Source organism: Rhizophagus irregularis, chromosome 11 (assembly GCF_026210795.1).
Source record: "Rhizophagus irregularis chromosome 11, complete sequence".
NCBI lineage: Eukaryota > Fungi > Glomeromycota > Glomeromycetes > Glomerales > Glomeraceae > Rhizophagus > Rhizophagus irregularis.
Genome location: NC_089439.1, coordinates 1,984,597 through 2,056,685, shown reverse-complemented (window position 1 = coordinate 2,056,685; position 72,089 = coordinate 1,984,597). Strand labels below are relative to the sequence as shown.

Here is a 72,089-nt window from a genome sequence, read left to right as displayed (position 1 = left end):
GGAAGTTTCACCGAAATGATAGCGATCTAAAAATATTCAATGCGCGCCCTTATAAAAATGATGTGTTAAATTTGTGTTGAGGTTACAAATTCAGCAAATAGACTTGCTTAGATTATGACGACCATGTAACAGATTCATTAATTTTTTTTTGAAAATATAACAGAAATATTCAGAAAAATTATTATTTTACAAGTTAATATAATGTGATGAATAGTCGTCCTATAAGTAGTTTATTTTATATGAAGCATCGGTTATCGTTATGACGATATCTATATTGACAACAAAATTAGTGTATTAAATTCAAAAAATGAGTGAACTGAAAATATCAAATATCTGGATGCGTCAGGACTCAGGAGATTATCAATCTACTTTCCAGGCATTTAACGTGAAGGATAATTACACTTATATCGATAATATAAATATACAAATCTATCGCAACTGAATGAACTTATGCAAAAATAAAATATTTATTAAGTGAATTTTTCATCATATATTTTTATACATTTAAGCACTAGATAATATCATTATCGGGGATAAAATGATTTGTAAACTGGACTATATATTATGAAAGAACCCGAATGTAGTTATAAATTGAAATTATATATTACAAAATAATCTTATGATTTTGGGCAATGAGCATCTGACAATTAAATTTCTTATTCTAAAACGATCACGACAAACAATAGAGTAGCAAAAATAACTTTTACGCCTTTTTTTTGTAATTGACGATTAATTGAAAAGAAATTTATAATCAAAAAAATAAAACTTACGTCGTAGATCGAGTATACATGTATTTGTAGTATTTATTTAATTGTTCTTATAGATAAAACCTTTCTAGAATATTTCATACAAATAGATAAAAATTGAAATTAATAAATTTGATGTAACAAGCAATAACACATCGGGAATAGGAATTTCCGCAATTTATAACGGATTTTAGTGAGTGAAACCTAAATAAGTATCAATTAAGGAGAATGAAGACGGACGCGAATAATTGACCGAGTTCTTAGCATATGTACCATCTAGTACTGCATATAGTAGTACCTGGGTATTGTACAATTGTATTTAGTAGAATACCCGGGTCTTTTAGATGGGGTACGCTCAAAGGGGGATACTATATGCAGTAATTACATTATTTGCAATAATATAGTACGTAATTACTTAATAATATTCATTTGATTATATACAATCATGTTAATATTTCATTGACAATAATTCTAATAAAATTCTCATTGATTAGCTAACCTATCGTTATTTTGAATTTATGACTGCATCAATTGCCATAACTATACCGTTAATATGTGCGATCTTACTAAAACGGTCAAATGAATGTGATTATTATCTTTCATAGTAATATCCTTATTTGAGAAGTATATGTAGGAACTGATAAATGAAACATCTATCAAACTAAAAACCGAATACCGATTAATAAAAAAATATTTTGAAAAATAATTTTGATTCAAATTATATAATCATATGCACATGCACGTTGCTTACAAGGTTATTCATTCATTCATTCAGTTTCATTCTGCTTTCTTTATTAAATGAGTTGGTACTTTACAAGGAATTCCATTTTTTTAAAAAAATTTTAATTTATAATATTTGATAAGTGAGAATTTTTAATTATTCTATAAATAAACGATTTTTAATTTTTTAATGATTTTTTTCGGCTATAAACATATTGAAACAAGGGAATAACACAAGGTCAGTCTTATTTGTGCATTAAGGTCGAATACTAATAAATAAGTCTCAAAGCAGTTAGATTTGGTTTATTTTTTATTTCGGAGATTGTAATAATTTCAAGCGTATTATGATTGATATAACCAAATTAAATAACTTTTGGATATTTACGCGTTATTATTAGAAGATCAATAGTGCGCGTATCACAAATTGCTGTATATTTTATAGGACGCTTTAGATTGTATGAGATTTAATTAATATAACTAAAAAAAAAGGTGACGTGTACTCATTATAGTATATTTCGTGGATGTTAAAAGCAATCAATTATATGACAACTAATTTTATTGAATAAACTTTAATTAGTCACACATTTGTTTCATCTTTGATAACAAAGAAAACATTTCTCATTGTCCTGAAGTCAATGTGTCATCCGATATATTAGCAAAACAATAAAATATATATAAGGGTAAAAATAAAAATGGTCAACCAATTCAATGATCTAACCTATCAGATTTCTCATAAATTCTTTATTTATTTGTTTTTGAAAATAATAAATTTAATCTGTAACAGGGGTACGAGCTATTTTTCGGCATCGCCATCTATATTTATACCTCTAAACATAGATTTTGATTTAATCTTTTTAAATACCCAATTTCCACGAATAATTTATGAATACTCATTTAATTTTTCACTCTTTTATTCTTATGTCAATAGCGTCATCAAGTACTAAAAAAGTAATTCATTAAGAGACTTTCTATTGATTTTTTATAATATAAAATCCATCAAAGATTTCTGGTAATAAAATCTTGCATTTACTTAAGACCAATTCACTATATAGGTTCATTATAATATATTAATATATTATTTATTTACATTTATTGACCATTCACCTATTACATAAATAAACATCCAGTTATTTCAAATCCAAAAGCTTTGACTGTATAAAAATTTGGAATCAATAATAAAAACTTATTACCCGATTATGTGTGATGCCGATCGGTATCTAATCTGGAAAAAAAAATTTGCACCAAAGAACCAATAACACACAAACGATTATATATTTAAATCACTGAAATTTTCTTTGATGAATGTAATTTTTAAAAAACCGATTAACCTTATGCACTAAGAGAAAAAACAAAAAACAAAAAACAAAAAAAAAATAAAAAATAAAAAATAAAATACTTCAATAAATTGCAACTCGTTATTTGCAAAATATGTCAAACAAAATAAGGACACGCGGGACGCATCCATATATTCAGAAAATCGTTCTTAACAGCAATAACAATAGGAAAGTTAGGAGAAAACCTCCCAAGCTCTGTCCTGACTGTAAAGAGACAAGCGATTGCGTTAAAATTTTTTCTAGTAAAGTAAATAAAATTGAAGAGACCGTTAACAATTTTTACACGAATTTACCTAAAAAGAGCATTCGACAAATTTCTACTTTCAACGCAAAATTTACTTTAAATAATGTTCCATGTGAAGTGGACTATGATCTATCAAAATTCACTTTAGAGAATTTACAAAAATTAGTAATTTTTACGACACAAAATTGCGATAATAATAACGAAAATAATAAATATCCATCTTCTATACATTCTAAATCTTCTATCCCTTCTGCCTCTTCTACATCTTCTAACGACTGAAATCTCTCGGAATTCTATTATACATCGAAAACTTCAAGTTTATTATATACCAAAAAAATTTTATCGAAAAATCACGGTTTTGATATTTCTAAATTACTGACATTTTGGAAAATATTTTTTTTTTTTTACCTTTTTTCACAAACACAAATTATTATTTTTAAGATTTAATTATAAGATATAGTTGTTTAAGATTTATATGAACAATAATATAAAAAATAAGATTTAAATTTTATTGGTTGATAATCATCTACAAAACAAAAACAAGCCAAAACCTTTAACAAACGGATTTCGTAAAAATTTCATCCGGTTTAGTTTAAGCGTATACGGAGATATGTTTCGATCTTTATTCCAATAACAATGAACTGATCCTATTAAAAAATAAATTAAAATAAATTCAGCCAAATCGTGAAACTTTTTAATTTATCTGTGTTTCAAAGTTAATAAAAAAGTAAAAGCTTAAATTAAAAGTATTTAGTCGATTTTATCATGTTGATCATTTGCACTACGTTAAACAAAACAATTAAATCAAGAGACTCTACCTCAATAATGTAATGTTCTCAATAAAGGGCGGAAAGACCCGAATTCCGAAGTCAAATGACAAGTGATCAACAATAATGATCTAAAAGAAATTGTTGCTTTTGATTTAATACTAATTAAGATGAGAAGATTTCTTAATATACACGGGCGTTTCATCGACAGAAAATAACATAATGTAAAAAAAAAAAATATTTACAGTAAGTGTATTTTGCCTGTTCTGTAAGTTTTATACTCAACTGTTTAACTGTTAAAGTGTCTAAGACGAATCTTTTTTTTTTTAATTCCGGGCAACATTAAATGATTGGCATAAAAATTTGGAAACACACGTACAAATAGAAATTGCTTCTAGGAAAAAAAAAAAAAAAAAATTTTTTAATTAGATTGGTTTACAGATTATACATAGACTTTAGTATCTATTAAAAAATATTTTAAAATAAATAATCGTAATTTAGTTCAGCTATTATGTTATTTATAAGCCTTTCATAATCAATTTTTTTAGTGGAGGATTCTTGAATATCCTTCTCATATATGATTTTTTGATTAATTTGAGGATTTTAAAAGACCCTGACGCAAGTCTAAGGCTGTATGTTTTAATTAAATATATGACCTTTTGAAATCAACAAAATTGCTTCTAATTTATATAAGAATATGATACTATTTATTATAAGCAATTGTTACAATGTTCACTAAAAATAGTTTTATATAATTCAAACTTTTTTCTATTGTTCATGCTGTTTTTCTTGTTCACTATTGTTTTTATTATATTCTTATTGTTTCCACTATATTCTTTCATTTATTTTTAAATTTCTTCATTTTTGTATCTTTTTTTCATGTCTTTAATTAATAATAATGTGAAATTTTTTCGATTTGTATTCCAGGGGATTTTGTAAAAAGTGACACTAGATCCCTGAAATAAATTTTTAATACTCAAACTCACAGCATAAATTGTATTACTAACGGGGATCGTTAGAGCGTAAACGGTATTAATTTAACCAGTCAAATTATGCATGATATAAGATCAAACGGAAATGTCCTGCGCTTACGTTTCGGAAATTATTCTTATCTCGAGAAATTTTATTGTATAGGTTGTGCCCAAAGTATATAGATTATGTTATTAGTTTATCAGCGATTTATGTTATAATTAAATCGAAAAAAGGAATTCTTTGATAGTATTATGCTATTTATTTGGATGAGATACTTTAAAAGATGATAAAAGATTAATTTGTGAATAAAATCATCAAAGCTAATAATATAAGTCGATTTTTCGAATTATTTTTCACAAGAACTCTTTCCGAAGAATATTCTCCAATCACCATATCCATTTCTCTGTTATAATTAACGTTTTTGTGTTTATAATTGAATAAATGAAAATTGTCATTTTGTAGTTTTTGAATAGAATTGCTAGAATTATTATAATGCTAAGTTCTTATCTAGTCCTTTTGTAAGTTTACTCAAAAACTTATACATTACATTAGTGAAAGAAGAGAAACAACTATTTTTACTCCAGTATACCAAGAAATTTTGTACGAAGAACGCGTGGGCGTCACGAAACCACAACCGTGCCTTATAGATATGTTTGATTGATAATGTTGGTCTAAAGAGAAAAAAATCATTAGTTACCAATATGCAGGATGAAATCAATTATAAATGAGATTAAAATTATAGTAAACTTGTAATTCTCTAGAGTTCTTTGCGCAATATTCACCAATAACTTCTTTTCAATCCTCTTTTGGTGGACAATTAACCAAATCTTTCATATTTCTTACACCGCAAATTACAAATACTAAACTACAAGTTTAACAATGATAATAAATTCGATTCTTCAAATTTACCTGTTAAACTTTCAGATCATTATTGTCGTTCCTATCATACTTATCTGTTAGAAAAAAGTTTAAATTTCTTTAGTTATTATAAGTTATTGAATCATTTTTAAAGAGAACTAACGATTTTATGAAAAGAAACGACGAATAAAATTTAAAGAATCCTTTAATTGATCGTAAAAGTTTGAATTTACCTATGAATGTTGAACGATCATTAACTACACTACTTTTTTGATTTTGATAAATTTTCTAAGGCAAACTTTGATATTTTTATGGCCCAATTACTGAGCAATAGAGAGCGTATTCAGCCTACATTGAAGCTTTCTTTTTTAGATTTATAATTCCTTCTACTTATTTACTTTACCAAATTATGATTTATATTCAATTTTGTGTCATAATAAATTGCCTCTATTCATTATTAAGTAAGTGTTGTTTTAGATTATTAGATTCTTATTTGCAATAATTTATAAGAAATTTATCTTCTTTTCCATTCCATTTTTTTATTCATCATTAGCAAACCATTGTCCTTGTTGGCTCAATTCATTAGAATTGAAGTAGCCTTATAGCAGAATCACACGAAAGGTAGAATTTATTTTATTTTTATTTTTAATATCCATGTGAACAAGATTACAGAAAGATAAACAAGAACTAATTTTTAAAAAAAAGCCAAACGTTATCTAAACTATGCTGGAATCAAACCGCCCGAAGACAGCGTCACCCTGGTGCGAAAATAAGAAGAACCGTGGGGGATCAGCCGAAGCATTTCCACCCACCTACCACTAGGAAAAGGCTAAGGGGATGTTAAAAATATGAATGGTCTATGGGGGATCTAATAAAACTAATCACACGAAAGGTAGAATTTTGTGCAAATATGCAGTGTCACGTGCAGACAAAGCACGTGACAATAATTAGTCTAAGCCCTGTAAACATTTTATGTAAAAACTCCGTAAATATGATGATACATTTACGAAATAATATGGAATAAAAAAAAACAAAATAAATTTTTTACGGTTCGTATTCGATAATATATAAGGTAGAGTCATTTATTGCAAATCTTCCTCAATAAATTGCATTAATAAATCGATTTTTTAATTAGTAATCTAAATATACAAATGTAATAATGACTCATAAATATTTTATTTATTTAGAAACAAATAACACATTATTTAACAATATCGAATCTTTAATAGACTTAAACTTATAAGTTTACCGTTGACCGATTCACTATAATTTAGCGATACGATATGAATCATTAAACATAAATGGGACAATGTAGTTAATACTCGGTAACTTTATACTCAGTATTAACGAAATTTTACCGGCTATAATAGGAATTTATTCCTAAATATTATATTTTAAATCGTGATTTGTGACGATTGAAGTTATTACTTAAAAGTTCGTAATGATACGGAAAAAACCTTATTATTATAATTGATGAGTATCGTAAGTTGAAATTCTGTATAGAAGATTCATTGGCGTTGATTAATAAACAATATTTATGAAATAGTTAGATGACTACTATTATCCATTGAACATATGATTCGTAAGCAAAGTAAAAAATATATGCATGGATATTGCGTTTCATTTATGACAAGATATTGTTCAAACAAAGAAAATTTCGAAAAAGTACCCTTTTAAATTGTACTTAATATGGATAATACCGCTATCATGAGTTGAAGGAGAAAGAGAAGTTACAAATAGACCAATATGTTTCATGAAAGCCATTTATACAATAATATAACCATATTTGAGCTTTGGCGTTGTTTTTTATTTATCAGCAATAAAATATTCGGATTATATACTGTATAATAAAATAGTATTATATATAAAATTTATATTGTTAAAGTACTGCTATCTAACTTTATATTATTTAAAAGAAAAATACTATGTGATTAACTACAGTATTTATTGGTTCATCATACGAAATATTAAAAATAAACATTCATGCAGGGTCTAAAATAATAGGAGTGCAATTTTAAATAATGACCTAAAATTTTAAAAGTTTATTACTTAACTAAATAGGTTAGCTATTATTTCTTGTCAACTCCGAGAAAAAAAAAATTTTTTCTTTATTAAATAGTTTTGTTACATTTGCTTATATTATCCCCATAAAAAAATTCTGGAAAAAAATTTAATTTTTATTCAGACATGTGATCATTTTTCTGAAAAATTATTTATAGGGTTACTGGGCCAAATTTATAGTGTCACCCGGACTAAGTAAATTTGCTAGAGTTATTAAAGTTGTAAATTAAAATTTCTTCTAATTTATTATACTAGGTAACGGTGACCGTTAAACGTCCGAAGCGGGCGTCACGTTTTTCGTTTTCCAAAGTGAAATCTTATTGGTGTTATATTTTGCAACGATTTATAAACATTATCTTTATCGTCAAACTCAATTGTTAAAGTTTTTTATTGACGAGGAATCTTATATCCATGATAAAAATAGTCACTTATTTTTTAATATTTAGTCACTATCATTACTTGCAAAATAATAAAAATTCCTTACATATATTCTTTGCTAGTTATTTTATTTTTATATATAACTGAAATGATGTTTTGGATTAAATAAATTAAGATTATGATGTCCAAAAGACAATATTTAAGTTTCAGGTTAGACAGAGCCAAGAATTTTTGGCAAAGTAAATTCGACCGTCCGTAATTTTACCGGGGACAGAAGAGGCATAATGTTGACCAGAATTAAATATTATTCTCGCGACTCAAGTCAAAATCTGTGTACACTTGATAGGACGGATCAATTAAATTGTATACTAAATACATCAATATATTGATCTGTTGTCTTATAAAACAAATGATCAAATTCGTTCGGAAATCAGAAGATTTTGTAGAGTTAAAGAGTAGTATTTAAGAATTGTTAATTTATTTATTGTTTCAGAACTTCATATTCGAGTTGGTTCGCTTGTTTCGAGTACAAAACTCGACTCAGCTGAATCGTTCTGACCCATATAATTTACTGTTCTCAGGTCTCCACTAAAAAAAAAAAATTATTATTATTAATTGCTTGTCCTTTATGTTACGGGAATTTTCTAAATGGTATTTAGTTAGACACTACAATATGCAGATAAGATATCTAACCGTTAATTCAAGGTAAATAAAATAAAAATAACATACATATATTGGTTTGTTATTAATTTTAACTGATAATCTGATTTTTCTTTGTTTATTTATGATTTGTACGAACTGATAAATATATGAATTTTATTAACGCAAATTCCTTTTTGTGATTAATCATATAACTTAGTTTGTAATTTACTGGATATCAATAATGCATGTTAATTATTCTTTCTAACGTTATATAGTAAGACGGTTATTATATGACGTGATTTTTTCTTTGCTTTTTTTTGCCAAAATGACATTTTATAAGGGCGGTAAGTAAATTTTTTTTAATTTTGTGTAATTTTCCACCCTCTAAAATAATACTAATGTCTGTCAATGCGTTTGTTTATATTCAATTTTTTAATTATTCATGCATTAAAATTTCTCACAACAGATGTTGATCTTTTTACAATATAACACTTACGGATATTCATACTACAGTATATCCCCGGATGGAGGATGTAGCACTATTTTAATTATTGTATCATATCATACACGAGAAATTTTTTAAATAACCCATTCTTGATTCGCTGGAGTAGACCCGAAAAATACATATAAGGATCATTTTAATGCAGATCTTTCTTTTTTTAGATAATGCGACCAGAATTTTATTGTCATTTTACGTAATTCTGGCCCTGAAAAGTTGGCCAAAAAATTGCCGATCATTTGTGACTACTACTAGAGTCGCAAGTCCATAAGAGTTAGAGGTTCCTCGACAAAAGGGCTATGTAGCGAGATTGTCGATCAGTTTTAACTTTAGATTTTAGATAGTCTACTTTCGATACCAATTTTGTTTGATGTACATTTCGACATTGCACGGATCCGCCGAATAAACGGATTGTTATAAAAAATAATAGCCGACAGATAACATCGGATTTATTAATGTATCAAAACTCCGTCTAAAAAACCGGAAGTATATATACATATATACATATACACATATATATAAGACGGGTAAACGGATTAAAACACTATGCAATTTTATTCGTGTTATAATTTGTAGTACAGGCAGTACAATAATTTTTAAACTCAAATTTACCATCCCACGAAGATAAATAAAATTAATAATAAAATAATACACATGATACAAAAACGTCGTAAATGGATCTTCGATGCTACAAGATAGATAAGATTCTGTGGAAAGATCTTATCTTTAGGTAATAATAAACAATTGATTATTGATTTTCCCATGATAAGATAATGTCATTATGAATCGATCTTTCTGCTGTAATAAATTTTATTTGGACACGTTTAAGTTGTATTGTACATAATTGGTTTTAATTCTTAATTAGAAGATAGATCCTTATTATAAAATGTATAAATACTTATTATTTGAACTTTTATAGTGAATAAATACCCAAGGGATACATTTTTAATATTTAAAAATTCCTAATTTTATCGAACAAAGGATAATCTATTCTCGTGTATAAATGATGATATAAGCTTTTTTCTTAAAATTGCAATACCTGTAAATATTTTGTTTTGAAAATTTACAACAAAAACAAAAATGGTGGTATAAATTATGTCATTATTTTTCATTTCCGATATTTCATAAAAATGCGTCGAGAAAAGAAAAAAAAAGACAAAAAAAAAAAACAAGAACAAAAAAAAAAATTCATGCATATTACATATTTATTTCTCTAAGATACGTAAGATATTTTCCTTCATTTTATTTAATAAAAAAAATGCCATTGAAAAGTTATGAACCGAAAACACATCCGTATCAAGTTCAAAAAATAAAACTTACCGATAACAGAAAAACTAGGAAAAGGCAAGCTAAATATTGCCCAGACTGTAAAGAAACAGACGATTGTATCAAACTCTTTTCTAATAAACTAAATAAAATAGAAGAAATTGTTAACGATTTTCATAAAAAATGTCCAAAAAAAAAAATTGAAAAATGCTCAATTTTTAACGCAAAATTTACTCTAAATAACGTTCCTTGTGAATTAGAGTATGACTTATCTCAATTTACTTTAGAAAATTTACAAAAGTTAGTAAGCTTTACGACTCAAAATTGCAATAATTCTTCTGATAAAAATAATTAATTTCGAAACATACACGTACATTAGGCAAATCTAGAATAATATCGATATTTAGTTTTTATCCCCGTCAAATAATACGCTTTCAAATATAATTATGTCGTTTTCCCATTATTTAACTTCGTTTTAATTGATTTAATTATCGACAATCAAACGCAAACAAATTTTTTTTTCTCAAACCACAAAACAAATTATAATTCTTAAGGATTTTACTGTAAGATCTTATGTATTGTATATAATAACACTAGGTCGAATTTTTATAATTTACAATTTTCGATTATAATAAAAAAAATCGTTTTCCGTTATTTCGGCTATTGTATTTATATTATCATTAAATGCAAATTGGTTGATCATTTCTGTAATAAATTTAAAAATTTATCTCCACTTAAGGAGAAGAGTATCCACATAACATCAATTGGAAATGGACAAAAGATTGGCTAAATTATAACCAGCCTAACATTGTCTAAACAAACCAGTTGATCGAAAACTCAATATATAATCTACCGACGTTACATCACGTCACAAAAGAAGATCAAAAAGTTAATGCCTCCGTTTGTTTACAATATACACTTTGATGTCTATACCGAGATTTGGAAAGTTGGATCCTCAACATTCAAAGCTTGGAAATCCTTCTTCGCGAGAATAATTACTTACCTATATAATGACAATCTAGAGAGAGTAGGTCCATTATTTTATGGACAAGCAATATATAAGGTTACTACAATAGAGTTTTACATAGATTTTTTTTTATTCTTATATTTTTCTCTTTGATGTTCTCTGTCGGTTCGGTTATAGGAACTGAAAAAGATGAAATAAATGCATTTGAATTATATTAAAAGGCAGCTGGAAATAGTCATATTATTTCAATGAATAATCTTGGAGAATGCTATCAATTTTTTTTAGGAAAATAAAGGTATTACTATTAACAGATGATCGTCACCTTTTTGATAAGTGGCGTTTTGTGTAACTTTTGCGATTACAGCATTATCAATGATATTATATAAGATAGAAAATAAGTGGCTGCCAATTTAATCCGAATCGGTTAATCCCGTACATCATGAGATAAGATAGAGTGATAGACTATTGTTTTCCAAAAAAAAAAGAAAAAAAATTTGTAATTTGCATAAAAACTATATGGTCGAAATTTAGTTTATTTTGTTTAATTTATGCTTTTCAAATTATCTTGGTTTCTAGATTGTCTTTTAATTACTTGTTGTTTGCTTTGAATGGACAACAACTTATAGTACTATCTACGTATTATAATCTCTTATTTACTTTAACCTTCCTAAATGAAATGACATCTTAAAGTAAAATAGTATTTTACTTGGTTTATTTTATTTTTTATATTGCCCCATCATGGTTCAACTTCATAACTAGTGCTCCTAACGGGTCAAGTCGGGTCTAGTTTTGAAGATATACCCGACCCAACCAAAGTGAAAAAGTCTTGACTCTAAACCAGACCCGAGTATAGTTCGACCGGATATCCCGGGTCTAAACCCGAATTTTCAAAGGAAAAAAACTGAGCGACCACCATTTCTTCGGCATTATAATGAAACCTTAATGAAATTCTAATAGGTTTATTAGATTTGTAATATTATGAAGCTTTGTTATCATTCATTTATTATAATTAATTAGTATTTGTTCAATAACTCAGGCCAACCGGGTCGGGCCATGCGGGTCACCGGGTCATAAAAATTATTGAACCCGGGTCGACCGTTCCGTTAGGAGCACTATTCATAACTCTCTATTTATATTTTAGATAAAATAACAAGATAATCTCTTTTTTTAAAAATGAAATTACGTTGCAATTACTTCAAGTTGAAACCAAGTAGGTTCATTTGGTTAATCAATAAGTTATAACTGCGTTGAGTAATTTTTCAATAAACGTTTTTACGTTTTTCAACGGTAAAAATTTCATAACTTTGCGTTAGATTTAATTTGTAATAAGGTTCTCCACATTTTACGTTATACTCCAAGATAAATGATAACATTTAAATGGAGCGTGACTATGCGATTATATATTTAATAAAACATGCATCACTGGCTTGAACCACTAGTAATGACCCTAATTTTTCACGGACGTTAAAAATTCCTTTATATTATAGAATACCCTGAAGACTCTTTCTCATGCATGAAAAATTTATTTATGCGAACTAAATTTTATTTAAAAAAACCAGGCCGTGATCTATAGTTTATCCTTGAACACATATGCATTTGTTGCTTTATATAAATTATCGTGGATTGTTCTTATAATTATAAATTTCCACTATCACGTACGAGAAAAAATTTTTTTTTTATATAATTTGACAACTAAAATTGATAAATTGGATAAGATCAATTTATAATACGTTATGGACAAAGATCGATAGAGTAATGTTTTCTTGAGCCCGGATCCCGATTTTTAAAAGGTTAAATTCTATTAAACAAAATTTGTTGCTATCGGGAAAATTACTCAAAAATGTGGTGTACTACTAAGTATGATTGTTAGTTTTCTGTAATGAATAAACGATAAACAAATATAAATTGATTGCGCCATCGCGACACACGGGTGGGGAAGATACATCGGACCGGATGTCGGGTTCAAAATTTGTCCCGAATAATATGAAAACAGCTGTAATCCGCTTATCCGCCATATAAAAAAAGTAGATACGTTTTTTATACTGAAAAATACGTTTAATCTACTGAGAGATACGTCTAGATACGTCTAGATACGCTTTGAGATACGGGAAAATGCACAATTCCGTATCTCACATGATACGTTTTTTCAGTGTCTCCCTATACAAAACGTGTCTTGCAAGATACGGAATTGTGCATTTTTCCGTATCTCAAAACAAAACGTATCTTTCAGTATAAAAAAACGTATTTACTTTTTTTTATAAGGCCGTATTACTACTAGTATCAGATCCGTGTATCCGAAGATATCTGAGGATATCCGATGGATGATGGATATCCGCGGGTAGCCCTGTCCCCTTGATTAGTGGAATAAAATATCAAATGAATATGGGGAGAATTTGTTATTTACATTATTTGCAATATTCAATCTTGAACTTTCGCGTGTTTCTTGTTCAGTATATAAAAAAAAGGTATCGCGCCCGCGAAATATCACATTCCCCAAAAAACAGTATTCTAAACCTTTTTTGATATACTAAATAAAATTGTAAAGCAGGCAAAAATACGCATAATATATGATTTTTAAAGTGTTACAATAGGTACATAAAGGTTCGCGCCAAAAATGTAAAAAATCAAAAAAAAATTGGGAATTAGAAAATTTGGCAAAGATCGGCAAGTTATTATATAAAAATTGCTCCAAACTTCAGTTTTGGTCATCAACTCGTCTTTTAATTATTAAATCAACATTCAAAGGCCCGGAAAAAATGGGACTAAGATTATTCAAGTTTCGCGAATAATATTATTTGAGATACTTTTTAGCATGTTATTTTTTTCTGTGATATTGTATGTATGGTATCAGTTGAAATTTAGATATAGTTACTAAGTCTATTTATTTGTTACATGCTTGGTTTATTGAACAAATGAATTTATCAATAAGTTATTGAGTATATCATATTTTCATATAAAAAAGTTCCGTTTAGCTCCGATGACGCAGTAGATAATCGGAACTACCCGGAATCTATCTGTAAGTAAAAAGTTAAAACAGCTATCAAGCTAAGATTAATCAATGAGAAAAAATGATCTTTTTAAAATTTACTGAAATCTTGAAAATCTGAAAATCTTTCCCAAAGATACCTTGGAAATAAGCATTTTATTAATAATGCTTATGTCATTATTTATTTATTTACCTTGTCAAAATTTAATAGATTACTTTTTTTTTTGCTAAAATCTCGTAATCATAGAGGCCAAATACCAGTATTAATTAAAAATGACTTTTAACTTATAATATCTTCAGCAAACAAATACTTTAAGTCACAGTTTTTATTCAGAAAATAAATAATAGTAGGATATTAAGCAATCTATCTTCCGAAAATCACTTTTGTTCAAACAATTTATATATCGGACAAATAGTCTTTTGATCGTTCCATCTTTTTCCGTAAAAGGCTCACATTTCCGGAATTAATAACCTTATATCGCGGAATTTATCGATTATTTACATTTTCCGTGAATGGATCCGTGAAAGGCTCATTTTTACGGAGTTTTTACAGAAATAACGGATAAAAATTTTTTATTAGGGTTTATTTGTCTTTTGCTGTTAATTGATAAAACATTTACTATAGTAATAAATTTTGTGTAAGATAATGTACATATCCGAATATTTCCGTTGTTTGTCCCGTTGATTATTGTGTAACTAATTTTATTTATTATTGATCAGCCCGTGTAACGCTGCCATTTATGTAGTACATTTTTGAGACTATTGTATTATTCTTTAAGTTATTGGGTATTTATTTAGATTTTATATTTTCTGAATGTTCACGCACTAATACATCATCCCGCTTTTTTTAAAAACGCTAAAGAAATTTTTTCCTTATGTAGATGAGTATATAGTAAACATGTAGTATATGGTTAACATCATCACGTGATATTTAACCATACACTACAAGATACAAATCCATACATGTGATACCAAAGTTTTATATTTTTATACCTGAGGCAATGGTTGCTACACAACCTTAAATAATCGAATTTCTGTGAAGAATATTAATGTATTTAATTTATCTTATACAGAAAGATAAAGACTATATGAAGATAACAAGCATTATAATATCATTATATCAGGTGATTAGCAGATAGCGAATTATAAATTTTATTTCGCGAAAAAATCAAATGACACCTATTTCTTCTCTCCCTTTATTCTCTCCACTTCTTTCACGTTAAAATGTTTTTTAAAAATCCTTTAAACAAAAATATTTTTGAAAAGCTTGAGTGTAGAATATTATTATAAAGCTATAGTTAATTTTTATTTACAACAAACGCGCTTTTTTATAGATTTTGTAATATTAATCTGAATATTTTAGCTAAATGAAACAAGGTTTGAGCACTTGAAGATAGTTATTTAACAAGTATATATATTATTTTCGTGAAAATATTGCCGTTTTTAAAAGAAATTATTGAGTTGCATTTGTTTTTTTTATTTTGTTGTTTAGCAGGTATGAAACCACTCAAATATTAATTTTTATCAAGATATCTTGAATATTTGCAATAGTATAAATATTTTTGTATGGAAATTACTGTGCCGCGCGCGGTTGATTTTTTCACTTTAGATATTGATTTTTATTAATTTTTTTATAAAGTAATTAGCATTTTTTACAATAGTGTACTTAACTATAAATATCAATAATATTTATTTATTTATTAAAATTAAATTTAATAAGTAAAAAAGGTTATTTTCAAGTGTATTTATTCATGTAAAAGTAATAAAATGATTAATATGTTAAAAGGAAAATATCAGTTTTTTTTTTTGGCTTTTTTTAGATTTTTTTAAGATAAACGAATTAAAATTCAGACGCCACAAAATCACGTGGGGCTGGAATTTTTTTGGCCGATTTCGGATTGTTACGTGAATCAAGATTTATAATAACTACAAATAAGTGTAATTTTTATAAAAAAAAGAAACGTTTAATTCTTATCAAGTATAGTCCTTTTCACTTTATAAAAATTTTTTTTATTAAAATAAGTGAATAAATTATTTATTATTTTAGAAATTTAACAATGATAAGTAATAGTAATGAAAAGATAATTTTTATAATGTATTAAATGGAAAAGTTTTGTTCTTATTCAAACTTGGTAGTTCACCTTTATACTCCCAAGGTTGTATATTTCAAGGTGAAATTACTGGAAAAAACACGCAAATACAAAACAGTTGGGGTGAGAAGTAAGAACTGAAAAATATTACTTTTCATCGATATATCTACTATTTTTAGATTAGTAGTACAAAGTCACGTTACCGAAAATTTTTTGGTGGTGTTCTTGGGGTAGTTATTTATAATGGTGAAATAAATACATGTTCAATTATACAACCAATTATTTTATGCTACCATGACAAAATAAATGCTTTCATTACATATTAGATGGCAAATAATTGAAAAAACTTTAAAGGCTTGACAACTCGGCAAGTTGCTAAACATCATAGTAGTATTAGTAAGTTAGCGTATGCCAATATTTTAGAAAACATAGACGTGTAGAAAAACTTCCTTTATTAGGTAGACCACAAATTTTACAGGTATTTTATGAATTTCAATCAGAAATGGAACTTTGGATGTGAAGAAGTCTAAGTATTCCAACATTATGCGGAACTTTACATAGACTTGGAATACGCACAAAAAAGTATACCAAATTTTCAATATAATTTTTATTCCAGAAACATTTATTCATATAAATATAAATATGATATGAACCAATAACTCAGTTTATTCATATGATGATATGAGTTGCGTTTAACTATAAACAAAAAAAATATCACGTAACAATACGACATCCAACGTACCAGACCGGATGTTGGGTTCAAAATTTTAATTTGTCCCGAATAATATGAAAACAGTTGTAAACGGATACGGTTAAGCGAATGACGGATATCCACGGATTGGAACACTAGTTGAATGATGGCCCTCCCTTAAAAAAAAAAAGAAACAAAAAAACAGATCACGTGAATTTCTCTGATCGTCACCCAAATTTTGGTTTTTTGTCCCGTTCCTAGTATATATTTTTTTTGTCTATATATTTTATAAACATGGGGTAGGATAGAAAGTAATGTAATAAATTATTAGAGTTCTATATTATTGCTGGATGATAATGTTCATGGTAATAGTTAGAATTTATTATATATATGTAGTAGTGGGTTTTGAACCTAATTTATTACATGGTCTGATTTCATCAACTGAGCTAATTGCTTGAAAGCATTCTTTGCATGTTCCAGAAGAAATCTCACTAGATCATTCATATTAATTAGTAAAATTTATAAAATTAAATTACTTACATGTACTTTTCATATAATTTATATTATAGATTACAGAACTAATCGTTCAAAGGAGAAAAGCGGATAGACTACGATCAGTGTAAAATTTACCCTACTCGTTAATTGAACATAATCTTATGTTAGAACTCAAAATTGGAATTACAACAAAAATAATAGCAATGACAAAATGATTCAAAAACTTTCGATTATGAAATACTTTTAATAGTTACTCGGCACGAAGTGCCGAGTAACTGTTGTATTTGCAATAAGCAATATGATTGGTGGGATTTACTGAGCGCAGCTCAGTAAGTTTCACTAATCATATTCTTATTGCAAATACATGTAAGGCACGACAGTGCCGCAGTTATGAGGTCACGTTGAGCACTTCTAACTTGATATTTACCAAAGATTTGTTATTACTAATATTAATAAAAAAATCTATTTACATAAATTTAAAAAGCGTTACATATTCTTTTGCTGAATTTTTTTAATCGAAATAAAAATTATATTAACAATATGTCATCAATTTTTTTATGTTGGATATCGACAATTAATTTGACATATTTTTAATAAATTGTCTTTGACTTTGAAAAAGTGTCGCGAAATTTTTGTAAAAAAATTTTGTAAATTTAAACATGTGGCGAAGAATTTAAAAATCATAAATATGTTTATTTACTCGCGTAACTTATTTATTAGTATAGAAGGTAAAACAATACAAATTGAAAATAAAATGAAAGTTTTCATTAAATCATTTTCTTGGAATGTTGTGATTCTTTTATCATCTTCACCACTAAAACGAAAGCAATGCTCAACACTTCGTGCTGAACAACTGTTAAATTCATATTCGATTGCTCACTAAATCGAGTTTAGTTAGCATCCTGAAAAAATATATGACATTATTATTTGATTCTTTGTACAGTATATAATATGAATTCTGATGGTAGAAAATCAACATTTTTAAAAATTAAGATAGCCTGTTCATCATATTTAAACGTTGACGCATTATTAGATATAACAATTAATATATTTTTATTTATTATACAAATATATACTGTAGTTTTGATAAAAAAGAATAATAATACTAAAAAATTATTTAAATTTAAGCTTCTAAAATCAATGTTATTCCTGCAACAAACCGATATAGTATATGGACTTCATGAACAAAATTAACGTTCAGACCATTATTAACTGAAATAGATTCTAAAGATAAACATAATGGTTCGATGATCAAACTTTTTTTTTTAATAAAGTAAATGAAATGGAGGAATTTAGTGTACTTAACATTGCAATGACAGCTGTAAATATCCGTCTTGCTTCTATCTCTTCTAATGTATATATTAAAATAAATATTGTTGATGCATCTCAAACGATTATAGAAATCTCTGTTTTCTTAATTAATTTGAAATTTGATTTTGTGTATTAAGACCTACTATTGAAAGGCAGCTGTTATTTGCCTACCCATTTTTTGTATTAATTTTACTGCACCATTCGCATAGTATATCATGAGATATTCACGAAAATATAATACAAGCTTAAAATAATCATACGGCAGAAATTATTCGTTATATATTATAATAAGCGTATCAAATTTCGTTATTAGGGAGTGGAACCGTCCAAAAAAACCTTAACCGGTTAAAAACCGGTTAATCGGAACATTTAACCGGATAATAACCGGTTAAAGATATATAAGTTTTACATTTAACGCGTTTATAAGTTTTATTTTGCCCATTTGAATATTTGATAAATCCATCGCAATTTTACTCTTAGATAAATTGTAAACACATATTCATATAAATAATGTAAATATAAATACTAGTAAAAATGATAAAATTGAAATAACGAAAACGATTGGTTGTTCTTAACCTATTTTCTCTAAAAAGACTTTATAGATAACATTTCAAGTATTTAATTATGATATTTATTTACCTTATTAGTGCTAGCAACTTAAATACTTTGAATTTCTTTTAATAAAAAGAAGATTGTTGTCTTGATGACTCAGATTGAGATTCTTATATGTCTCTATAGTCAATATCATCCATGTTGTATAAAAAATAAAAAAAAAATAAAAAATTTCGTAAAAAATTGAGCAATAAAAAAGTTTCAATCAGTTTATTTTTTTAGCTAGCCGTTAGCCAATATAGGAATATTGGAAGTTCTGAATTAAAAAATTATCTGATATAACAATCTTCATATTTAGCCGGTTAAGTTAACCGGTTAATTATTCGGTTAATTTAGCCGGTTAAATTAACCGGTTAACCGTTTTTTGGATTATCTTAACCGGTTAACCGCTTTAACCGCTTCCAATTCCTAAGTTTTTGTATCTGTTAAATAGATAAAAATAATAATAATAAATAAATAACTAACAGTACTTGTAGCAGTATATTCGATACTCGTGCGTAGTTCAATAAAGAAAAGAATATAGATTATAAAGCAGCAGATATCAGATCACGTGCAATTAATTATATCGGGAATATAGTTTCCCCGAATTTTTTTTTACCTTTCCATATTAGGCATAAGAAAACTCAAAGATTCATTTATAGAAAATACTTTCGGTATATTAAATTTCTCTTTTATATTAGTGATAGTTGTTCATGTTATTTCATAGAATTGTAAATACCGATGTTCTATATCGGTAAGATAAAATTTTATATTATAAATAGGACACAAATAACGCCGAAATTACCAGATAAAAAATTCAAATACTTTTAAATCATTGATATATTATTAATTTATTGCCGAGTTTATTGATCATGAGACCATTGAGGCTTATTAATTATTTCAATGAAATTAATAATAAGTTATTATACAAATAGTTAAGTTAATAAGTGGCCATCCGATACGTCTGCTTCCAAACGTTTCCGAATTTATATATTAAATAAACAAGCCAAGAAAACTATGGTGAAACATAATAATTTTCCCTTTTTTTGCCGTTATCGAAATAGTATTTTGGATAAAAAAAAATTAACGGATTACCCGATAAAAACTGGTATTCGCAAATGTAATTTAAAAAAAAAAAAATTTTTAACGATGATTGGGCAAATAGATCTTATCTTTATTTTTAGGGAAAAAAAGGTTTGAATAGGAAGAACAAAATACGTCTCCTATCTTGTGTCACCATTTTAATTATTAAAATTACGTCGAATAATAAGTGCATAATTTGAACGTACTACCCTTTAAAATCTGTCTAAGCTAATAATTACAAATTATTATATTGTTTTGTTGTTTAACTTGCATATCTTTTTGAGCTAAAATAAATTAATAAGCGTTAATAAAACACTTTTGTATTGGTTATAATTTTGGACGTACAATTTTCTTAGTCATAACCTCGTGTAATTTTCAGCAAAGTTTATTGAGCGTTTTTCGGTAAAGAGCGAATGAACTGAATTAATTATTCACGCGGTTCACCAAACAATAATAACTAAGATTAAAAATCTAATTTGATGACCAATAAATTTGAAAATTTCATCACTCTGCTACAATATTTTGTTTTTAAAGTAAATTTTGGCGAAAAAATAAATATTATTAAAAATTATTATAAAATGCATACTAAGATAAATAAAAGTGTAAATTAGGACATCAAGACAAGTGTAAAAAAGGACTAAGAAATTTTAAGTTTCCTTTTTATACGTTATACAAAGTAATCGTACTAACCTAAATAAGAAGTGTATACGAATTTAGCTACATAATAAGCTAAGGCAATTTTTATGCTAAATATGGTGGGTCGTCTAAAGCCGGGTTCGATCATGTGACTTGACATTTTATAAATAAGCCATTTTTTTATGAACTAAGATTAATGTAAGCATAAAAGTTATAGAATAGGTGTATTTTGTCCTGCTTTACAAGTTTACTTAGTGATAAAAAAGCTGATTTTTAACACTGTTTTTGACTTTACATATGAATGAATAATCTTTGCCGATCATATCCAAAAATGGATGACGAAAATGAAAAAATTCAAATAAGTCAAAAACGGTGTTCAAAACCCCATGTTGCGCACTAAGTAAACTTGCACAGCAGGCTAAAATACACATACTATGTGTAACTTGAAAGTTTTATATATTGGCGAAAAGTTTTATTTGTAAAAAATAAATTTTTACAAGTCACGTGATCGAACCCGGCTTTGGACGACCCCTATATTAAGCAGGAGGTGGTGGAAGTATCTTTCAAGAATAACTGTGAGAAGCCTTGAGTGGTATAATCATAAAATCAAGATTAATCAAGTTTTACAAAAAATAAAATTAAGATTAAACGTTGATGTTTAATGATCAGATGTTGAAACGTTACTGTTACAAATCATAAATTAAAACAATCAATAAGAGAATTTTATCATCAGGGTATTTTAAGGATATCTTTTAAATTTATTGTATAGATAATATCTTTTAAAGTCAAAATTACGTATACTTGGTCGTATAGATGTGTCAAAATAAACATAATAATACTATATCGTAATACTTTAAGTCGCCAATACCATAATTCAGCATCTATATACTAACACGATTTAGATAAGTGCGTGCAATATCGACCAAATATATTTAATACAAATCAGGTATGACGTTATTATAAATTAATTTACAGTCAGGAGCTATCTGACTTACAAAAAAAAATTTTGTATTAATATTAAATCGTTATATAACACATAAGATTGCAGCATCGTTCTTTCCGTTCTTTCTGATCAAAGGATGGTTAGTTTAAGTAACGAAACATTTGCCATTATATCCTTTAAATTATATGGAGTAATTTGATAAATATAATTTATTATGAAAAATTAAAATTTTAAATGATATTCTTTAAAATAAAGGGTTTATTAAAATTATATTTCTTGAGAATGGCATTTTGTTATCATTTTTGATAAAAAATGACAGTTCAACACGAAGTGCCAAGTAACTTTGCAAAATAGTAATATTGATAAAATTTCTGGGCTTACGCTAAGTAATGACATATATCATTTACTTGATAGTAATATACTATTTTTAATCAAATAAAAAGATCGGGATTCAGAGTCAGTTGATTTTTTCTTTTGCTCTTATTATACTGCAAGTGTCGTCCACATGTTCGGGACCAGAAATTTTTGTCATTATAACAAGACTTTTTTTTTATAATGACTTATTTATAAAACACACTAAGTATCATTAATATATTAATAATAAAATATGCAATACAGCTTATTATTATTGTAAATACAGCATACAATTTAATTACATAAAACTAAGAATTAATTACTCAATAACTTATCCAAGATTGTCTTGTACCGTATATTTTTTTTGTAATTTTTTTTTATTTTTGAATCATTCATTAATTTGTCATCAATTTCAGACTTTTCATATAAACTTTATTAATTTCTCACATGATTATTAGTAATTCTATTTTACTTCCCTGTAAAAAAAAGTCAATCCGTTTTTTATATTCCATCCTTTTCCCGTAAAAGGCTTATATTTCTGTTTGTATTATTTGTACCTGCAGTTGTATCAAAAAACTAAATGGGAATAAATTTGATGTCATTGTAAATTTAACGAGCACTTTTACATATAACTAAATTTGTATACTGACATTATAAATTTGGCCAGAATTATAAAAGTCACATGCTTTAATATGACAAATGTTCAATGACAGAGATCATATTTCGGGACCATATGACCGCCAACACTGGGCTGAGACGTTATTCTACTACCTAGTAACATCAGCTTTTGGTTTCTAATTTTACCTTAACCTTGGCAAGATTCAATACAATGACAAATGACGAAATGATATGTCATTTTGAAATGAATTGATATTGTTACCGGTGATAATGGTAATTAAGAGTTGGATAACTAGCGATATTATATCGTATAAACACTCGATTATCAATGGGATTCTTACTCAATACTACCTATCCTGGTATTCCGGTATTGTTCGTTAAGAATCGTCAAGATAAACAACTACAAAATACGATAAATAATAATACGCAATGGTTATAATAACAAATGTTATATGACTATTAGAAACAACGTGTAATATTTGACCAGGATATAACGATTTTATTTATAGATGTAAATTTCGGGTCTTTACAACAAGTGATAAAAAGTGATAAGAAGGGATAGAGAATATATCTTAAAGATATTTAGCGACAAGATAACTACGGAAAATAACTATGAGATAACTACTCTATCAAAAAGTTGGCAGAAGGTATATTTATATCTTATTTTATCTAACTGTCATCTCTTTTTCCTGTCATCAAGGCAAAATCTAATCTAGTATAGATGTCTATTGATGGGTTATTGATTTTCTATTGTCAAAGTTTCATCGTGATATATCGTAATATATCAATACGATTGTAAGCCACTTTAATAAAGTACAAATGATAATTTTGGACGGTTAATTACTATTGAGCTAATTTCCCCACAATAACTTCTAATAAAATCTTATACATACTGTATAAACAATACAAATAAAGAAAATAAATAATATAAACAATAATAATATGAATAATATAATAATACTACTTATGTAAATATAATAAAATAAAATAAATAAAATCAATATCTTCTATTAGGTTAATCTGGTGTACACAAATCAGCGGTTGTATATCGATATAAATCGGCACGTAATATCAGCAATCGACATGTACACGAATGTACTATAATCATATCGGATCGTCATATATCGTCGGAAATCATGTGAGCAAGATTTCGCGTAACAATATCATTTGAAAATTGATCAAATAACAATGTCATTAGCAATCACTGCAATAAACCGATATAAGATTATAAAGAATCTTATGACAAAGTCATAAGCCATAAGCATACAAATGACTTATGAAAGTCATATAGGTCATATGATTTCATGTGCAAACACTGTCTCAGCCTGTATCGGGTGTCATTATAATGGGGCACTTGTATATGAGCTCATTATCGCTTGAAATATGTTCATATCTTGACCATTATCATATGGGCGTAAAAAAGGTTTTACAAATAATAAGTTGCGGCTTAAAAATCCATGAATTGTAAAATCACTATAAATAACTTTGGATATATTCGTGGATCACTTCATACAGCATATTGTTAATGCTAACATATTTTTAGTAAATATAAAATTATATAAAGTTACCATTATTATGTAATCATTTGTTAAAAGTTTTGCCATTTAAATTTTGGAAAGCATTAACCGATATAAAGTTAGCTCAAAGAGAGTCTGACAAATTTATTGTGTAAAAAAAAATAATAAAGAAATAAATTAATAAAGAAACATGATGTACAATTAAAATGAGTTATTATTTCATAATTATATTATGATTAATTTGTCTGGTGGGAAATTTATATTTCATTTGATTTCAAGTGAAATGATCTTAAAATAGATTTATCACATAATTAAATGCATGATGTATCATTAGCGCATTAGTATCATCTGACTTAATACATATAAAATAAATACGTGTTTTTAATATTAATCTATATAAAAAAAAGACATTTGAACGTATAAAATTTTTTATCAAAATTCTGTAATTATTGTGTCATAAAATAGTCAACAATACAAAGACATTTACCATATGAATCAAACTTTTCTTACATTTAGGTTCAATCTACTCAAAACAAAAAATTGATTAGTATATATATATATGGAAATTACTCATTAGAACGAGTCATTATGGTATGGTATATATTTTCCGTGTCTGATTAAGCAATAATAAAAGTCGATATGACTGAATCAACTTAAATTCAGCCTTTTGGAATGTGACTCCTTGGCCCTGTGTTTCATAAACAAGAAAAGCATTGTCATATGTTGTCAGCGTTTAAATATAGAAAGCAGACAAAGAATAATATTTTTGGCTGAATGAAAAAAGTTTATCTAATTGAAATCATAATTATATATTCACATTATACACAGTATATGATAGTATTTTTTATTTGCAAATCTATTTTTAATTGATCAAATTCTACAATACAATATAAAAAAATTTATATTGTTGAGACGGTCATGCGGTCATGAGCGTGTGTATCAGAATAAATTTATAATAAAATGGTATTGTTCGATTTTATCACACTTTATAATCTTTTTTATCTTTTTACATAAATATATTTTTTAATATTGGGTAACCATACAAACGATATCGTCCAAAAACCTGGAGTTGGATAATTTTTTATTTCCTTGTAAAACTTAGCAAATCAAATTCCACAACAGTAAAACGTTCATGAATTCTTCTCATCTCTTATACATAGTCATATGTAATTCCGTGTCAAAAAATTATTAGTTTGTTTATTTAAAATTCGAATTTTTTGACAATAGTTAATTTTAACATTATTCATTTATACTTTTATTTATGTTTTCAAAATTGTATGTTTGCTGCGCCCGTCTTATGAACACAGTATTTATGCAGGGGAATATTCAACAACAATAGCAACAATCGTTTATTTAATGTTTGTTTAACCTCCTCTTAACACTAAACAAATAACTGAAATATTACTCGATGCTCTTTTAACCGAAGCGGTTACTACATTTTATTGTCCGCTAAATATTTATTCGGGTTTTTCTTCCCCGCAATGTTTTTTATTTGTTTATTTCAGCCCTTATTACACGTTAAAAATAAAAAAAACCGGGTATGGTGCAAGGTGATATGATATTATTATCGTTCAGCCCAATAAGATCATGCAGATTTTCATAGACCGATATTTTTTATTAGGCATAGCAATAACACATGATTGATATAAAAAAAATATGATGTAAAATGAATATTTTGTAGAAAAGTTTAAATAAAACTTTATAAAGTGGATTAAAAATAGCATAAAAATGAAATTTATAGAAAGCTTATTTATATTGTTATTAATTAATGCATGATCAAAAACGTCAGAACGATAACACATTTATTGAATGTGGGGCTATATCGGTCCTGTGATCGATTTAGCTAATAATAACTATTATTATAGAGCTACATTTTTTTTCGTTACACCAAATAAAGTTTGTATCCGTAATTCAGAGTACGAATAAGTATTTGAAACAAATAAATATTAGAACAAATATTCTAATGATTAAATTAAAATATGAACGTACTGTAAATACTGTACAATGTACATCAAATTCAATAAATTATTTATTTACTGTTAAAACACTTGTAATTATTGATGTTACAATGATAAAAAGTTTTTTAAGCGTAATTATTTAAAAAACTTGATGGTTTATAAATAATTTCATGGATTATGGGATGATGTATGTATTTTGAGAATATGTATACAAGCAATTGTAATACCTTTTACTACTAATGCACTGAACTGCTTCGATATTTATTACTCTGTAAAAAAAAAAGTCGATCTGTTTTTTATATTTCATCTTTTTTCCGTAAAGACTCATATTTCCGGAATTAATAACCTTATATATTACGGAATTTATTTACATTTTCAGTAAATATATCCGTGAAAGGCTCATTTTTACGGAGTTTTTACAGAAACAGCGGATAAAATTTTCTGTAAGGTTACAGATAATCATATAGTCTCTTTTTTTTTGTACGGTCAATTTTCTTTATTGAGAAAATTTAAAAAAGCAAAACTTCTGTTCCATCTCTATTATTAATAAATCGAATATAACTGGAATAAGATAATGATATACATAAATGGCGTAATATTGAGACTCGTTATAACTAAATTCTATCTAGAAAAAAATGGTATCATTAATAAACAAATAAAATGTCAAATTAAATTAATATGAAGTTTTTCCCGATATCAATAAACATCTTGTCATTATTAATTATCTTGAATGAACAATTCATTAAGACTTCTTATAATAGTAAATTAATAATTTATATGATTTATAGTTTTCTTGGCAAAATTCTATTATTCAACAAATAAAATTAGTATCTTGACGTTTTATAAATTTGTTTGATATTCAGGATACAAAATGTAATAGTAATAAGATCTATAATGTAATTATAAATATAAATAATTGATGAATTTATAAAAATAGGGTAATTTATAAAGTTTTATTCAATAATTTGTATTTGATAATTTATTCACTTGTTATTTTAGTAAACCAAGGATAATTATTATATTTAGTTCAATACTAGCTGTAGCCTGTTGCGTTGCAACAGGATTAAAATAAATTTAGAATCAATGTATCAATAAAAAAATTTTTGTTTTATATTTAGATGAATTAGATCTTATTATAATATCATATTTTTTATTATTTTTAAGTAAAAAATATATACTTATTCTAAGCATATTTATTCAATAAAAAAAAAAATTATTTTGATTATTTCGCCAATCAAAACCTAAGGGGTGAAAGAATTAAATAAAGAAAAAGTAGGAAAAAAAATAAGAAAAAATTATTAAAAATAGGACCACAGCATCAATCCAATCGATCCAATCACCGATCTAGATCTAGTAAGACTAAAAGACGAAATAAATTAATAATAATAATAATATACATATATGTGTAGATAAAAAAAAATATGTATAAAAAGTTCCGTTCTAACAAAAAGAGACCGAAAAAAATATTAAAAAAAAGATCTGGCCCAAAGAAAAGACCAATATATATATATATATATATTATTTTAAAAAAAAAGATCTGGTCGAAAAAAAGACCAATCTTAAAAAAAGAATGAAAAAAAATATTACTCTAAAAAAGAGATCGAAATAAGATTTTTAAACATCAACGTACAGTAATTGATCAAAAAAATGAAATATGATTTGTAAGCCTTTTTCCGTTATTTAGCAAAAAAGAATGTCCGATTAAAATTTCATTAACCGGAATTGTATTAGCGATAAAATACACATGATCCTACTATAGTAATTACTGAATTAGGCTAGAGGTTGGACCCGTCTAAAAAATCTTACCCGGGTCACCTGACAGATGGACCATATAAAAATTAACTATTTATTTTTAAAACTTGCAAAACATTTATAATTATATATAAATTTCTTTTGTTATATAATAGCTTTATGATCAAAAAAGACGAATTTATTATATTCAAATATTATTAATTCCAAGCTTTACAATATAAATTAACAAATAAAAATTGGCTAACTACTTCTACTTTAAGTTTAATATCATATGATACAATTCCATTCATCATTTTACTAATTTATTAATAATTAATACTAAACGGGAACTTATAAATGATTTAATCAACAATAGGTGACTGAACAGGTGACCCGACGGGTAATCTGCCAGGTTGTTGACCCACCTGCCTCCACCCTGGTGGAAATTATTACACCCGGATACCCGGGTAACCCAGGTATAGTCCAACCCGGGTCCAATCCCTAAATTAGGCGCTGAAAATTATTATTTATACAGGTTTCTTTGGTTATATAGATAATAACCAATTAGTTTTTGGCGCAAGTGCAGTACCATAATTGTGATAAAATCGTAAATACAAATTTATATGATCAAGTTACGCAGTTGAACTTATATATAAGCAGGGTTTGGAATTGTACTGTATATATTTTTTTAAATCATAATTTTTTTAATTTAGATGATAATATAGTTATTGAGTATGATATATACTTCCGATGTTGTATAGTATAGTGTAAAAAAATTATACAGTATAGATAAAAAGCTATAATGTATAATTGTATAAATAAAAACTATACTGTATAGATTTTCGACCATTATACTATACAACATCGGAGATACTGTATATATCATACAATATCGTTTAGCAGTTAACCGAAAATTTTTCTGAGATAAATTGTGCGCAGCTACTCCGCGTGATACATTTGCGCCCGATCATAAAAAGTAACTGCGCGGCATTAAAAAATAATGATTAAATTTAACATGTGACTATGCAACAGTTGTTCTATGTAAAATTTTACTGTGCAGGCACAGAGCACATCTTTACCAAAAAGTGTGCGAAAAATTTTAATCATGTGCTGCGCCCGTACACTAGGTCAGCTAATTTAAAAATAAAAAAAGCGCGACGTACTAACACTATGTGTAACAGGTAACACACAATACTGCACTAAAATTTATATAAGCATACACTTTTCGTTCGAGAGCCAAAACATTTCTAAGACTACCTTCATTTTTTTTTTAATGTCGTCAAAAAATAAAAAGTATGATCAAAGAACCTATATGCAGAAAATCCGACTCGACTCAGGTGGCAAAAGAATAAGGAAGAAGCCTGTGAAACCTTGTCAGGATTGTAAGGAAACGAACGATTGCATCAAATTATTTTCAAATAAAATAAATAGATTAGAAGAAATCGTCGGCAATTTTCGTAAAAATATCCCTAGGAAGACCAATGAAATTTCCTTATTCCGCGCAAAATTCACACTGAATAGCGTTCCTTGTGAATTAGAATACGATTTATCACGTTTCACATTAGAGAGTTTACAAAAATTGGCTGATTTTACAACTCAAAATTGCAACAACAAAAATGATCCTTCTTCTAGCAAAAAGAATTAACATATTTCGAATAATTAAATTTAAAAAATGATTTTTTCCCAACCTATACACTTTCGATATAAGAATTATAATTTTCCAATTTTAAAATTATGCTTTTTATCGTTTATATTTGATTCGATTGAGTTAAGTTTCACGCGAACAAAAAATTTTCATAAATCGAAAACATCATATGTAATATGTTATATTAAGAAATATGTATTATGTTATATTAAGAAATTATATGAATTTTTTGACTAAGATTTTAAATTAATTATAATTTACAATAAAAAAAAACAAGTGTGCACATATAAAAGCTTTAACATTGTTGTGACATATACGTTGTTTATTATTATGTTTTTTAAAGTTTGCGGCGGTATAAATATTATATTGCATTGCATAGATTTTTATTTTGATTTCACAAAACTACAGCTGATTTGTATTATTTATTAGATTGATGTTGCTATTTCTATTTTTGCTCAGGAAATTATTATATTTGAATAAAAAAATTTAAATGGCAATATATGAATGAGATGTATTTAATTGGTTTACGTTATAAACTAAGGTTGGGCAAAAAAAATTTTTAGATTCTCGTAATCTGCTATTAATAACGGTTAAATTATGTGATTAATAATACTTCCGCAGATATAAACAGTATCATCACTACTCATGTTTATTTAAGATTATCTTGAAAGGTTAGTCCTTTTATATAATAGATAAGATGATCAAGATAATCAATGATAAATGTTTGTAATTTTTGTGTAAATGATTGACAAATCTCAATCCAAATCCCGACACCCCAGAAAAAAATTAAAATAAGTTATTTAATTATAATAAAAATAAAAATTATATCTTTATATACAAAAAATTACATTTATAAAAAAAAAAATTGAAATTTAATTTTTCTAACTAATAAACTCAATAAAAACTAATTTTTGTGAAGTATTTTAAATATCTTACATATTAATAAAAATGATTAATTGTTACTTAATTTTACGCCGCATTAATAATAAAAAAATAATAATGTAAAATTAAAAACAAGTTAATAAGCTTCAGGTTAGTGAGTGCCGGGATTTTGAATGGTTTCCATTTTCCATTTTCCATTTTCATTATATTTTTGATAAATTTTTTCGCACGATGGGCTTTTCTGCTGTAAACATATAAATTTATATCTATCGGTTAAATTTGAAATTTAAATAATTCTCATATCAATTTAATTGGTTGCATATATATCAAACCATCATAGTGTAACGTGACCTATCATTATTCGACCATAACAGGTAAGTCTTCAATTTGAATTAATAAGAACGCGATAAAAAAATAATTTGTTTTAAAATATATCTGCCCTATAAAAAAATTGGATACGTTTTTTATGAAGTTTTTATACGATTTTTTTTCCTTAGAAATAACGTATCATAATAGGATACGGAAAAATGCACAATTCCGTATCACCAAAAATATGGTTTGGATACGGAATTTGCACGGGATTTATATGGAATTTACATGATTTGATCACTGATTTTATCACGAAATTTATACGATTTGGTCACTGAATTTACTATTTGTATTACAGTTTACTATAATTGTATTTACATAAATCTAATTTCACTTTATTAAATGAAATAAAAAATAAAAAATAAACAAAGTACAAAGACATTATGAAAATTCCCTCTTTATTAAAACCACCTATTGCAACCTAAATTATCTATAAGTTCAGGTTCATTTGGAGTCAAACAACCTAAAAGAACAAAAAAAAGAAACATAAGAACGTCTAACTTAATTGGAAACAAAACCCCCCCTTCATATAGTATCTGCAATCTTCCAAGTCACCAAAGGTCAGCATTCCTACAAAAAAAGAAAGAGAACTCCAGAATGTCTGACCTAGAAAAGAATTATGAAGCATCTGATGAAAAAGAAACCAAAACAACAAAATAAATCCAAAACTGACCTACAAAAAAAGAAGACTCTGAAGCAACAAAACTGAAACAACCTACAAAAAGAAAAGAATTTGAACCCAACATACAAAAAAACAATTTGAACTGACCTAAAAAAAGAAAAAAATCCTGAATCATCCTACAAAAAGAAAAGGACTCCCAAACTGATCTACAAAAAAAAAAAAAAAGAAACTGAATATTCTCACAAAAAAAATCTGCTGGCCTATGAAATTAAATATAAATAAAGAAGAAAGGGGAATAAAGAATAACCAAAAAAAATATTTTTTTAAAAAGAGGAAATAGAAATAGAAAGAAGAATTTTTTTTTAAAAAAAAGGAAGAGTGGGAATAAAAGAAAAAATTTTTTTTCAAAGGAGAGTGGCGAAAAAAAAATTATTTTTAAAAGGGGGTGACGAAGAAAGAAGAAAAATTTAGAAAAAATAACAAAAATAAGACAAGAGAAAGAGAAAGGAAAGGAAAGACAGAAAGGAAGATCGGAAGATCAAACTCATCAAAGTAAGGGTTTATATAAAAAACAAAAAACGTATCATAACAAAACAATAAAAAATCATGTGATCTCGTGTTATGATACGGAATTTTTGTAAAATTATCTTCTAAAAATATTAAGTTTAAAAATTCCGTATACATTCCGCATGATTAATTTTTTCCGTATACATTTCTTATACATTAGTTTTTTAAAAAAAATGTTCAAAAATGAATTACTTATTAAATATACGGAATTTGTATACGGAATCTATAGAAACGTACATAAAATGTATACAAAACGTATCCTTTCCGTATACATATTTTTTATAGGGCTGATATATTCAATAATGTTGGTTATGGCTATTATATTAAAATTTTTATCTATTTTGAGATATTTAAATAAATATTAAATATTAAAGTTCAATTGAGAGTGAAATTGTGTAAAGTTGGATTAATCGCAATTTAATTGTAATGAAGAATGTAATAAAACATTCTTTTAAAGCATGGTTTTAAGTTCGTATCTATGCAATACAAATTCAAATATAGAGTTATGTTCATCAATTTGCTCGCACGTGATTTATGTGACCTCACAAATTTTGATTTATAAGACAACTTAAAGAAAAAAAAAAAGAAAGGTTTGATATGTTTTCATGAACATGTATAGAATAATTATTTATTTACTTTGTAGTAAACACATCTAAAAAATAACTCTTTACACTTAATTAATGACAAATAAACTAACATTATTTTAAGAAGTAATTTTCAAATACACTATTGTACTAATTATTCCAAAATATTTCATTCTAGCTTACAAAATTAACATCTATGTAGTCCTACACCTACTGAATGACTTGGGCTTCAGTTGATCTCCAAAAGTTACTTAAGCTTCCTACATCAATTTTATTTAGTCAAAGTCCTGAAATCACGCTATAAACTTAAGAACAAATGCATCAGAAGTAATTTCTTTTAAAAAATATCTATCTCTACAATTTTAATAGCAAATTAGTGTTTCCATACTACTCTAATTGGTCATTCATGCCCTATGAAAAAATTTTATCCACTATTTCTGTAAAAACTCCGTAAAAATGAGCCTTTCACGGATCCATTCACGGAAAATGTAAATGATTCGATAAATTCCGTGATATTAGGTTATTAATTCCGGAAATATGAGCCTTCTACAGAAAAAAGATGGAATATAAAACATGGATTGACTTCTTTTACAGGGATGTAGAAATGTAGAATTAATATTATAAAATTTGTAAAAATGCTAAAATTATTATTTACAACTTCATAAAATATTCCCTACAATATTTAATTTTTTTTTTGCTTAATAAATTTTTAAAGAACAATTTAATAAGAAAAAAAAGAAAAAAGAGATTGTTGAGGCGCAAGCACAGATCACGTGATTTTGATATTTTTAAATTTACCGATAGTAATAGTAGATAATTGGATTTCTAAATGACGATCCGTTTATTAGGCTTTTTTTTTTAGAAAATGCATAATTACCAATACTAATAAAGAGAATTACGGGGGGAAAAAACAAAAAAATGCATTACATCATTTGATCATTTGTGTACCCTTTACATGCATTTTGGCGCGAACTGCAGCGCAAGTGTCAGATTCAACCATTCCGCTATCTTGAACACAAGGAACACTAGATTTTTTTTTATTGTTCGCCCCCTAGTTTTGATCTCCAAAACAACATTTTTGATTTCATATTTTCAAACAGCAATGGTTATGATTACTTTTCAATATTGGTAACATTTACCTAACCTTTATAATCCAGAGAAAGATTACATGATTACAAATCAATAACTTTATTAATCTTTTTTGAAGAATTTAAAATTTAATTTGTTTAACAAGGAATCCATTTTATTATTAGGGAGAAGGTTTTTTGGTTGTAAAATTGGTTTTTTTGAGTCAAATTTAGTTTTAAATGTGGCGATAAAAGGACACCTGATTTGATCGGGTGATCCCTTTTTTTTTTTGATTTGTAATTGTAGTTTCTTATTGCAGTATGAAAAGGTTGGAAGTCCTTACTTAAAATATCTTCGTATTGAAAGCTAAATGGTAATGTTTATATGCCGTAATCTAAACCCCTTAAATTTTTAAGTTTTGGCGTTTGGCTACAAATATATACTGTAAATATATATCTTAGCGGACATGTCACAATGTCGATCATTTACAGATCATACCGTTTTGGCCGGAATTATGAGGATCTTGGCCGGCATTAAGTGCAAAAAGGGGTGCTTATATACCGCAAAATACAGTATTAACACAATATTTAATTCACATTTTAAAACCTTAGGCGAATCCATAAATTTTATACTGACTATTTATTTAATAGTTCGAGATACATAACTAGAAATATAATGTAAAAATAATATAGTGAAAATCGGGGTAACACAAAAGTTAGCTTTGGGCCGAAATTTTCAGTAATTATCTTAATGCCGACCATTTGCAGATCATATGATAATTTGACTTTAAAGCTTCGGGCGAAGCCACAGATGTTCGGGCGAACTCTGAAAATTTTATCATACATACATCTACTATTTGGGAATATATGGTAAATGAAACCATATCAATTTGCTTGAAACCAAAAGTTTTATATGTGCCAATTACTGTATGGTCAATTTTTTAAAAATTCTCCAATAATAATGCGATTTTAATAAAATTTAATACACAGTAAATTTAAACTAATATAAATTTGTTTGTAAAATTTAAGCATATATTATTATGTAGAATTTTTCAAATGACTTAATATAACAACATTATTATTAAAATTTAAAAAGTTGCTACTAGTAAAATTAATTGCCGATTCGCCACTCAGCGATACAAAATGATCGGCAATCTATAATTAATCTCGTCGGACATTTTTATATTAAATACTATTGCTTCTGAATGGTGTTTGCACAAGTTTGAAAACGTTTTGTTGTAATATAAATGCCCTAAAAATACATTAAAAAAAGGTGTTACATTACTTAGGTATAGTTTTATAAAACTGGTAAAACTAGAACATTGCCAAAAAAAAAAAAATTTTTTTATTTTATTTTTTTTTAAACATTATTTTGTTAATCTAAGCAAGAATATACCATATATTATATAATAATACAAAAAAACCTTGTAAAATTTGCAAAATTCGCGAATAATTGGTGTAAAGTTACCTAAAATATGAGCTGGAATGGTGACTTCCTCCAAAGTAAACTCTTTAAATTTTATAGCAAACGAAAAAAAATTTTTTTTTTTTTGTGACATATTCACGTTTTGCATTATTGATTGGTAAAGTATGGTTACATTAAGCATGACTTATGTAGGACAAAATCGGAGTTGAAATGTGCCGATCGATGTCATTCATATAAGAACTTGCGACGGATCTACTAATCAATTTTGTATCGTTGAATGGCGGATTGGCAATTAAGTTAGTTGCGTATATTATTATGTATAATTTTCAATCAAAGAGTATAAGATTGAATAAATGATCGATAAATGATCGGGCACAATAATGCGATAATTTAGAGATGTCCACTATGCTCTTGTAATAATTATCATTTTAATTTATGTGCGATTGGAATTTTTTTTTTAAAAAAAGATGAATTTACTACAATAAAATAAACACATACCAACAGTTAAAATAGCTAAAATAAATGGAACAACCCTTAATTTTGTTTATTTCCGATTATACAGTAATTACGTAACTTTTAAAGTTATGATGCAAAATATCAAAAATATATTGAGATTTAAGCGTAACTTATAAGAGGTCACTTTAAATTTACCCTTGTTATAATTTATCATATACCTGTAACCAAATAAATTCCATCAAAATCACTTAATAGTAATTCCAAGTAATTGGGCCAATCAAAATTATAGTTATTGGATGGGAGGGTCACGCCACTCAATATCATGCCTAATTTTAACATAAATAATTAACGTATTGACTAATATTTAATCTCACCCTATACCATCCTAATAGAAAGCAAACTTATAGACCAAAATCGGTTATTTTGTGCTAAATTATCGGTTTTACCAGTTTTTGTTATCCAAATAAAAAACGGTATATTCCTATATATTCGTCTCTTTATGATAATTATCTTCTACCAACGGCACAACAATACTATTGATTGATTGCAATCACGTCTGTAAAATTTCAATTGGAAAATTTTAATATTTGTCCGGTTTAATGGAATTTTAATTGAATATTTTTTTTTTTTGATTATTTAAATTAATATAAAATATGTGTGTGTGTGTTAGTAATACAATATTCATATTATATTCATTATATTCATATTTATGTACAACTGGATTTCTTCTTCTCTTTCTCAACTTTGAATATTAATCATAAAGTTGGTAAAAAAATAAATTATAAACAAGTGAAGAATATTGAAATTACATAATAGTGAGTTTTTGCGTGTGTTTATGCACAATAAACGTCTGGAAATGTACCATTATGTAAAATTTTCGTCATGTATAAACGTCTGAGAACGCCCGATTTGATTAATTATAGTGTCATTAATAATAATCAAGCGATTTCTCAAATTTTATGCCTATTTCTTTAAAAAAAAAAAATCATTAATTTCACATTCTCCGTATAACTTATTAAATTCATTTGTCATTTGATGATCAACTTATCTTACACTACAATAAAAATCAATTACTTACATGTTGAGTCAAAAACAGCATTTAAAATTGAGTATTGCTAAATATCACCGCTGGTGATTGTCGCCTTACCAGAATTAGGGTAGAATTTTGGGCATAATTAAAATGGCATACATATTTTACAAATTGCGCCACATAATGTGATATATACATGACAATTGCATGTAACATTGCTGATTGTAACAAGCATAGCGGACATCCCTATTTTATCACAATACTGACTGATCATTTGTCGATCATTTGCCGATCATTTTTCAATTATCACATAATATAAATACCGTTGCTAAAAAAATTTACATAATAATTAATATGTTCAAATTTCACAAATAACTTAAATTTAGTTTTAATTTATTGTGTATTAAATTTCATTAGATTTTATTAGTATTTGGCATATATTTATTCATTTTACGAAATTATTCACTAATTATGTTACTAATAAAAAACCTGCATTATGAATCAGATCACTGCATTATTTTTTTTATAGATTCTACATAATATAAAGAATATTTGTGCAAATTCTTAAGTTTCGCACTCACATATTCATCTTCGCACTTCAATTTTTGTCTGATGATCGGCAATAATTAGTGAATTACCATATACAAATAATATTTTTATGATATTATTAAAAATTGTCTAATAATTACATAATTAAAGTCATATGATAATTTAGTGTTTTTACTTAGATTTCCATTATTTTTTTGCCACAAAATTTGAAAAATATTTGTGATTTTGCAATAAGTTTTTAAAATCCGGAATTAGTGATCAGCAAATGATCGGCAAGGTGATATGAGCATGTCCGCTATGCTATTGTAACATGCCAAAATTGATTATTTAAGGGGAGCATGTAGTCACGTGATTTTCCCAAGAACAAAGTACTTTAGTTTGAATAATTATGTATTATTTTGTTATTATTTTTGTAAAGACATGTGAAAACATACCTATAGAAATAAATTAATAAATGATAAAATGCCTTTTGTTAAAAAGATAATATTATGTTTCCAGTAGAGAGATTCCTAAACTTTCACTTAATATATTTTTTAAAAAATTTAGTAATTTACATGTTTTATTAGACACGGACGTACTGAATAGCACAAAAAATTTTTTGCGCCATGATAGTCAATTAAAACTCACGTGATTACACTCTCTTTTAATGATGTCCCGTTATAACACCAACAATTTTATTATTAAAATTCCACCCCCACGTGACCGGTGACATTTAAAGGATGTGAAAAAAATAATTTTGTGAGGCAAAAAAAAACTGTCCCTCAGATAAATATAAACAGTGAAAACGCGATGGGGTGTGATGCCAGTGATGAATATTGGGGTGGAAAATTTGTTGATTGTTGTCATGTGCCACTGCGTGGCACAATGACAGCAAACACCCCACCTTTATATAATAATCACATGCTAATCTTTAATTTTGGAGAACAGATAAATTATTTTGGTATGAAATTTTCTATAGTCAAATTTTCTGATTACTTAAGGAAAATTAAGTAGACCGATTATTTCTAGTACTAAAATTTACGATTAAACGATAGGTTCAATTTTGATATAGAGTTTTCTAAGAAAAAGCCAAGTAAACAAGTGGCTGTGTAACTTCAGCCCCTTTGTATGGGCTGGGCAAGCAATATCGTATTTTCTTTTTAATATTAGACACAGTTAAATAGGCGTTTTTATGTAGAGAAGTTATAATAAAAGAACTTTTAGGGTTAGAAATTTATCATCCGAAACTTATGCAAAATCTTAATCTGAAAAAGTACACAAAAAAAAAAAAGTCAATTGGCACGACAGCGAAATTAAAATCGTTTATCATAATTGTTATACTAAATTTATATAAATTATAAATTATAACATAAAAATGAACAATAACAAAATACAAATTATCTTAATGATATTTTTGAAATTGAATAATATAAATCATAATAAAAAACTGTAACTTGTTAGACAAATAGAATGATAATAGAAAATGATGATGGTAATATTATTAATTATGAGTAAAAGGAGTGATTGTCAAACATTATCTTACAGCAATTTTGAGTTTATTTAATAGGGATGTTTATCTTTATCATTATAACTATTATTATTACCGCAATTTTGAGTTGTGAAAATCGCCAATTTTTGCAAATTTTCTAACGTGAAATTTGATAAATCATATTCCAATTCACAAGGTACGTTATTTAATGAAAATTTAGTGTTGAATTTGGAAATTTGTTCGATCTTCTTTTTCGAATGTTTATGACAATTATTAACGATCTCTTCAATCCGATTTACTTTACTTGAAAATAAGCTAACACAATCTTTCGCCTCTCTGCATTTAGAACATAACTTTGTTGGCTTTCTCGTAGTAATTTTGTTATTGTTGTTGCATAGTTTAATTTTTTGAACATACGGCGCTCTGCCTGTTCTTGATCCATAATTTCTTGATGACATCGTAAAAGAAATAAATGAAATGAATGAAGGTTTTTTTTTTTGTACGAAATAAAAAAAGGATGACACGTTTTTTATTTTTTTTAGACGTAGCTTTAAATAATAAAAATTCACGTGATTGGTTACACCAATCACGTGATTAGCCACCGGGCCTTTTTGACAAAAATGGCAATTGAAATAAACAAAAAAAGGGTTTACCGGCAATTTAATATATCCAAATTAATGAAACAAAACATATAATATATTTCGATTCAGAAATCTAAAAAACTCTATTATGTGACAAAAAAGGTTTAGTATATATCAAAATACACTGTATAAACAATTCTTTATTTGAAATTGACCTCCTTTGTATAAACATACAAAATCATCTTCGTTTATTTTGTTTGCGTGAAGTTTTAAAATAAAATCTCCTGCATTGTAGTTTGTAGTACATTGTGTCCACCTTGTTAATAAACGTTAGATGTGATTGTATATACTACCATATTTACTTCCATAATTATTATTTGAATTCTAATAAAAAAATCGTAATATAAATTACTAATATATTGTTTAACCCCCATAAAAAGATTTTCTTTGTTTCATTTCCTATTTTAAACTAAAGTAGCAGTAACGAAAGTATTTTCTTTGTTTATAATGCTTATAAATGAAGGCTGACTTTAAATCATGATACGCGAAATATAATATATGTGTATTACATTAGCAATAGGCTTATTGTGTTGAAAAAAAAACGCCTACCTCCTTTATGTGACATACCCTTTCTAACTGATACGCGTGATAAAACTTAATCAAGCAATAGATTAAGAAATTATTGGCTCAACAACTACGCGTAATCAGTTTGAATTAATCTGTTTTTGGCTATTATTTAAATTCAATTTTATTGACGCACGAATAATAAATCCCCATCAATCATTTTGCGGATTTTTATTACTAAGTGATCTGCTTTTCTGGATTATTTTGATTACCGATTTCATATGTTTTTAGATAGAATTTCTAAAGTGCTTACTTAATGAAGTTCTCAAAAGAGTATTTATTGAATTTGTATCGGCTATAATTTTTTTAGATACAAGTCTATATTCTATATGAATTTCCTTTATTAGCGTCCCTTTTAAATAAATTTATTACGCGTTCGATATATATTAAATAAAATAGTATATATGTATTTTTTCAATAACAGAAAATTTTAGAATATGTTCGGCAAATTATAAAAAAAAATCATTTTAACCGGATATTTCCTATCTTGTTAGTTCATTAAATCATGATAACTACTATATTCGAAACAGTATATTTTGAAATTACTTAACAAATTATATTAATTCATAGATGATGAAATTATTTTAGCTTGAGAAAAATATATCATCTAGATAAGAAAAAATAGATAATACAGTAGTATGTCATTCGTTTGAAATTATAATAATTATAATAATTGAAGTTATATTGTAAATCTTCATTTTTAGTCCAGTAATCAATAATACTATGAATTCATGATTCAACAACTAAATATCTCCCCTTTCATACATGCGGTCTGAAGTGAACATTACTAAAATCAATAAAAGATCGATTTATATTCCATTTTTTTTTTCGTTCACGCTTCCTGAATTTTTAAACTCCGCCAAGCCTGTCTGACGATCTACAAAACTCTTGTGGTCAGTATTCATTAATTTTGCTATCGGTAAGTTCTCCCTATAAAAAATTTATTCCGTGTTTTATATTTCATATTATTTCCGTAAATGTATCATATTTAGCCTCAAACGCCTCAAACATGGAAATTATCCAAGTTGCTTAGATTTTTTAGTTATTTTTCCATTAATGTATCAAATTCACGGAGTTTTACAGAAATTACGGATAAAATTTTTTACAGGACCTACCTTAATATAAAAAAAAATAAAAGAATTTTTTTTCTTTTAAAAAAAAAAAATTATTAAAATAAAAATATAAGTATATGATAATTATTATGCAACATTTTACACTTTACTAATTTTATTTTCATAGTAATTTCATAGTAAATCCATTTTTTTTTACGTCTATCATTTTTACGTCATTTTATTTACTTACAGTATTTTATAATTACCTTTTTTTCAATAATATTTTCCTGGAGGAAGCGTAATCTTAAGTATATATAAATATTGAATTCTTGGTTAGTATGACCTATAAAAAATTTTATCCGTTATTTCTGTAAAAACTCCGTAAAAATGAGCCTTTCACGGATCCATTCACGAAAAATGCGAATAATTTGATAAATTCTGTGATATAAGGCTATTAATTCCGGAAATATGAGCCTTTTACGGAAAAAAGACGAAATATAAAAAACGGATCGACTTTTTTTACAGGGTCAAATTAAACTAGGAAAACGAAAACCGCTCAAGTCCTTCGGACGTTACTTTTTTGGTATTGTGTAATGACATGACATGGGTACAACTAACATTAATATATTTCAGGGGCTCGTATTAAAAGGGAAAGTTTGTGAAAACAAATTTTACTAATGCAGTACGCTAAATAATCTTTCATGCAAACGTCCTTTGGATAATTAAAGTTAGTAGACACATTATACGCATTCTTTTTCTCCAAGCTAATAAAGAAAATCCAATGTCGGCCAAAATTACAATTAATTTTGGTGGCTTTGACTCGAGTTGAATCCTAACTCGAGATCTCCGTTTTCAGGAACGATCGAATGTTACTAAAAATCAATAAAAAGATCGATTTATATTCCATGTTTTTCCGTAAATTGACATACTCGCTCCTTGTCAGGCAAATGGGTAAATCATGCCGTAACTTATCTAACTCTCAAAACTATATAAATAATGAATTGAAAACATTGAAAATTATCTTTAGTAGTTAAATTATTTAAAAAATTTGGTGTAGATATGAAATTTGAATGAAAACGTGACATTGTAGGTGGCTGTTAAAAATTCACGTTCGGAAATATCTTAAGCAGGAGTTACATGTACTGTATTGTAATATAATTATTTTATCCGTGATTTTTTTTCTTGATATTCTCACGGTGGGGTTTATTTAAAAAGATGGATAAAAAGTCTATCAATATATATTGGAATATCATTATTAGTCATATTAAAGGGGCTTTATGGTACGGATACCGTGATAAATCAGTTATTTCACGAGTCACTGGGAATATCATGATTTTCACGGCGCAGCCATGAAATCATTGATCTCCGTAACTATGACGTAAACTATTAGTTTCTATCTCGCATAGAATATTAAACATATGATTATTAAAGATATTGAGATGACATTATATTTGTATAATGCATGTATAGAAAGGCAAATGAATCCTTATAATGAGAATAAAAATTAATAATATTATAATATATTATAACTTAAAGTTTTAAAAAAAATACAAATGATAAAATATTTTAGAACACAACTAATCTAATTATTATAAGAACTAATAATCTTCTGTAAGATTAAGTCTTCATGTTATATTTAACATATTTTACATTTGCATCATATTGAAATTTCTGGAAAATTTAAAAAACATACGCAAAAACTAATTTCTAATATCTAATAATAATAAATTACCACCATAAATAAATTACTTATTGCTTAAAAAAATTTTTTTGGTATTAATCTTAATGTATTTGTAATTATATAAACCTTTATTTCGTTAAAGATAATCAAAAAATACGGCAAATTAAATTTAAAATAAAACGATTGTCGAACGATAATAAATCTGTATTACATAAAAATCATTTACAAATATTAATCCTTATTAATCTTAAAGTGTTTGTGATTATCTGTTATATAAACCTTTCCTTTTCGTTAAAAATAATCAAAAATTAAAATAAAACGATCGTCGAACGATAATAAATCGCTATTCTTAAGAAAAGAATCCAGTAGGTAAAATTAAAGATTCGAGACGATTGTCATAATGAAAACTCGCTCCGTTAAAGAAATCATTTTCAAAAGGATTACTTGTAATTTGAGGTGTTGTGATCCGAGCGATTCTGTCGATAGTAGCATTATTATTAATCAAACAAATACGGTGGCGGGTTTGATTATTATTATTTGCATTATTTGCAATATTCATAATATTCAATCTTGAACTTTCGCGTGTTCTTTGTTGTTCAGAATTGAAATTATTTGATGACATTGGGATGAATTGTTTTATGAATTTTTTTGTGTAAAATTCCTTACAAAACTTATTACTACCACGCGGAATAAAGAATAAATTATTAAATAATTTTTTTTTTATTTTTTTAATATGAATGACTTAAAAATTAAGGAGATTTTCAGGTTTTTATAAGAAAAATTTTATTAACAATATATTTATTAAAATAATCGGTTTAAAGAGATTATTGTCTATTATTATTCATTATTTTTTCACTTCAAATACTAATAATACATTTATAAGTCACTATTAATAAACGCGCACAAATATGAATATTTAAAAATAAACCAAATATTAGAGCCATTTATAAAAATCATCCCCATTTACTCGCGCGCGGTCTTTCTTAAAGTTAATAACGCGTGTCGGTCATTGAGAGAAAATTATTACTGTAGGTAGTGCAGACATAAGAAATTTCTGTTACAATTAATAAAAATATGAAAATTTTTGTATTTTCGTGCATCAATATATATATATATATATAAATATATTAATAATCATGATAACGATTCTATGTTATGAATGTTATATTAAAATATCGTACGATTATTTTTCCTACCAATAGTGATTTTTTTAGCCTGCGTATTAAATTATTTAGTTAAATATAGAATTTTTATTAATATATAACCATAACCGAAGGTATAAATTAACGAATATCAATTTTTAAATGATAAAAATATCTACAGTATATTATAAGTTTTTGACGTAATAAAATAAAAGCAATTGGAGGTAGAATCGATTAATTCATGCTGTGATATAATCATAAAAATTAGAAAAGTAATTTCCGAATATATAATCATAAAAAATTAAAAAATTAATTCCCGAATAATTCGAATAATATAATCTTTCAATAAGTGTGTAAACTATGTACTATTTTTACTATTTATCACGACCGTTACACCTAAGCAGTGAAGCGTAATCACCATTTATTTTTTGGAGTGTTAACCTATTTGTCACAAGTTATTTGTCACCAGTGGTCAACATGATATCATAGTGCTGGAAATTCGAACGTACAACTACGTCATGAATTCAGCTTGGTACCAATTATAATAATTTTCTGAAATTCACATTTTAAATAATTTTCCGAATTAAGTATTCAGTCTTATTTATCTCTTGACTATTAGCTTGACTATTATATTAAAAATTTATCGAAAATTTTTTACTAAAATTGATGCATTTATAAATAATATAATTTCTAAAGTCTTTAAATTGGTTTAACGAGACAATGATTTCCATTTCAAAACGGCCCTGCTACTTGAAAAAGCACGTGGGATACAAGCTCAAAAAAATTTAAAAAATAGGAATTTATTAATAGTAAATAAGAGCTATATTAATATAAATGAAGCTAATAAGTTATTATTAATTTTTTATTTTTATTTTTAGATTCCGCTGAAATAAGTTATTATTAAAAATATCTTTTTTAATAACTAAATGTTTATATGCTGTATATCACATGCATATAAGTTTGGATTTACACGCATACCCATGATTTACTTTTAAATTTGAATTAAAAAAATTTGTCATGAAATAATCAATCCCATGCATGCAATTAATTAACGAATATTAATAATATTAATTGAATATTAATTTATATCATAGACTTTATACGCATATGAAGTTTAATTAGCTTTCAAATTATATTGAGATAAATATTATCTATTTCAGCCCGACTAAAAAAAGATCGTCATTTCATTCGTTCCAATTGTCTTTATTTTTAGCCATTATAATTTATTTCCAGGATATGACAGATTGACAGTGAATAATGATTGTTATAGTACACATTCCGAAATAACTGATCGTGAATTAAGGAAATGTATCATTATTATATATTGTATATATATTATTATTTATCGTTATCGTTCAGCATAGACCGATATTTTTATTAGGCATAACAATAATACATGATTGATATTAATGAAGGGGAGTAAAGAAGAATATAGTGTAAATGAATATTTTATAGGAAACGCTTATAAAGTGAATTAAAAATAGTATAAAATGAAATCTATAAAAAGTTAAACATATGATGCATGATCGAAACGTCAGAACGATAACACTTTTATTGGATGAGGGACCTTCATTATGGCCACTACGTCACCCATTTTCATCCAATCATTCGGTCCTGTGACCGATATATCTACTCCCCATCCAATAATATATTTATTGTAGTGTAGATAAGTTGATCATATGAATTTATAAAAGCCCAGAATTTATGAATAATTTGATTACTTAATTACTTTAGCTTCTTATAACAAACTTTTTTTACATTTACTATATTTAAATTAAAAATTTATATACTAAATAAAGCTATATAGAAATATGTGATTCTTTATGCTTGCAATATATATTAAATTTTTAGATGAAACTGCCTGCTAAGACTTACAAATGAGGGGGGTTAATTAAAAATACTAGAATTCATTTCAAAAACTATTTATAACAACGAAGCTGATTGTAATATCATTTTTGCAATAGTAATTGACACTGAAAGAGTGAAAACAACTTGCTTTATTTAGCTGTCATATTTTTTGGCCACAAATTTAAAATCTAAACTTATAATTCATTTAATGTCACTTGAGGGTTAGATGTACTATGATGTAAGTTTAATTTTTAATCAATCAACCTTAATATTAAATTAAAAATACAAAGTAATAATTTATTGGCTATTATTGCATCAAATTGTCAAAATAATATCTAGAATATTTATTATTGTAGAGTTACAATCCGTCTATCCGCCATCCGGAGATATACAGTGTGGGACAAAAAAAATGAGAATCAAAACATAGGTCATACACGCTCAATTATTATAATAAATCACGTGAATTTTTTTTTATTTTAAAGCCAAAGACCAGACAATTTTATTAAAAAAAAATTAATATGGTATACGTTCACCATTTTTTTCAATAATTAACTCACAACGTCGTTTCATTGACTTTGAAAGATTGATTAGAACGGTATTTGGTATATTTTGCCACTCCTCCACCATAAATTTCTCCAGATCATCGAGATTTTTTGGCATCCGTTTCTCTACTTTATTCTTAATAATTGACCATAAGTTTTCAATGGGGTTTAAGTCGGGGCTATTGGATGGCCACTCTAAAACTACTGGGAAATTTTCTGGGAGGAAGGCCTTTGCAAGACGACTCGTATGCTTGGGATCATTGTCCTGTTGAAAGCGCCAATGATCACCAAGCATCTGGGACATCTCAGGAGCATGTCTACGAAGAATTTCCACATAAAATTCGGCATTCATGATTTGTTTGAAACAAAATAAGCTTGTTTTCCCCTTTGCGCTGAAATCGCCCCACGCCATAATTTTTGTACGATCTTTAGGCATACGCCGAACCGGCCTCTCTCCTTTATACCAACGTTCTACAGTATTCCTAAAAAGCTGGAATGCTGTTTCATCTGTAAACAAAGTTTTATTCCATCGGTCATTAATATGTTGTCTTGCCCACTCTACCCGTTTTATTTTGTGTGCTTCGGTCAGCATTGGTGTTGCTTTGGGTAGTCTTTTTAAATAGCCAACACCTGAAAGGTGCCTTCCAACAGTTCTATATGATGCCTCTACACCTATATTTTGTAATTTTCTCGCTAAAGTCCTTGTGGAAAGAGAAGAATCATGCCTTACATATTGGCTAAGTACACGGGAGGCGCTTGCGATAATCTTTTTAGGTCTACCATTCCCTCCAGCATGCTCTAACAAACCATTTTTTTTGATTTTTTTGATTTTTCTATAAATTGTGGATAGTGAAATGTTCGTAAGCTTGTGTAGTTTTTTAGCATCATGTATACCGTTATTCCACAATCTTAATAGAGTTTCATCGTAAGTTTTCGTCATTGCGCAAGATTTTATGTGGGAATTTTCTCGTTAAGTAAAGGGTGTTGGTAAACACAAAGGTTGTCAAACGTCGCCACAAACGTGTTATTTATTATGTATTAAGGTGGTACAAAAACAATCTATTTTTGGCGATGTAGATCATTTTATATCACGTGACTAGTTTTCTCATTTTTTTTGTCCCACACTGTAGATCCGCGGATACGGATAGACGATGGAAATTATTCGCTGATCGGAACACTAATTATTATTGGAATTCCTGTTCAACAAGAGATTTTGGGAACATCATTTTTTCAATGGATATTTTGAATCATACTAAATATGGAATACTACACTTTAATATAATATATTTATTAAGCCTAATATTAGTCCATGGTTCTATTCCACCGAAGAAATATTTATGGTCTAATTTTTATGAAACAGAAAGCTAACATAACATTGATGATATATGTGAAATACAGTATGTGATAATTGTACTGTATTGTACAAATAAGACATTAAGGGAATCAGAAAAGGATCTGATTTTGTTTCAAAAACACAAATTAATATACTTTTTTTAAGCATTTTAGATGATCGTGGTGTTTGATTAAAATAAATAAATTTTAAAACTAATACTGTTCATCAAAAAAAAAAAAATCTAGATCGCCTTATAAGAACAATAGATAATTATTCTCTTTAATGTTCTTATTTTATCACATTAGTGTGTGTTGCTTAGAATAATTTATTCAACCGATTATTGTAGTTTCTGAAAGACAGAATTCCTAATCCTTGGAAATCTGTCCGAAAACAACTGAAGTGGTGGTGTAAAAATTAATTCTTCCACAATCACGGAATCACCTCTTACCCAATGATTTGTTCCACGTTTTCGAAGGTTAACGTCCGTGATATTAACAGATATAGAGAAATATATCATCTATGTCTTCCATGAACAAATAGATTCCAGAGTGATTGCCTAATTTTAACCACTCATTGTTAATATTGTGAATTTATTTGAGATCTGAAAATGATATTAAAAGAAAAATAGTATGGATACATACGCATATATGCTGTACATATTAGCGGACCAAATATTATTGCTAGTCCTAATTAAATAAGTTTCTAATTAAGGGATCGTTAAATTTTGAGAAATGGTGACCGAATCATACATAATACTTACACGTAAATAAATAATTTGACGTTAAGCATCTCAATTTCTTTCATGCATGCAACCGAATGTATCAATTCAAAACATTTTATATCTTTATTAATTTAATAAATCAAATATCAAAGTCAACCCAAAGTTTTAAAATATATAAACCGATGAAGATAATGATTATAATGCCTATTCCTTTATTATCGAAACTACCTACAATAACACTCTAATCCGATGGAGGTACTTTACAAGTGTCATTTATGATTTATCGATAAACTCAAAATCTACGAAGACTTGAATTATGGTTTTTCTGTAGTAAAATTTTAAAGGTATTAATACTTATGTTAAAATTTTAAGTATTCCAGCTGTATATCCAAATCATGGAATTTATAAATTTCTTAGAAAAAATGAAATAGAATTACATAGTGAAATTCGATATAATGGAACCATCCGTTTCATTAGTAAAATTTGTCAAAAATCCGTTATATCAAGAAGTCCGATATATCGAGGTAAATTAATTTTAAGATTATAATAATTCGTTCCAGACCCGCGTTCCGTTATATCGAGGTTCTGGCATGATATCGAATTTCACTGTGTATACGTGAGTAGTTGTGGTAATTATACTACTGCAAAACAATTCTTATGATTTAAATAAACTAAATTTTTCACCAAAAAATAAAAAGGAAAAAAAATAAAATATTGATAAAAAACACTAAATTTTCTTATTATCTTTAGAAAGTATGTGATTTTTATATTATAGTGTTCATGTTGTTTAGATTTTTTTTCAATTAATTTGAATAATTAAAGAGCACAATAGAAAAATAAAATAGAATCTTTTTTTTTTTTTATTAAATTTAAGCAAATTTATTGTAGTTTTTTAATAAATATAATTATCTAGATTTTATTTTTATCAAAAGATATCTTTTCGTCAGAAATCAAGCAAAAAGATGATCAACAGTCACGAAAGAATTTTTTTTTTTGAATGATTATAGAATTTTTTTATTAATTTTGACAATTTTTTTTACAATTGAAATATATATACTTCTTAATATTTGTTTTGTTATTAATATTTATTTTTTATAACAATTACTACGTTAAGACGAAAAAAAAAACGATTTGTACTACAATTTTTGTGCACGGTAGAATTTTAGCCCTTGTGAAACTTACTGATATTGTGAGATCGGCAACATTAGACTATGATATATAAGGTTGGTTCATAGCTTTTTACAATTTTTTTTTTTTTTCCAGATACTCTCAAAATTTGGTACTCTATTTGAAGAAATTTCAAAATTTTGCATTTTTTAACAATTAAATTTATTTGTCTACTATAAATAAAATATTATGCTGATCAATCTTTAGAAAAAGATGATGAAATTTGCCGTTAAAGAGTGGGCAGAACTAATTTCAGGTCCTATTTCCATGAAAGAACAGGATCAACGAGTCTTTAAGCAAACTGACTTACCTGTAGTGAATGATAAATTATCAATAACATTGCGACTGAAAATGCATGATCATGGTTCTGGTTGGATTACGATTTTTCATAAAGGTAGAGTTAACTATACTTTATAAGGTATTTAAGCACGATTGAAGTTTGATTATGAATTATTATATCTGATGTTTTCTCCGGTCACAAATAAAATGTTAATACATTTAGGTACTGAACAAGTAGTCGGTACGCCCAGCCTCTGGTTAGTAAAAGATAAACTCACATTGCATCCTCGATTCTCAGGCGACTGGAATTATAATGTGGGAATTAGTTCGCTTGGTGATGGACTTACATTAAATCAATGGTATCATATTACTTATACGATTTCTGATCCAGAAAAAAGATTAGATATCTATATAGATGGTGAATGGGAAGGATACTTTTGTATTCAAAATGTTAAAACGCAAAAAGTTGTCTTCAATGATGGACCATTACATATTGGACGTTCTTTCAATTGGAAAGGATTTAATGGTGAAATTAGGTATAATTTAAGATAGTAGTAATGAAGTCAACACAAAATATTGAATGATAATTTACACATAGCCATGTCCGTTATTTCAACTGGCGCTTATCCCCTGAAGAAGTGATAGAAGATTTTTTCGTAAGATAATTTGTAATTTCATATTATTATTTTTACAACCACTTAGTAATTTTTTTTCTTTATAAAAAAGAACGAATCACAGAAAAAGCCAATTGTATTTGGATCGAAAATCGCTCTTGTACATGTATCTACTGGAAAGTATCTATCTACAAATGGAGTCAAATATGACTTGGGTTCGCAAAACAAGCAATATATGGTATTTACTAGTATATATACTGTATTTTTTTCATTATCAATTCATTGTATCAAAAAATAGTTTGACTCCGTAACATTTTATTTATAAATTTACAGGTTATTTGTAGTGACGAGAAAACAAATTTGGAAAATGAAGTTTGGACTATAATTGGAGCCAGTGGTAAAAGTATAAATGAAGGGATCCCCGTATCTCTTAATAGTATCGTTGGATTTAAGCATAAAGCAACGGAATGTAATTTACATTCTCATGACACTAATCAAGGGAAATTTACACCAATATCGAAACAACAACAAGGTATTATTGAGTTGAATACAAAAGATAAGCATATACTTACATGTATTAACAATTTAGAATTTTAATAATTAGTGACCATATGCCCAGGTGGAGGAAATATTGATGATGAATGGCTTATTCGACGTTACAATCCAATCACTTCTTATGATACTGGTCAATTGATGAATGGTGATATCATTGGTCTCTTCCATATCAGAACTAACAAATCAGCCTTATACAGTCACATGGTCTTATTAGGTGATGGATCACAAGAAGTTTCTTGTTATGGAAATGGAAGTGAAAGTAATAACAAGGTACAAATATTCAATTCCAAATACAATTTATACTTTGTTAGTTATATTTTCTTTTTGCTTACTACTCCATTTGTAATATAATAATGAATTTTAGTGGCGTATTGAATTAATTAATTGAATGGAAGTTAATTGCATTAAGTATTTAAATTTTAAGAAATTAATGTCTTTCTTAGTAATGTCTATATTTTTACAATATACCGCATATTATAAAATAAATAAGATTATTTATTTAAAATTCATTAAAATTTTCTTATGTACGTGAAACATTCATAACTTGACATTTTGTGTAGTATTAAAAATAATTAGAATTTTGTAATAATAATGATTTTTTAATAAATCTATAAAATGTCTTGATAAAAATTCTAATACAGTAAAAATCAATCATAAAATTGTTTTTATTACAATAAAACATTAACTGAAAATCGTTGAATAGAATATCCACCCATTTATAATAAAGATTTTGTAAGTTAATTTAATAAATTTTTGAATTATAAATTATTATGCTTTAATTGAATATACTCGAATTTATTTTTAAGGGATGACGGTAAAAATCTTTAATATTACTCGTAGATTAACTTGATCATGTTTCCCTGATGGCTAAACCAATTCAATACTATCACTCATTATGTACTTTCAATAATTTTTTTTTGAATAGTTAACATTGAATTGCGAATTATAAATTCCTTGTATGTTTAAACACTAGAATTAATGAAATATTTATCAATAGAAAATTTTCCGAAATCTTGCTGTCAAACCCACCAAATTTATCTATCTATGATTAAAACTTGATGTTTGGAAGTAATAAGACTATATTGTAATCTTGTTCATAATATATATATGATTAGCTTATAGCCTTATATACGTGGCTTGGTGAACGTGTATGGCAAGCGGTAGTGGTCAAAAGTGCGTAGTAAAAGATAACGTGTATACGCTATGTTTTGTAGCGTGTACACGCTATGTTTTGCTACGCACTTTTGACCATGGCGGCTTTCCATAAACGTGTCGTCGTGTCGTCTATTATAAAATCGAACCAATTATTATTGATCGGTATGACTGACCGCTGATCGCATCAGCAACCAATTATCTAAGGGTACAAATTTGCTATCAATCTAGTCGGATTAAATTTCTAAAAAATTTCTCCAAATGTACGATTTTATGGTAATTATTGTGGAGATGAATAGGAAATTTCTCTAACGTTAATAGGTAAATTTTTTGCTACTAAGTATCATAAAAACTATGCAAATTAATATTTAATATTCCTATTTTAATTTTAAAAATAAATAAATCATCATGAAGTTGTTATTTTTGAAGATTGAAGATTTGAATTAGTTATTGAAGCAGTATTATAGTCCATCAGTAGCAATTAATTATTATATGCATCATTCCTCAAAATTTTCGTGAAATTATACTTAATCAACTGATTTGACATCTTCAGTTTTCATCGTATTTTTGAAAGCGGAAAAATAATTTTTGTTTCAAAAGCTATTGCAGTTGTATTTTAGTATAAGTATAGACAAACTAAATACGAATGGTCATTAAATAAAACGAATATAATGTATTCTTTTTTTTGTAAGTTCTTTGGTTAGTCCGTATATGTGATACAAAAAAAATACTAAAAGTTTGCATTTATTATCACCTCCGCTATCGCCTATTTATCCTACAGTACCTACAGTACATATCAGGTACGGCATACGTTTAGATGTGAACATGGCATTTGAATCAAACTAAACTGCTGACTTGAAGCTATTAAGAAAACATCCTTTCATTAACCTTTTTCATTTAGCGAAGTTTGTATAATAATTAAAATCAAATCTTCAATTCAGCAACAAATGCTTTAAGGTTTAAATTTTTATTTTAATGCTTTGCATATAGTTGAATTGGATATCTTGTTATAATGAGATTTCTTATTATAAAGTCGGTGCACTAACGGATTCAATAAATAATTTATTAATCCTACTTTTTCTCACTCCTCTGGATTCTGGTCCAAATAAATGAGTTTGGTATGATTCACACATGAAACTTTAATATAACTAGTACCTGTGGCTATAATCAGTAAATTAGCCTATATTCCTATAACTTTTACTCAAGTGCCATTTCTCTTACGCTTGTGCATATTCTCTCATCAAATTTCATATCTATAATCCAATACCTGCTCCACTCGATTTTCTATTTGGGTGAAAGATCTAACCTATTAATTGGATCAAATAAAATTTCGTTACTTGCACTTCCACTTTAACGCTTGAGTTGGGTAAGTAATATGTTGAAAGAATTTTGAAATTTATTACATTGAATTTATTGAATTTTTAATATAATTAAATAAAAAAAACTGACATTATAATATAATATTCATAAAATATGAAACTATTACATAATTTACTCTTGTTTTTCTTTCATCTTGTGTTATTCGCATTATCATTGTTTTATATTATTAATTCCCCGAGAATCAACTTAATATTAAAAAAAGAATGCAAATTCATTCCAGCGCAAATATCCTACAAAATTTACAAAATTTTTAGTCACTATTACCATATACCATATGAGTATCTACCACCCTGTTAATTATGCCTAAGCAGGGAACCCCAAGACACCCATGTGGCCATCATAGGATCTATGGTAAATGGTCTCATATAGTATTTAATAACAACAACTAAGTAAGTGCCTGACATAGAAATATGTGTCATTTCCACGGGCACCACGGCCTGCCCTCCCATATGAATCGGCTTGGGTATCACCTATGTGGCATCATTGTAGCTACGACTTGTGCACAAAGCAGATGACTACATAGCCAGTAGCAAATGGTACGTACTACGAGCACATAAACCTCTATGTCAATCATAATAGTCCACCATCCGGAAGACTCTCAGTAAACCCTGCAGTGAGCACCTACTCATACGTCCATCCGGTAAACTATTAATCATACTCACCACTTAATGATGTGTCCTTTCCTTTGATCATACGATTTAGAATCTATGGACATGATGTTGTAGTCCCTGTTGCTGGCGTATTGGTTAACGTTATTTTTGATTATTTTCCTATGTGTTGTTGTGAGGGCATTAGTTTAAGAGTGTTATCAATATCCTTAACTTTTGTCTTGAATCTCTTTTCTAGATCTCCGGTATACTTCGTCGCTGCGCCACAAAAGAACGGAAAGCAAAGGAGATGTTTGTTTTCGGCTGATTGTCTGAAGTAAAGCATTGAATATTCTATAGCCAACAGGCTTCGTTTTCGTTACTTGCACTTCCACTTTAACGCTTGAGTTGGGTAAGTAATATGTTGAAAGAATTTGAAATTTATTACATTGAATTTATTAAATTTTTAATATAATCAAATAACATTATATAATATTCAACTATTACATAACTTACTCTTGTTTTTCTTCCATCTTGTGTTATTCGCATTATCATTGTTTTATATTATAATTCCACGAGAATCAAAAAAAGAATGCAAATTCATTCCAGCGCAAATATCCTACAAAATTTACAAAATTTTTAGTCACTATTACCATATACCATATGAGTATCTACCACCCTGTTAATTATGCCTAAGCAGGGAACCCCAGGACACCCATGTGGCCATCATAAGATCTATGGTAAATGGTCTCATATAGTATTTAATAACAACAACTAAGTAAGTGCCTGACATAGAAATATGTGTCATTTCCACGGGCACCACGGCCTGCCCTCCCATATGAATCGGCTTGGGTATCACCTATGTGGCATCATTGTAGCTACGACTTGTGCACAAAGCAGATGACTACATAGCCAGTAGCAAATGGTACGTACTACGAGCACATAAACTTCTATGTCAATCATAATAGTCCACCATCCGGAAGACTCTCAGTGAACCCTGCAGTGAGCACCTACTCATACGTCCATCCGGCAAACTATTAATCATACTCACCACTTAATGATGTGTCCTTTCCTTTGATCATACTGATTCAGAATCTCATGATGTTGTAGTCCCTGTTTCTGGCACATTGGTTGACGTTATTTTTGATTATTTTCTTATGTGTTGTTGTGAGGGCATTAGTTTAAGAGTGTTATCAATATCCTTAACTTTGGTCTTGAATCTCTTTTCTAGTCTCCGGTATACTTCGTCGCTGCGCCACAAAAGAACGGAAAGCAAAGGAGGTGTTTGTTTTCGACTGATTGTGTCAGTCTTTAGAGCGACTTCTTCGCCAGTGTTGTTATAACCTGAAGTAAAGTATTGAATATTATAGACAATAGGCTTCGTAAAACACTATATTTTGGAGACTGTAAAGGAGTGGATTTTATTATAGGAAAAAGATTATTTGGGAACGTCTTTCGTGCTACCTGGAAAAATATTACTCGTTATTTCGCTTTGAAACCCTTAAAGTAATATCAAAGAGGTTGGTTATATGATGTTTGGTAAAATTTCAAATATATTTTCCATCGAGTATTGCCACTTCTTTGATGGTTTTTGTGTTATAAAATTTGTCGAAAAAGAAACACGCTATTTATAATGATAAATCTATCCGATCTACAAAAATCTGGTGATATCTTTGTGTAACGACAAATTAGTAAACCTCGACCTAGATCCTGAAGAACTTCAAAAAGCATCGTTAGATGATGCTTTATTTAGATGCTATTGAAGGAAAAAATCTACCAGAACGCGTAAAGTAATTAAAAAAAAAAAGTGGAAGTAAGGTCTTTTTATGTATTTTTTTGTTGCACAAACTTTTCTAATTATGTAATAGAAATAGCAATAAGTACATAAAAAGTTAAATTGTGATTGATGCAAAAGTATATTTTATAATATAAATATACTATATATATATATGAAAATTTTGCAATGACTCATTACAGAACTACTGCACTACGCCTTCAATAGTTTAATATCACAATATAATCCAATCTAATCAACATAGCTACTGATCAAGATTATCGTCGCGTCGCGTAACAATTATACTTTACGCGTTTACGCGTAAATGTCGTATACTAGTTTTGACACGGAGGAATTTCAAATTTCACAGAATAACATAACAAATATGCAACGGAAGGTGAATTTTGTAATTATATAAATATTTATAGTTCTGATTATCATTATTTTTTTTTCCATCTCCTCCATCTCCTCTTGTGTAATCCCATGCTGAGTGACAGGCTTTTTTTAAATAGACATTATTACGGTCGCTTCTGTTAATTATAATTACCGAAAACTACATTAAAAATCAACAAAATTTCTCACGAAATGATCTAATTAGATCATTATCATGATTTCTTCAGATATTAAATGGTATTATACGAAAGACTTGTTTTTATTTGTATTTTTAATTTTTTTTTTATCCCTATAAATAATTTTATCCGTTATTTCTGTAAAAACTCCATAAAAATGAGCCTTTCACGGATCCATTCATGGAAAATGTAAATAATTCGATAAATTCCGTGATCTAAGGATATTTAATTCCGGAATTATGAACCTTTTACGGAAAAAAGCTGGAATATAAAAAAACGGATCGACTTTTTTTTTACAGGGTATATATTTTATCATATTTTCAAAAAATTTTCAACGATTCTTATTTTTCGGGAATTTTTGGAATTTTAATTTTTTTTCAAAATTCCCAGATTTTTTCTTTATCCCATAATTTATGATCTTTCATATAAAATACAGTAGATGTCAGTTTTTTCCTATTACTCTAGTTCGGGTCATTTATTGGCCACTTATGGGATGACCAATATTGCACTTTACTTCAAGTGCCACTTCGGAAGATTGTTTCGAGTTCCTGTGTTAAGGATTTTCCTTTCGATACTGGGTCAAAGGTGTGGAATTACTACGAGCGATCATTTTTTTTATTTGTTTAAGCTGGTTGAAACGTGACGAGGAAAACGATCTCGAGATGAAAATGTGAATATGTTAATGAAAGAGTTTTATTGATAAATGGATATTCAAGATATTTTATTTGATCTTCAACAAATTTTTCTAGAAGAAATAACGCAATAACAAGGGGTCAAATTTTCCGGCTAGTTTAAACTGTAAATAAATTAGCATTACAAAGTTTACAAATTTTAATCATAATTTCCAGTGTAAATATTTTTCAATACAAACTCGTTACCGTATAAATTGAAATGTTCATCATCATCCAAATGCTTCATATTTGATTAATGTATGTGATGATCTTAATGGAATATCGTTCAAATGACGAAATGATTGATCTTTCATAAAAAATCTGGAAATATGAAAATCACAACATATAAATTATCTGTACAATATATTAAACTTAGTAGCGTATCATTTATATTACGTAGATGCTCTACAAAACAAATTTCTGTTTAAATTTGTTACTTTAAATATAGATAATGGACAAATAATCTAAGTATTATTAAATTTGATTAATTACTAAAGTTCAAAATATTTACAAAACAATTTGATCGTAAAGTATGTTATTAAAAATGTCATTTTATTTTAGCATAAGAGTTCTACCATGTTAATTCACGCTAATTGAATTTAACATCTTACACATTATTCAATATTTCAGTTTTATTCATATTATATTTATCAAACTTTCTTAAATTTCAATAAAAAGTAATTTTATTATATTTCAATCCGGTAATCGTAAAATTGTAAAAAGCTAATTTTGGCCGGAATTAACCGGAAGCGTTTTTTTCCCTAATATGGATCATCATCAATGACCCACATTATCCTGGTCAGAAAGTAACTTATTTAAAACTTTGAATTATTTTGTTTTTCTATTTTGAAAGTGAAACTTCATTACGAATCATTTAGAAATAGAAATATTAAAATAACTTTAATGAACAAAATTTCTTTTATTCTTTATCCTTTAAACAGGGGAGTATCACAACATAAATGACGGACTTCGGAAATATGATCATCATTCGACTTCATACCTTAATTTGTCGTAATTCATTCTTTGATCTTTTTTTATATCTTTATATATATATATTTAATTAAATTCTAATTATTTATTTTATTATCTTACTATAAATATAACAAAAATTATTTTCTTTTATCCAGTCATTATTGTAATACTTCTTTTCCTTATAAAATGACTATAATATAATAAGACTTAAAAAAATCGATCGATCGATTAATGAAATACGATGGCCATATCCATTATTTAATTATGAAAGATCAAATAATTATAACTTAAATTTTATTTGTAACATTATGCAATTGACATTATATACATTATCTATATCCCCCCTTAGAATAATAAACATGTAGTGCCTCATCTATTTTTTGTTCAAGAAATTCTCCCTTGATTATACGTGCGAAATCGTTAAATATTAATTAAGTGCATAAATTATCATAAACAAACATGAATATTTTATGTAAAAATTTAAATCATTTTCTTTATTTGTTGAAAAAGAAAATTTCTTTCAATTATCACAATTCTTTGTCCCATGAAAATACAAGTAAATAAATAATAAATCGAAAAAAATGAGGCGTAGCAATCACGCGAAAGTTAGAATGCCTCAAAAAGGAGTCATTTTCATCATATTAAAACAAATATGTTATGCATATAATACATTAACAGTTAATTATGTAAATAAAAAAAATGCTTCGAATTCATTCTTAGAATAGATAATCAGTAAGAATTAGATATTTGAAAATCTTAAAAAATGTTACAAATGTTTCACAACATTCTTTAATGATTCCGCGTTTTTAGGTCATAAAGCTAATTAATTTTTTTTTTTTATAAAGGTTAAATATGATCACAAATTCACAATCTAATATGAAATATGATTATCTCTCGTCATTATTTTAATCTATTCATATATTTCATATATGTATGTTAATAAAATTGTAACAAATTCATTTACAAAAACAATGCTTTTGATTATTTTCTCTTAAATTGGATATATTTTATAACCCATTTCTTAATTTTCTTGATCGTGTATGAATTTAATAAAAATGGAAAAGAGGATCAACCAATTAAAATGACCTACTAAAATCATATTTCATCATATTGAAATATGATGATCAATATCGGAAATTCAATTCCTTCAATGATATTTAATAAAAGAAATCAAAGGTACTTGTTTACTATTTTTAGAACCATTGTAAAAGAAATTAGTGTTGTGAAATATTCACATTGTTTTCAATGTAAAATATCCTTATTAGTTAAATTCGATTATTTTTCTTTGTTTATAAAAAAAAAACATTAAATTCGTAAGACATGGGTAACCAAACTAGTATTTGTATATAGGCTGAAACCTAGAAATTCGGAATTTATTTAAAAATTAAGCGGGGTATGTACCTTATTTAAACAAAGCATAACAGATAACGGATATTTATTTTATTAAATACATAAATAGTAAATAAATAAATGAATGAACAAATAAATAAATGGTACACAGTAAAATTTAATTACTATGTGATGTAGATCCCCTGCTGAAAGGACCTATGATCAACTCATCTTATTTTACATAAAGATAATATGATTTAACAAGCTTCTAAACAAAGTCGTTATTAAAAGAGGACACCAAAGAACGAAAAGATGTAAAAAAAAGCAGAGATTCCTCATTGAAGCCTAACCAAAAATCTTTTAAAAAAAATTCTACGTACGCAAGAAATCGAAGATAAAATACTCTACGTCGTCAAGAATCGTACTCTTTTTTTTAAAAAAAAGTTTCAAATTTATTATAAGATTATGTTAGTAATTTATTTAAGTTTCATTCGCAGACTTTGTAAGGTATTACAATTTATATTTGCTTTAAATTTAATAAAAGATAAAATTAATTCACTATTTAATATTTTAAATATAAGAATAAAAATTGTCTTTTTTTTAAAAAAATGTCTAAAGCAATTTAACACAAGTAATCGTAAAACTTCAATTAACCTATCGGAATAAAAATTCCAAGTATCAGATACCAAATAAAGCATTTAATTAGTATAATAATCGGCTAAAAAAGATTGTAAAAGGAAAAAATGGAAACCATATTAAACATAAGCATGACTAAGAATGTTGTAAATTAATATGATAAAACTGCGTAACCATATAACTAAAGGTTCACTAATATATATGCATTATATTTACGAATGTCATTTAGATTAAATTGGTTAGTCAATATATTATTATATATTGTTTAAATTGTATTACTGAGATTATGTGTCGCTTCCGAAAATTTCCCTCCGGAATAAACATTTTTCAAAAGTGTTGCTCTTGTGTTATTTCTTTAGTCATGATAGTCTACCTTCGACAGGCAATTAATAATTTTTGGATAACACTCATTGTACTTCAATGATATGAATTATAAATATCTATGTTTATACAGTATCTCTTCTGACAAATACATGCATCAAATAAAAAAAAATATTAAAAGAAAAAAAATATTTTTTTTTTGCTTCCGTAAAACTCGGGATTATCTAATTCCATCGATACATTTTCATGATTGTTCTTATTCATTACATAAGTTATTTTTCTTTATATATTTTTTGATTCCGCTGATCCGGCTAAATACCGACAGCTTTATTTATAATGCGATAAGATTATCCATTCAACCCGAAAGGCATGAACTCATAGATTTTAATATTGTATCATAATGTGTTATCAATCTAATTTCTTTTCTGCAAACTAACTTTTCAAGAATTCGCAAGTTTTTTTTGGGGGCTGTGATCAAAACAAAAATTGTTGTAAATAATATGTAATACTTTTTAACAGAAGTAATCAACAAAAAAAATATTTCTCAACGAAAATAAATTCAATGTGTTTATAAAAAGAAAAGAAAAGTGAAATAATAATTAATAATGATAAATAAACAATAAACAATGATGCGTAAAGCGCGATCAAAATGATCAACTATTTTTGTGATATTTACGCGTATAGAAATTCTAGAAATTCTACTCAGAAATTTTTTTATATCACTAATATCCTGAATTCCGTAATTTGCACAGGTGATATTTTAAGAAGTATCCAGAGACATTAAAGTTATACTACATAATAATATACATTCGGAATTAAATCCGTTTATAAATTCTGTCGGGTCGGCCCTATAAAGATGAAACGTGTTAAATTCGTTTTATATTTGTGTTCATGCATAAGCACAAATATTAAATAAATTTAACTCATTTCGTTTTTATGGGGCGGGTTACTCGGGTATGTATAATTATTTAAAAGAAAGATATAAAAAAATACTTCACAAAATAAATACAATCCATGAAGGTCTAGACAATTACGTAATTTTTTTTTATCAACAAATGATGGTTAACGCCAATTTCTTCCGCCACGGAATACACTATCTTTAAAATCTCGTATTCTTGGAATTTTGGATGCGACAGAAGAATTTTAAAGTTAATAGATAAGAAAAATAAATATAAACGGGATTACATAATACATTATTGTTTGCATGTAGTTTTACAATTGGGCGTTTCTAATATCCGAAAATTTTATGAGTGAATGAATAATATGTTAGAATAACCCGAATTTATCCGACAAATATTTCTAATCTAAAATTCTCTATATAAGGGCGGACTCGAATCCTGCTGAAAGCTATTCAAAAAAAAATAAAATAAAAAAAAAATTATCAAAAACTCAGAAAGCAAAAAACCAAAAAGACATATATATACACACATATGTATATGACAAAAACCCTCCTTATCGTTTAAATTCCGCTTTCTGACACTTTTCTTATCCATCAAATTAAAAGATCATATCTTTAATTTTACATTCGAATACATCATACATCATGGAAATCAACGAATTTATTTATATATATATACAAACACATATATATATTCGATAAATTTATTTCGATATTTTCATTATTCTTGAAATTTGAGAAATAATGAATTTTATTATAGTTCTTTTTATTTTTACTATTATTATTGTTGCAATTTTGTGTCGTAAAACTTGCCAATTTTTGTAAATTTCCTTAAGGAAAATTTGATATTTCGTATTCTAATTCCTTTTTTGATGACATTTTTTTTTTAAGATTTAATTATGCAAATTTTTTGATGACATTTATTATAAGATTTTATCTGTAAATTTTATCATTTTTATTTTATGATAAAAAATTAAATTTATTGAATATAATAAAAATGTTCAATTAAAATTAAAATTATTGATTACAATTGTTATTACTGGTTGTTTCTATGTGCGTGTTAACTTGAATTAAGTCTTGGCAATGCTACTACTCTAATACCATACAGGCATATAATCTTTCTAACGAGAATTTTGATTTTCTAATTTTTTTTTTTTCAATACAAGCAATTGCGTTTTGCGTACATAGGAAAATGGTATTTACACATTCATTAATTTACTTGGCGTAAATATTTTGCTTGATGGGTATAAAATTTATCTGAGTTGAAAAAATATTATTATGTAAAATAACGCGTTTAATAACCAATGATGATGTAATATGATGTGTTACATAACATACATAACACTTGTTTATCCGATTAATCAAATTATCTTAAAATATGAAATAAATTTTTTTACTTGCATATTTATATACAAAACTTTTAAGAGATCTGCAAGTTTCAATGCTTTTTTTTGTTTATTCTTTTCATATAAAAAAAACTTGTTTTTAATGTTAGCGTCATAATATGCAATAAAAAATAAAGAAAGAACGAAAATTATTTAGAAATAATGATCACATTTTTTTATATTTGCATTTCTTTATTAAGTAGAATCTACTGTACAAAAATATAATTTTACAATCTGTTAGAAGTGAATTAAATATACCAAAGATGAATTATAATTTCTGTACTATGTAATATTTTTTTAACCGATACATGTTCCAGTTAACTCCGGTTTTACGCTCAAATGACCTTTTACTATATTAATTTCGAATCAAAGAATTGCGTGATTACGTGTGAATATTAATAATATAATTTGTGTCATTTTTATTAAGGTGTCATTCGCGCGTTCAGTTATCAGTAGTTAACATGTTTCGCTAAAATGGCTAAATCCGAAATTCCATATTTTCGTAATTTATAATTAAATTAAAATGAAATTTCTATTTATCACAGTTTTCAGAATTCTGTGTACATTGTGATTATTGAGTGATTATAATTACAGGACGATTACAGGACAATTACAGGACAATTACAGGACAACATTGTCCGATTTTTATCCGGTAATCGTCCCGTAATCTAATAATTTTTTTATCAGATGATTATAAGGGGGTAGCACAATTTTTAAAAGCGCAATAATATTATAAAACAAATTTTATTTTATAATTTTTTTTTTAAAAAAAAAATTATATAGTACTATATAACTTTGATCTTCTGATCCCTTATAAAACAATTTTAGATAAATCAAAATATGAATTCCCAATAAATGATCAAAATTACCATAAAAAGAAGCGGCAAAACCTTATGTGCACTTTTGTCCTTAACTTTAATAATTTAATAAACCCATGAAAGGAAAATCATTTTTCTTTTAAAATCATTAGACTTAAACTGTATTCCATTTTCGGAATTCTGATACACGGGAAAATCTGGTATTCGGAGCCACAAATCCGGACTAACATTTCCAATTTTTTTTTCAAAAGTAATATAATATCTTTAATTTATACATTTATACATTATATACATATAACTATACAACAAAATTTTCAATAAATATTTTATGGTAATGTGGCTTTATCTAATGAGATTAATTTATCTTAATATGAACAATTAACCGATTATTAAAATAAAGTAAAATAATATCATTTCTTTAAGAATTTGTTATATAAAGCACCGATTGAGAGCGAGTGTAAAAGCCTTATCTCTCCAAAAATTTTTTTCTACGCTTCGGGTTCTCACAGTCTTTACACTTTAATTCCTTCAGATGCCCATTAAACATTTTACGCGTAGAAAAAACATCCAATAAAACCAATATTTTCTATTTTCTTTTTTTGTAAGCTCATATACTGATGGTGCTTACAACTAACTCTTAATCCTTCACTCACTCCTTACGCGTACTAGGTAGGGATAAGTCCTTTCCGTTAAAAAAAAAACTCTAAAATGGTTAAAACTTACCGAGTTTTTTTTTCAGATTCGTTAAAAAAAACCTAAAGCTTTATCTATTATTACTATTATATCGTCAATAACGTAAAATATTGTCGTTATTAAAATTTAGTTGAATTTATTTTTATCGATTATAATTTTTTTTAATCCTGGGATCGCCGCAATAGAATCTCTTTTTTATCAAATTTTTCGCAAAAATTTTTGATAATTTCTTCGCTTTTATTTACTTTATTAGAAAATAGGTTAACACAATCATTTGTTTCTTTACAATCTCGACCAATCAACCCTTTAAATATATGAATAATTATAAATTATTATGATTTTTGATGACATTATGACATATTTAAGTTCATTTTTTTCTTTTTTATGATCCAATTTTATTTATTGTATTTTTCTTTTCTTTTATTTATTTAGGTTTATTTTGTTTTATTTCTTTTTAATTGATATAATAAAGTGAAATGTTATCCAATTAATTAAAGAGAGCTTTATATGAATATATTGAATTTATTATGCAGGGGCGCAACTTACATGTAATAGGAATTATTGAGGATTACCATGTGTATCACGTGACCTATACCAATGAAGCATACAAAGGAACCATACTTTAAGTAATTATTAATAAGTAGGAGAAAAATAATTTTTCAAAGGTTCTAAAATAAGTATATAAAACTGTGATATAACTTCGTGATTATATGAGAACTTATGAACCGAATATTTTTTGTTTACTAAACTTTTTTTTTTTTTAATAAAATGTTTCAGTGTATGAATTACACACTTACGTGATTGATCCCGTAATTAAGTACTTGTTAAGATATTTTGTATAACTTACATTTTATATTATGTAAATACAACTATTATACAACAATATACCACAATATATCAAAAAACTCAAGCGAATTAAGCGAAGTAAGCGAAGTTCAAATGCGAATTTAATGTAACAGTTTTTACGTAATTTATTAAATATGCTATTATTATTTAAGAGACAATCTGTATTCTAACTGAATTAATGCATGAAACACAATATTTAGTATGACACACTACAAAAACAGGAATCTTTACAGCCAGATATAAATTTTATTCGTAAAAAAATAACGTATGATTTTGCGGTTGATGTCGGATCTAATGATTTTCTCTTATCTGTTATCATTTGAATTTCAAATAAAGTCAATTAAAATGTATTTATTACTTGATATTAAGAATAATAAAACTGTTTGTACTATGTAAATACAATGTACAATGTAATGTACTATTTAAATACAACGAATACGCGTAATGTAAACAAGCTAATTTAATGTGGATAAATTACGCGTGAAAAGTAAATATTTGATATAGTAGTTGTCATTTAAAGCAATTAAAGAACCAATTGATTGAATGATCTTTATTTATTGTGAAATATTTTGATGCACTTAACTAAATCATAATTGGTTTAATGTATGATATTTTATTGTTGTCTTTACTATTATAATGTATATCACGCGAGTGTATAATCGGTAAAAGTCCGATATTACTTTTCAAAAAGCGATTATAAATTGATAAGTTAATGTTTACTTTATAAAAACCTTATTAAAAAGTGCATACCGTCTCATGCAATACCACGAGTAAACGAAAAAAAAGATGAATGGGTAAAAGGGGCCTTTAAGATAATCTATGAATATTACTTTTTTTTTATAATTGAGAATTGAAAAAAAATTGTTAAGTGTGGCTTTTCTTTATCATTTATGTCCTAATCTTAGAATGTGACTAGTACAATGGAATTTAATAAACCCGATTGGAAATATTCGTTTTCTGTATGGTATCATTAACATTTTTACACTAACCTTTTTTGTTTATTAAATCAAATTTATTATAATTCCGTTTATGTTACTTAAATTATTTTTTTAAATTGAATGACGAAATGTTATGACTTATGAGAAAGTGAATTTATGTTATTTATGACTTGTGAGTAATATTGGGTTAAAAATCGTAACGTATCACAAATAGGGAGTACTCATGCATGTTTGACGCGTACTGAACGAATGATTTTAATCTTTAAAATTTGTCATTAAAAAACTTTTCATGAGAAAAAAGAAAAAAAAAATGATGTTTTTATGAAAAATTGATTGACATAACAAAATTATATTTATTATATTGTAATTTAGTTCTTTGATAATTAATAATGTAATTATTATATGACTAACTGTAATTCATTAAAGTATTTTACCCAATTACGTTAACTTAATTATTTTACTAAAAAAATAAATTTAGAATAAATCATATTTTCTTTTATAACCAATTTTCGAACATATTCACTTTTTAATTACTAAATAAAGAAATCAATGATCGACCAAAAATGCAGTAACTAAAAGAATCAACTTTATTTTACAAAATGGTCGTTATTAATGGTCGTTATTAATATTGAATTGTTTTTCGGAGATAAAAAACCTTTTGACATCATCATTTTACTTCAGTGTTTCTAAAATGATGATGAAAAAATTTTACGTTAGGACTGAATGGCGTGAATTAGTTGAATTGGTTTTAGACTATATACTGCGCCGCGCGCATCCTGTGGTAAATCGTTAAAAACCAATGTTTTTTCAGCAGTTTTATTTTAGTTTTTTACTGCTTTCATCGAATTATCTCGGTATCGGCCCTGTAAAAATCTGATCCGTGTTTTATCTTTCCATGTTTTTTCCGTGAATGTATCATTTTCGCGGAATTTTTACGGAAGACACGGAGAAATAATGGAAATATTCGGATAAAAATTTTTTATAGGGCGGCTATGGTTTCAGCCTCAATGTATCACAATTCCCATTCACATAATAAAAATTAAATTATTTTTTTGTTTTAACCGATAATCATCTTTCTATCGAATGATTTATTAAGCGAAAATTTTTTCTTTTTTTTTTTAATTTCTAAAATAAATCATCGATAAATACCATCTGGGGACAATATTAATTGATTATTTTTACCAAATAGGAAGTCTTAATTTACAAAAATGGAAGAATCATTTAATCATTATCTAAACACATTTATCATTATTTGTTTTGTGATTATTAGCGTTACATAGCAGAATTATTTAACACGATAACTTAATTATTGCTCTTTTCAAAATTGTGCTACCCCCCTATAAATCATTTGATAAAAAAATTATTAGATTACAGGAAGATTACCAGATAAAAATCGGACAATGTTGTCCTGTAATGGTCCTTTAATCGTCCTGTAATTATAATCACTCAGTAATCACAACGTACACAGAATTCTGATAACTTACTGAATTTGAGATTATGCAAGATATTTTGAATTTTGATTTATCAATCTCGAAAGAATTTAAGAAGGAATTAATTTATTAGAATTTAGTAAAAAAATATGATTATCCATAAATAAAGTTTATATAAATATGACATTTATTTATTATTTATTCGTCCAAAATCAAATGATATATAATAAATGTTTAAATTAAAAAAAAAATCGATTTTGGAATTTTGGATTTAGTTCCGAATCCGCTATCATTTTACCTTTAACCATTAGCAGTTAGCCATCATAAACATCTTTATTTTAGCCCCAAGGCAATATTATAATTATATTAATAATAATTCTTTTTTAACGAATATAACTTTATAAGAACAGATTACAACAAATTACAACAGATTACAACATTACCATTGTGATACATGATTATATTTTTAACAAAATCAATATATATCGAGATAAATTATTCACGTAATCTATGCATAAAATAAATGATAAGTAGATAATCGATTTTATTGTTTATACAACTTTTATTATGTGAGAGATGATGTCATTTTAAAGATGAAATTTTTCTTATTAATCTATTTAAGACAATATCATGCCAAATTCGTTAGAATCTTGTTATGATGATTGCAAAGAGACTATCTTAAGCATTCGAATTGATATCATGTGTCATCACAAAAGAATTTCAGGATTAAATATGGACGATTCAACGACTTTGGAAATGATCGATTATATTTCTCTTAGAACTTTCTATTTGTTTCATCGAGTAAAAATAGGTAATCATTGTTTTGATAAATACAGAATGTTGTTTGTTAGCAGTATATGGATATAATTAAAAAATATATTTATAAAATAAAAACTTTTAGTTATTATTTCTTTTACTTTAATATTTTATTCAATAAAAGATTATTTTTGATTCTTTTAGGTTTTCAAGCTATGAGTACTATTATAAATGATCCCTCGATATGGTAATTATGACGGAGTTTTTTTTTCAATGACTTTTAAATGCCAAATTTTTGAAAACAAAGTATATGGTATCTAAAAAAACATGTGGTTACTAAATAATACTAAATTTGGAATATAATTTTATCATTTTAAAAATTTTTTTTTTTAAAAAAAAAATCGGCATATTACTTACTTGTATTCCACTTTTAGGAAATTAAAATATGTATAATGACTTTTAGAATTGGTTACAACACTAAACCTATATGCAATAAATAGGAAATTTCAAATTCAATCTCTTGAAATAGTACTTCGGCCGTAACATTTATAATTATGTGATGAACATTACTTAATATAATAATGTCACGTGACATTTCTAAAGCCATTTTTTTTTTAAAAAAAAAAGAAAAAATTTGTCCACGTTCTTGAATGGTATATTCATTATCGAAATTTGTGTTGTTTTTCAACATTCACTTATTTATTTTATATGTAGTGTACATAATACATTAACAAAAATGATATGATATAATATAATAAAATTTGTAAAAAAAAAATGTGTAAGTACAGTTGTATTCATTTATTCTTTCACGTACCCTATAAAAAATTTTTTGGAAAATTGATCATTTTTTTTTTCGGAAAATTTTTATATGGCCCCGTATTATCGGGAATTATTGACTTCAGCGGTGCGTTTAACATCACGTGACAAAGTACAACTTCGGGTATAGGTTATCAATCTGTACCCCTATATAAATAAATAATTTTTTTTAAAACAGGATGAGTCTATAGCCCTGGAATAGGATAAATTTGCCCTTGCATTACGTACAGTGAACCAACAGATATAACTAATAATTATTCGGTTATCATCTGATTATTATTAAATCGTGTATTACTGTATAATACTAACCAGTATAATGTAAATTGTATTGCGCAATATCAAGCTTTAATACAAGACAAACAAAGGCAATCTTTTGATGACAATTAATTTTATTTCGTTTTCATCTTGTATTTAGGTTTACCAATAGAAGCATTTTTCGCATACATAATTTATTATATGCCCTGTTGATAATATATAACAAAAAGATTTTAAGTTAGCGCAGTAAAGTAAATAGTAACTTATATAATGTAAGCATATATGTATCGGACGTATCGGCCGAATTGCGCATTGCGCCTAAATTAAAGAAAATTAGCATTACAAACCAAATTAAAATTTGTGTTACATAATCAAATGACGTATCTAAATCGGGGAATAAATAGTTAAACACTTTTTCACTATAAGGTAAATTAATAAAATATGCTGTGGTTACTTTTTAACATTTTTAAGTAGTAAGCAAAAAAATAAAAAATAAGAATTATATTATAAAATTTAACATATAAAGGCATACATTTTTCACGTACATAATTTATTATATGCCCTGTTGATAATATATAATATTTAAATATAATGTAAGCATATATGTATCGGACGTATCGGCCGATTAGCGCATTGCGCCTAAATTAAGAAAATTAGCTAAATTAAGCAATTATAAACCAAATTAAAATTTGTGTTATATAATCAAATGACGTATCTAAATCGGAGAATAAATAGTTAAACACTTTTCTTATCACTTTTTCTCTAGGTAAATTAAGAAATATGCTGTGGTTACTTTTTAACATTTTTAAGTAGTAAGCAAAAAAGTAAAAAATTAGAAATATATTATAAAATTATACATATTTAACATATAAAGGCATACAATAGAATCATTTTTCGTATACATAATTTATTATATGTTTTGTTGATAATAAAAGGTTTTAAGTTAGCGCAGTAAGTAAATAGTAACTTATATAATGTAAGCATATATGTATCGGATGTATCGGCCGATTAGCGCATTGCGCCTAAATTAAAGAAAATTAGCTAAATTTAAGCATTATGAACCAAATTAAAATTTGTGTTATATAATCAAATGACGTTTCTAAATCGGAGAATAAATAGTTAAACACTTTTCTTATCACTTTTTCTCTAGGTAAATTAATAAAATATGCTGTGGTTAGTACCTTTTAACATTTTTAAGTAGTAAGCAAAAAAATAAAAAATAAGAAATATATTATAAAATTATACATATTTAACATATAAAGGCATACAATAGAATCATTTTTCGTGTACATGATTTATTATATGTTCTGTTGATAATATATAATATTTAAATGGAAAAAAAGGTTTAAGTTATAAGCATATATGTATCGGCCGATTAGCGCATTGCGCCTAAATTAAAGAAAGTTAGCTAAATTAAGCATTATAACTGAAACAAATTAAAATTTGTGTTATATAATCAATGACGTTTCTAAATCGGAGAATAAATAGTTTTAAAAACACTTTTCTTATCACTTTTTCTCCAGGTAAATTAATAAAATATGCTGTGGTTACTTTTTGACATTTTTATGTAGTAAGCAAAAAAATAAATAATAAGAATTATATTATAAAATTATACATATTTAACATATAAAGGCATACATTTTTCACTGACGTACATATGCCCTGTTGATAATATATAATATTTAAATATGTAAGCATATATGTATCGGACGTATCCGCACCGCGCCTAAATTAAGAAAATTAGCTAAATTAAGCAATCATAAACCAAATTAAAATTGTGTCACATCAAATGACGTTTCTAAATCGGAGAATAAATATTTTTTCCCATTTGCGCACTTCGCCTAAATTAAAGAAAATTAGCGAAATTAAGCATTACAACCCCAATTAAAATTTGTGTTACATAATCAAATGGCGTTTTCTAAATCAGAGAATAAATAGTTAAACACTTTTCTTCTCATCACTCTTTATTTCCCATCACTTTTTCTAAATTAATTGCAGATCCGTCTAAGAACGGCACTATCGTATAAAATACATGTAGCGAGTGAATTCTGACGCGCTTACAATGTAAAGTCATTTTTTTCCATAGTAAAGTTATCATTATTTTAACATATTATTTTTCTTGGGTTTTTTTACATATATGATTTTTATTGAAAAATATTGAGTTATCGCAGTTTAGTATTTGTGAATTTATTAACTATGCAATTCTCGTTAAATTTCGCCCGAACATATAATGCTAAAAAAGTAAAAATTGTGCCAATTTTAAACTAATTGACAACTCAATTAAATAATTAATAAATATTTTCTTTTAGTAATTTGGATTGGTTGATTATTATTATAAGCCATTTGTTGATATTTAAATACTATAATAATATTATAAAAAGTTATCAAAAATTCGCATGTAAAAGTGGTATCTGACGCGCGTGAAATGTAAAGTTGTTTTTCCAATAGTAAAGGTATTATTATTTTAGCATATTATTTCTCCTTGGTTTTTTTTTACATATATCATATGATTTTTATTATATATAATGAGTATTCCCTTCTCTATATTATGTTCTAGTTTTCTCACAATTGTGCGATTTTTGCTTAAATTTAACCCCGAAA

General features: G+C 26.7%; 5 protein-coding genes across 5 annotated transcripts; 2 read left to right on the top strand and 3 right to left on the bottom strand.

Annotated features, from left to right (window-relative positions):
• Nucleotides 1–10,479: 10,479 nt before the first annotated feature.
• Nucleotides 10,480–10,842, top strand: OCT59_002966 (uncharacterized protein; the record flags this gene model as incomplete). Its single annotated transcript, XM_025326823.1, has 1 exon — nt 10,480–10,842. One exon carries the CDS (start codon nt 10,480–10,482, stop codon nt 10,840–10,842), a length of 363 nt encoding a protein of 120 aa, XP_025174168.1.
• A 24,482-nt stretch (nt 10,843–35,324) lies between these two features.
• Nucleotides 35,325–35,768, bottom strand: OCT59_002965 (uncharacterized protein; the record flags this gene model as incomplete). The annotated part of the gene is made up of 2 exons (XM_066145309.1): nt 35,325–35,446; nt 35,663–35,768. 2 exons carry the CDS (start codon nt 35,766–35,768, stop codon nt 35,325–35,327), a joined length of 228 nt encoding a protein of 75 aa, XP_065996042.1.
• Nucleotides 35,769–38,924: 3,156 nt separating this feature from the next.
• Nucleotides 38,925–39,647, bottom strand: OCT59_002964 (uncharacterized protein). Its single transcript, XM_025319299.2, has one exon. It carries the CDS (start codon nt 39,579–39,581, stop codon nt 39,195–39,197), a length of 387 nt encoding a protein of 128 aa, XP_025174171.1. The 5' UTR covers nt 39,582–39,647; the 3' UTR covers nt 38,925–39,194.
• Nucleotides 39,648–43,410: 3,763 nt separating this feature from the next.
• OCT59_002963 (uncharacterized protein) lies at nt 43,411–43,683 on the bottom strand (the record flags this gene model as incomplete). The annotated part of the gene is made up of 1 exon (XM_066145308.1): nt 43,411–43,683. One exon carries the CDS (start codon nt 43,681–43,683, stop codon nt 43,411–43,413), a length of 273 nt encoding a protein of 90 aa, XP_065996041.1.
• A 6,347-nt stretch (nt 43,684–50,030) lies between these two features.
• OCT59_002962 (uncharacterized protein) lies at nt 50,031–51,650 on the top strand (the record flags this gene model as incomplete). Its single annotated transcript, XM_025319300.2, has 7 exons — nt 50,031–50,208; nt 50,317–50,629; nt 50,692–50,749; nt 50,820–50,945; nt 51,041–51,239; nt 51,312–51,532; nt 51,627–51,650. The coding sequence occupies 7 exons, from the start codon at nt 50,031–50,033 to the stop codon at nt 51,648–51,650; spliced, it is 1,119 nt and encodes a 372-aa protein (XP_025174172.2).
• Nucleotides 51,651–72,089: the final 20,439 nt, after the last annotated feature.

What these genes read in the sequence shown, in the direction of transcription:
- OCT59_002964 (XM_025319299.2), bottom strand. Translation starts at nt 39,581, where the DNA reads ATGTCATCAAGAAATTATGGATCAAGAACAGGCAGAGCGCCGTATGTT.